Here is a 56,322-nt window from a genome sequence, read left to right on the forward strand (position 1 = left end):
AAAAACAAAACAACAAACATAATATACGTACATTCGTTGCAGTTTTTAGTAACCAGTCTCATTATTTTGGCCGCATGTGTACCGTTGCCAGTCCGGCCCTCGGGTACAATACCATTCTCTCGTTGTGAAGAAGTGGCAGGCAAGTCGTTTTACGACCGTTTTTTATCTCTACAGGTATTGTTGCGGCATGTTTGTTTGGCCACTGTCAATATAGTCAATAACCAGATATATTTCTTGTTTTTGTTTGATTAGTTTTGTGTATGGTCTGACACCCCGGCCGCCTCTATGACTCTTTGTGAAGCGCCTTGAACTTGAAAGACTTCATTTTCTTCAAGAATATATAATAATATTAATAATAGTTTATTGCGTTCGAAGGCTTCCGGCCAATAAGTTTCGGAAAAAATCATCATCTATGCAATAATGTTTAGGCCATACATATAATGTAGCGATACTGGTCTTCTTCTTCAAGTTGGAAAATGCTTTGAAAATAAATTTACAAAGATTAAGTAAAGCTAAGTTTTCGGCTGTTTTCTTTACATATATATGCTTAAAGTACACTGTTATATATTCCTGTCTCAGTTCTCAATAAAACGGATATACCAAACGAAAATGGCACTCATCTTCGATTTCCCTAAGATTACATTGTGTCTTTCAAGTCAATATTCTGTCTTGTCCCCTCTTCACAAGCTAATAGCAAAGTTCAACAACGAAAACGTGCAAAAGCTTGAATGTATTGAACATTACAGTCCAGTGAAATGTATTTTTCTGGTTCAAGGAAAGTTTTTAAATTAGCGTTGGTACGAAATTTTGGTTTTTAAGTTATTCTAAATTGCCATTATTGTTTTCACACACCTGACACTCTTGTCATGAATTCCAACAAAAAATTATTCTCATCTTCAATCTCCTGGAATACCCAGGCATACCCAAAGCCGTGGGAAAAACAAACAAACAAACATTTTTCAGGGATTTTGTCCGGGTATGTCTGTCCATAATATCCAATCTATACAACATTAAAATTTGGTAATCCGTCACCTTGTATTTCAAATAATTTCAGCCTGTATTTTCCACAGCGTTTTACTGTTAATACGAAAATGGGCAAGCGTCAACATTCACCAAGGACTGCCTTCACTGGTTGTGTTACTTCGAACTCAAATTTATCTTGTACACCATCTTCGCGGGCTTTTTTTTCGAGACAGTCGGTCTCTCTCAAGAGTAAATAATTGTTCAGAGAGACTGCCGAGACATTACTGTGACCGCGCATCAAATTAATATTACTGTTGAATGTGTTTCTTAGGGCCTGAACTAGGGAACAATTGCGCATGCGTGAATTCATATTTGGTATGAATACTTATCATCATTCGGGATTAAAGTGCAGTAATAAGGGTACTTTCGTAAGTATACAATAATGACAGGAAAATTAACATTTTAGCAACAGTATTCTTAATCCTAAATTTATTTATTTATTTTTTACTCTCCTGCTATGACTAATAACGCCATATTGCCCTGAAGAGAAGTACGGGAATGTGGACGAGTGTAGAGGAAACACGCGTCAGCGTCAGCATCATAGTGTGGAAGATTTGTGGTTTATCATCACACAGGCGCCAGCAATCTGTACTCTGTCGGTGGTTAATACTAAGCCCAAGGCAGAAATTTGCAATGAACAGTGGATTTTACAACCAATACCGACCATCAGTCAATGTTAATATGCTTTTTCAATCCCTTTTTCTTGATCTATTATTGTACAGCTTTTATCAATCTGGCTGATTGACATTATTTATTTTTCAAGCTCCGAGCAGTTCGTCTACTATGAAGTTCTGCTTACTTTGAGCTCGCTCTTCCTCATTGCAATGTATCGTAATATTGCATGAATAATTGATGATTGATAGATTGATGAGAATGAATGAATGAATGAATGAATGAATGAATGAATGAATGAATGAATGAATGAATAAATAAATAAATAAATAAATGAATGAATGAATAATGACCGGGAGTACTAAAAGCTTTCAACATCTTGTAGCAAAAGACCGATAAAGTGTAGTTTACACAAAACAGTTATACCAAAAAATATCATAGTTACCTCGGCTTACAACATGCTGCTCATGCTCAGCCTCCAGAGGCGTGAATTGATTATCTCCGGAAATTTAATGGACGTCTTTGTCGATCACTGAACGCCTGCAACATTTGAGTCGCACAAGTGAAACTAAGCAGATGGTCTCTCATTGTCGCCAGCAATATGAAGTTTGCACCAAAATGAAGTCTAAAGCATGACAAGATGATGCAATACTGTCATCTCAGGATGATCTGTGGTAAGTAGAGAAAAAATAAGTAGAACACAGAGCAAAGAAAAGTGTACATATAAATCATGTGATAATATTTTAATGTTAAAAAATGACACCACAAGATGTTCTTATTTCATAACAGAGACTTGGATATTGTCAATTTGATGAAAGTCGGATCTTGGAAAGAGCTCGAGGTGATCGGTCGCTACTGGTTATTCATTTTCGCCTTTAACGTCCGCTGCTTTCGCCTCTCTGGATGCGAGGACCACCAAGGGCGATCGAATGTGAAAGGATGGGCAAAGTCGAAGAAAGAAGTCGAGCCAGTTCTTACGTATACATCTTATTGATTTTCAGAAAAATACATCTACTATGCTGCAATTGATGAATGAACTGAATTCTATGTTTCTAATAAGACTGCGTTCACAAATAACGATCGGGGTGGGGGGGGGGGGCTGGAGAATCGCGATTGTCGAAATCTTATTTTTTTCAGACCCCCTCAGTACCCTCAACAATTTTCAAGTCCCACCCGTGTCAACATGATTAAAATATTTCAAGCCCCCCCCCCTTAATTATCATATAGCCGTATATTTATTTGGGTTTCACGCAAAGAAAAAATAGACATGTTTTGAGCACTTCTACTCGCATATGTTCGACACTACCTGTTATTAGCAGTTTTTAGAGCCATATTCCTATAAGGCAAGTTCTTAAATTGATTCATTTTAAAAGACATCAGTAGACTTTTTAGGCCGATTTGAGATATGACAACTCCCTGGCCAGGTCAATGGCACCAGCTGAAGAGCACACAAAATGACGATGATGAGAGAGTATGCAAATTGTGAATTCCTGGCTACGTTTTGCCAAATTGTGAAGAACTGAGGATAGTAATAAACGTTACCTACCAAAAATATTTTTTCAAAAATACAAGACATGACTTATAGATGCTGCTAATAAAGTTTTACAAAATTGACAATACTGGAAGGTTAATATATTCCATCAAATAAACGTTTTAATATCTGAAATTTTGGGTGTAATAATGTAAATTTGGTAAAATTAAAGTAATTCCATTTATTCAAACATTTTTTCCATTTCAGTTAGAGTCTTTACAGTTTAAAGTTTTACTTTTGTGTTATTTAACGATGAGAATGTGAAAATTTAGAAAATCAAGCATGGTGCCCCATCTTACTTGATATTCTCATATGCCAGAACTCAAAAATCCCTAATAACTTTCAAGTCTCCTGGTCTTCAATGTGTTGCTCTCTGGCCTGATCTTGTGTACAAGTATGTTTCACTGTCATGAGCGTCACATGACTCAAACTCTTCTTCAGCTACTTCATAGTCAGAGCTATTTCTGCCACTTCTGGTATGCAGTGACAGTAACACTGCTCGATAGGCAGTAGCAGGGCAGTAGCAGTATTAACTTTGATAATGTTGACAATATTTTTGTTCAGTTTATACAATTGTGTTCTAAGCTTGTTCTACTCCCTATAGCATGTAGAACTGTCCAGTATTCAGCTTGCAAACACGCGGCCTGTAGGCCTATATGTGTACCATGCAATTGTATCATTGGCAAATGACTTTCAGTCTGGACTCTATATTCAGCCTTTTGTCGACAAACTGACTATCGTGTTTCAGCATGCTGTAGGGAGATACCAAGAAACTGTATTTGATATATTGCATAGAAATATAGAAAAAAATTATCAACAGTCGCAGCTTCTGTCCCGATAGTAGACTTACTTGTTTGTTTTTGTACAAAAATTCATACATTTTTGTAAGCTTTTTAGATAAAAGTAATGAAATGCAACAAAATAGTTCTAGATCGTATTAAAGTTTTAACACAATCTGAATAACTTAAATGTTATTCAGTTTTCATTGAATTGCCCACCAAACCTTGTAATCGTAAAAAGTAGAAGGGAACAAAAAAATTTCAGAAACCCCCCCCCCCCGACACAGCAAAACTTTCAAGTCCCCCCTCAACTACTCCCAAAATTTTCGAATCGCTGAATGTACATAATGACATATTCAAATTACATTTCAAATAATCTTCTCATTATTGACTAGTAAAGGCCGGAATCAGTCACAAAATAATGCATTTCATCCCAAACAAGATGTTTTCCAGAAATACGATGACACCACTTCTGATACTGAGGCATCAAAACTGATCCAGTCAAACTATCAGTCGACGCAGTCGATGCACAGTCACCTGTGTTCTATTCCGCTTTGCGTCTATTCGCCCCATAGACGTGTGCACATATCCCCGAGAAGAATGGTTCTTCCCGGGGGTTCTTCACAGCCACATGAACATTCCCAGTCATCGCAAGTATGACTGATTGCGCCCTCTATAACAGGAAGGAGTGAATGTTTCGTTTCCTTTTGGTGTATGCCCTCTGACATACGTACAGTAAACATATCGGACAGCTCAGTCACATCGCCCGCATCCCCATTGACAAAACATACACCGTATGCAGCTAAAGGTACAACAGCAGTGTGTAGCCCGTATACCTAGTCTATAGAAGTGAAAGGTACGTCACTGTGACAAGCGAGTAAGCGTCGACTATAGGACATGATCATCAGATCATAGAGTCAGTGTAGAGTTGACTGAGTGATAATGATAATGGCGAGAATGGCGCAATATCTAGCTGTTCCAGGTGCTCGTTACGCAGCACCACAATGCTGACCATGGAGCTTCCAGGTTTACTGTATATTGAACGAAGTCTTAAACTCTAAAACAACCTGTTCCACATATGACGCCCCATGACTGTGGGGCACAGTGTGCGAAACAGTGTAATACCATATCTGACAAGAATTCAGATAAGATGAAAAATGCTCTTTTCTGTGACAGCTATATATGGCTACATATTCAATCTGGAGAAGTAATCCCCAAAATTAACACATATGTGTAAATTTTATCATGGTCATGTCATGTAGTCCTAGGCTTTGCATGGTCTAAAGAGCGGAGGTACCAATGTACATCAACGTTTTGGAATTTTGTTGCAGACTTCTGTTTGTAGAAATCATAACTACAGAATTGTCCTAAATACAATTGTTTACATAAATATCTTGGGCAAAAAGGGTGTCAGGGAGTATACAAAAACCTGCTTGCTTTGGGTGGGGGTTGTTACTGTTAGTATATATATATATATATATATAGAGAGAGAGAGAGAGAGAGAGAGAGAGAGAGAGAGAGAGAGAGAGAGCGCCAAGGTGGTTTATTAAAAAATGAGGAGATGAAGATTTCCTATCAGTTTTTAACCAATTTGACATATTATGTATTCAAGAAACTTGGCTTTTGAAGTCAAACACTGTTGCTTTAGATAGTTAAAGTTATTTTAGATCTGATAGAAATTTTCAACATAAACGTAACAAACATGCCGCTTGGGACCTGCTATTTTATTAAAGTCAGGCTTTAAGACAGATATCCGTAAGATAAAAGGAAACATTTCTAACTTCCTGCGGACAAAACTTTACAAGGATTTTTTTACAATTCGGAAGTGATGTTTTTATATCTTGTGTATACTTACCTCCACAAAGGTCAGTAATGCATGTAATAATGATTTTTTTTAATTCTTTCTGAGATTCTTGAATTTTCTAGTTTGGGAGACATAATTTTAGTAGGGGACTTTAATGCTAGGACAGGTAATTTGCAAGATTATATTCAACATGATAACATAAATCACTGTTCCTACACCTATAAATGATTATATTCCTGACTCTGTACATCATAGAATTTCCATGGATGATGGTATAAATTGTAGTATCATTTCATTTGGGAGACAACTTATTGATCTTTGCATTCAAATGCTTAACATCAGAACTGCAAGGGATCTTTATGGGAAACCAACTTGTTACAAGGGAAATGGATTTAATACAGTAGATTATGGCGTTGTTACAAAGAACGTCATGAACCAAATAGATTATTTTTTCTGATCATTGTCCAATAGGCTTTCCTATGAATATAAATAATATAAGTAATATTGTGAAGCAGTCAGTCGATGTAGAGTGTAAACCATGTCCATGTAAAATTTGTGGAATGATAATGCTAAACAAGATTTCTTAGATACTCTGCAAAGTTGATCTATTGAAGAAGACTTCAGAAACTTTAATATCGACTGTTATACTTCTCATTCTTGTGATGATGTTGTAAAAGTATTTGAAGGTATTATTCACAAAGTGTCAGATCGCTGTTTACGTAAAGTTACAACGAAATTGAAAAAGAAGAAATAAAATGTGTTGTTCAGCCTTGTTTGATAAGTCTTGTTTTTCACTTCGTAAAGATCTTAAAGATTGCTGTAAACTGTTGAATCGCTACCCAAATGATCCACATATTAGAGGGAGATGTTTCACTCTGAAAAGAGAATACAAAAACTTGTTGAAATATAAACTGTCGGCTTTCAGAGAGGGTCAATTAAGGAAATTAGAAAAGGGCTACTCTGAAAACTGTACTGACTATCGGAAATTATGGAAAAATATTTCAGGGAGTCATGTCTGCGGGTATAAGAAAATTGACATATCTATTTCTCCTGGTGATTGGTCTTCCGACTTTACACAGTTGGGTGATTTTTCTTGTGAAGAAACTGATAATGTTTCATAACGTATCCTGTCTGAATTATCAAATATGGAAGCAGCCAATGAATTTGATGTGAATTGTTTTCTTAATTCCACATTTGCAGAACCAGAAATCTTGAAATCAGGGAAATCCCCAGGTGTTGATGGTATTTTAAATGAAATGCTAAAATAGGTCGGTTCTTCTATACATACTCCACTGTGTGCATTATTCAATGTCATCCTTTGGAACATTTCCAAATGCTTGGAAAAAAGAATATTTGGTCCCTGTATTCAAATCAGGTGATACATGTGATGCATCGAATTACAGAGGGATTTCTATAAATAGTTGTCTTTGCAAAACTTTTTACCTCTGTGTTGAATAACAGGCTTTTGACTTTCTTATAAAAGCAATGGTATTCTTTCGCCATTTCAGTCTGGTTTCAGAGCAAAGAGGAGAACTGCAGATCTTTTTGTTTTGCTTTCTCTTACCGACAAGCATGTCTATGCGAAATTTTCGTAGTCAAGCTGCAGTCCCAGTCAAAGGTATCTATATTGTTGTTTTGTAGACTTTCAGAAAGCATTTGACAGAGATTGGCAAACAGATTTACTTTGAAAATTTCAGAAATATGGTAATTTTTATAGCTAAGTCAAGTCCATGTACCACACCCTTATGAAAATGATCTTCCCAGTACATTTGGTTCCATCGAGGACTGTCTTGCCAAGCTTGTTCACTCCTAATCAATTGTCTGATTTATGCTGATGATCTTTTATTGATTTCTGAATCTAAGACAGGCTTATAAAGCTGTTTTGATAAACTTCATAGGTTTTGTTCTGACTTGAAATTATCTTTTAACATAAAGAAAACAAATGTTATTGTGTTCAACAAAAGTGATCATCTTGTAAAAGGAGTTACACTCACTTACATTGGAGTGACTCTTGACTTAGTGAAAGAGTACTGTTACCTTGGTTTTGTCATTACCCCAAATGGTAAATTCAAAGAAAATTTTCACAATCTTAAATTGAAGGCAATGAAAGCTCTTTTCAGCCTTTGTAAGTGCCTTCAAAATGGTTCACGTTCTGTAAAAGTAGCATCATCGCTTCTTGATAGTTTAATTTTACCTGTTATGACTAAAGGCTGCGAAATATGGGGACATAAAATTAATGACAAGTGTAACTTTCTCAATGATTTTAGTATCTCTTATTATAGATTTATCCTTGGAGTCTCTAAAACATGCACTGTCTGGTTATAAAGCACACGTTCAAATACTGGCATAGATTGGTTTTATCAGATGACATCTTACTGAGATCTGCTTATATGCATACATCCAGGTTGAATTCAGATTGGTCCGATCATATACTAAGCATATTGAACTTGTACAGCGGGAGTGATATATGGACTTATATTTGTGATATTGATTCCACAGTTAATTATGTATATGATAGTTTATGTGAAATTTATGAACAAACATGCCTGTGAAATATACATAAAAATACAAGGACATGTGGAATGCAGAAGAATAAGCTCCAAACTTTCAGACTATTTAAGACAAATTTTGAAATTGAAAGTTACTTGTTAGATATAAAATCTTTTACCTATAGGAAGTGGCTGACAAAACTAAGAATTTCGGATCACAACCTTCAAATAGAATTGGTAGAAGGTCAATTCCAAAAGTTGCTGCACATGGAAGATTCTGCAAACATTATAAGTCTTTAGTTGAGGATGATTTCACTTTGTAATAGAATGTACAAAATACAGAACTTATCGAGATAGTCTATTTTCATCCACAAGTTTGCAATCCTGGCTTTCTTGATTTTAATAACAGAGAAAAGTTCATGTATATTTTTACTCACAAAGATAAATTACCTCTTGTGAAATTCATTTCTTGTACTTTAGTTCCTCTCCTAGCAGCAGCTTCATCCAGCGTTTGTTGAAGTCTGCAACTTTGAGTTGGACTTGGGTGTTACTCAGAGTTTCATGCTACATGTGTTGAGCCATTCGTCTGATGATCACTACAGAGGACACATGTAGTGTGAAACTCTGATTAACGCCTAAGTCCTGTTTTCTACTTGTTATCAATTTGTAACATAAATCGCTCTGCCATACAGGTATTGAGCACTGTTTTACAACGTGAAGATTTCTGAACTTTCTAGGAGAGAGAGAGAGAGAGAGAGAGAGAGAGAGAGAGAGAGAGAGAGAGAGAGAGATTTCAGTGGTCAAAGTTACCTGTCATTTTTAGTGATCTTTGCAAAATTTCTTTTTTGCACATAAATCTTTTGAGTGATGGCCAAACATAACAGTTGCTTTACTGTTATGGGTCCATTATGTAAATTGACACTTTCCAATGGTCAATTCACATAACTGCATATTTTCCTTACATTGTTCGGGTTTATATGCAGCCAGTTTTCATGATAGGTCATGCTTCCCAACTTCAAAAGATGGCATCCACTGAAATTCATTTGCATATAAAATTAATTTTTTTCATGGTTGATGGTCGAACAATAACCCAGACTGGAAGATCCATTGTTCAAGACAGGTTATAGACCCAGCGGATGTGAATGTATGAGCCCTAATATGCATCATATATTCTCTCGCAATTGACATGTTGGAAATGTAAACTGCACTGCACTGTTCTAAACAGGTTTATCTTTTGACGGTGTGGGGGATAAAATTTAGAATGACTTCCCGAAGTTGTCCCCATAATATGAAATCCAAAGTCAGGCAGTCAGACAGGAAAGAGCATAACAAGAAATCCACAACTACTACTGGGCAAAGAATCAAGTCCGGCTTATTTGTAGGTTTTTATAGAATCCTTCACTCTATGGACATATAAAACAGTTTCATAAAGCTTAAGTGTGGAAAAGTCTAAAGATTTGACTGCACATACAACTTTCAAGTTATTGCATACTAAGAATTAAGTCTGGCTTATTTGTAGGTTTTTATAGAATCCTTCACGAATTAAAAACAAGGCGAAAGATTTTGACTAAGTCCAGTTTCATCACTTTAGAACTAGAACAAATAGATGGTGTTGCAAAAGAGCTATTACTTTATCACTTCTTGGTCTTTGAAAGAGGCCGATATATCTTTCTTTCACATATTTTTCTTTGTTGTGTGTACCGGTGCTTTGCTGTCTGTTCTGTGCTATTTTGTGTCTATGTTTATAACAAATGACAATGTGTTACGAATTTCTGTCTAGTGTTGGATTATGGATGGGTATGATGTCATTATTTTATGAAACAAGAGTAGAGATGGCTTCTGCAATTCAAAGAGGTCACCTCAAGTGAATGAGATGTGACGTGTCTCAATTTAGACTTGCAAGGCAAAATGTACATGTAACTGTTGCTGTTGTTTATATTTAACAGCTCATCATTAAAAAAATTCATTGCAAAGATTCTGTGAGAAGAGATAGTAAGTAAAGGAAAATAGTCTTACATATTGGCTGGAGAGAACTTTGTTTTACTTTGTCCCCATTTCAACTGCATTTTCCCTATAGAACCTTTCAGGGGTCTGGTTGTAACAATAAGAACACACACAGACCTGCAAACATGACCACTGGAAAGTTATTAAAAAATGCAAAAAAAGCCTTCTTGGGTACTTTCGAATTTTAAGCCTACAAACCAAAAAATGGATAGGCTGGCATATATTCTTACAACATTATTAATTCATATCTCTGTCTCTGTATATTGGTGTATCATAAGTAATTTTGGATGCTGTTTGTATTTTTTTTCAGAACTTGACACATTCCTTATGATGGCGATGGCTCCAGGCCCAATATCGTTTTCACCAGTGTTGGCTGTGTGCCAACTAACGAAGATGCATTCAACTTTGTCAGTGTGCATCCGCATCCGGAATCTTTGTCCTCCTCCCAGCAGCAGTGTCTTCAGTCAGTCATACATGACGATCAAGAGGAAACAGTCGGCGAGTACATCAACAACAGTGACAAGCTTCTCGTTAGCCTCCGAAATCTTTTCAACAACCCGGAGATAAGTGACATCACGATTTTGGTCGGCTCCAAGAAGTATCATGCCCATAAGGTGATTTTGGCTCATTCAAGTGATGTGTTCAAAGTGATGTTGATGAGCGATAAATGGAAAGACGCAGACCAGGGGGAAATCCAGCTTGAAGACACACAGTGTGAAGCTGTCTTTGGTCAGTTCTTGGAGTATCTCTACACTGGTAAGGTTCACATCACCACCGACAAAGCTGTCCCACTGCTTATCCTCGCGGACAAGTACAACGTACCTGAGTTGAAGGAATCGTGTGGAGCTTTCATGATGAGGCACCTTGTCACGTCTCCTGGCAACAACCACGTGCTGTCGTGGTATCAGTACGCCAAGACGTGTGGCCACCATGACTTGCAAGAAAGCTGTAATCAATTCATCGAGTGGAACATCGACACGATTATCGGGTCACCGGACTGGGAAATGATGGACAGAGATCAGCTGATGTCCCTGCTCAGGAGTTCGGACATTGTCGTCAAGAGCGAGTATTCGTTGTACTGCGCTCTTGAATTGTGGTTGACTCATGCCAGCCGTGCTGAGTACCTGGAGGAAAACCTTCAAGATCTCCTACCACTGATCCGTTTTCCTGTCATGACTCCGCAACAGCTAATCAATCTCGAAGGTCACTCGCTGGTACAAGATCATCCCAACATTTTCGAGAAGCACTTCAAACGAGCATTCCGATTTCATGCCGTGCCCGTAGATCTGAGGAGTGAAGAGCACTTCTCCCGCTCCAGGGTGTACGAATTCCGCAACTACACCGGCGCGGATCACAAAATAGCTGCCAGCATAATAATACAAAACTACTCGTCAACATCGGGCAATCTGAACAGAGTGCGTCACAAACAGTCTCTGCACACGGTCATCAGCGGTTCCAATGCAGACAGCCACGATACACTACACTGGGAGATGACGTTCTATCCGAAGGGCTTCTATCGAACAGCCGATGGCTTTGTGGTCGAGAGGAATAACGCAGTCCGGTTCCTCATCACGTTACAGAACGGCAAACCCATTGACATGGACATCATCCATGTCGTTTACAGTCATCAGAACAAGGTCACATTTGTCAAAGATATCTTATACCATTCTCATAGCTTCAGCTCCAATAACGTCTTCCAAATAGAGAATTTACTGCCATTTGATGATCTGAGGTCACAGAACTCTCCATATCTAATTGAAAACTCTCTGAAAATCCAAGTCATCTTAAAACCCAAGATCATGGTCAAGAATGATGGCATTCAAAATTCTGTTGAAAATTCACTGTAAATTTCACATTCCATCGTCAGTTGTTCCTCAAATACTCGTTGTTGCATGCGCATCCTAGGCTTTGCTTCAACTTGCATTTGAAACCAATATATTACTGTGGTACTCTCTATACTGCTTTACTTATGTTGTCATAGAGCCCAGTGTGACAATTAAAATGTTGTCGTGGAGCCCGGTGTGACAATTAAAATGTTGTCATAGAGCCCAGTGTGACAATTAAAATTCATCACCACTGGATGATGCAGCCATTTCTTACTTCAGGGGCAACAGAATTTCATTCAATATATGTTGACCGCATCTCAAATGTTTGTCATAATTTTTATTGACATTATAAAAGTTGCAGAGTGTATATATTAATGTTTCTTGACAGACCAGAAAGTCAGTTTTGTGATCACACTTTCTGAGCTTCAGAAAATAATCCTTGATATGTTAATTTAACACACTCTGAACAGATAATTAGTGGTATTCTTACTGAGCTTTACAATAAGGCATTAATTTCATTTCAACAATGGGCATTGTTTGTGTTGTGTGTTTATCTTGCCAGTATATTGTTTTCCAAATGAACTGAGTCACTGAAACTCATCAAAGTTGGCAGGACGCGGCTGTGATCTACAAAGGTTCTGATAAATACTCAGATTCATAAATGTGTACTCAGACTATGAAGTTACCTTCCTCTTTATGTCTGGTATTTAAATTTAGCTCTCAAGGACAAAGTACCCACCACAGGACAACTAGTACCATGGGTTCAGTCGATTGGTCTATCACTTTATCCATTCAGGGCAATTTCCAATTTTTCACATCCAAAGCAACTTCATTAATTCATAGTTTGTGGTTTTCATAATCTGTTTTGAGTGCACAAGGGGTGACTATGTAATTAAACTTATAAACGCTTTTGCTTTGGAAACAACATGGTTTGGGGAGGGGGGGAGGGAATAATTCACTGTCCAAAAATAATGTTTTGTCTTTTAAAAAACTGTTTCATAAAATGAACAGTACATGATTGGAGTTTGTTTTTGTGTATGCTGGAAAAAAAGTCATTATATGAAATACTATTTTTACCTCCCTATGTACATCAATATTTATAAATCCGGAAATACTCTGCAAAGTGCCAGCAACTATAAGTCAATGGTCACATATTCAGTTTGTGTGTTAACATTTACCGGTATGTCTTTGTGTATAAGTAATGGCAAAAAATGATCATTTACATGGCAGGATGAATAATTAAGCGCTTCCCTTTTATTAGATGCTGTTTTAAAATTTATTTTTATGTTTCTGGAGTATTTTCTAACATTGTTTTTGTTTTAACCATGTGAAAGGATGCCATTGTGTTTGACAATGCACATGAGCGATGTGAATCAACTAGGCTGTTGTTCAAATTATGTACCTTTTCTTTGTCATATCCTGTAGGTTACACTGGTATATGAATAATTCATGTAGAATCATGTCTGTATTTGCAGTGTGGGGGTAAAAAACACAGCCATTGATTTATGGTCATGTTGCTTTGTGTAAAACACGTACTCACTCATCAGTTATGAGGAAAAATAAAGAAGGAAGAATGAATGGATTAATGAATGGAAGAAAGAAAATTCCTTTCCATGTGTTAGAGATGTGCAGGTTGCAATGATAAAGGAAGGCTTTTAGTCGGATGATGTTCACCGTGATAGTACCTGTAGAGCGTAATGAAAATGCCTTTGTTTGATTTCAATACCTGTCTGCTATGGAATTGAAAAGAGTCATGCAATGTAAACAATATGAAAAGAGAATTAATAGAGGTCATTGAGTGAGGTCATCTGACATAGCATTACTGTTTTGATCTATATATATTCATCACCAAACAAACCATTGTGGCTTCATTTGTTCTATTTTCAGTGGAATTAATTCATCAAAAGGTGGTTGGAAAGTGATTATGAATAGTCCATACAAGTCTGTTTTCGTTTTACGCATATGAAATCGAGGGCATACATCAATATTATTATTATTATCGTTGAATATGTATCTGAATGCACCAACATATCAATAAGCTGTGTTATAAGTAGACCTTGCACTGAACATAACCACCTGTCAGGTACATGTGACAACCATTCAAGCCTATAATAGTTAAAATCTTGCAGTGTGTACACTGTCAGGTGGTTTGGGTCATCTAACAGAAGACTGGGACAAATCATAGCAACAGCGATGTTTAAATCAAATCACTTTATTTTATGTTATTTTGGTTATTTTCAGCTTTACCTGTACATGTGTAATTGAAAAATATGTTTTATTCAGCATTAGTATTTTGATTAACAAATGACAACTTTTCTATTTTTTAAACAATTATTGACAAGATTTAAACCCATCATTCCTTTACCAGATCAGTGGATTACCTTGTGCAAGGGAAAAAGTACATGTAAAGTACAAATTAAATTCTTTGAATTTCGCAGATACTAAACTGATTTGGTTATGAAACTTATCACACACACACACACACACACACATATATATATATTTAAATTGTGATAGGATGTTTTTTTTGTAAATGTTAATTTTCACGGTCAATATTTATTAATAGGTGATCAATCTACATGACAGATGCAACTGTGCACTGTTGTCCTTTGAATTGTTATGTATAAAGTATACTATTTTATGAGATGTTTCATATACAGTATACGTATTGTACCATATTGTCATTTCTTACCATTATTTAACGTCATGGCATTAATCCAGGACATGTGTCACATTCCAATTCTCGTAATCAATAAATTGTGGGTCTTGTAATGGTTGTAACCAGAGTGTTTAGATTTGTATCCACGACGACACATTAAACAACTTCTTTTCTATTGTATGTGCGAGTGAATTGATACCTGTCCACTTTCCACAATGTACCATCTGATATTTGAAGGAGTTTCCACATAAAAATAACAAATATAAAACCTTAAGATCTTTGGAGTGCAAATTGTGCAAATGAAACACGTTTGTGATTGACTCTGAGATAGAACTCATATCTCTCCATAGTGTGGCCCTTGTTACTCAGGTTATAAATAAGCGGTTACAGTCAAGCAGTGTTTGTTTGCCACAAAGGTCAAATTTACCCATTAGGGGAGGGAAAAATCATATGATAATTCTCGCTCTGAATCTCAAGTTCAAGAGGAATAACATTGTAATAATAATGTGTATAGCATAGGTGTTCATGAGAAAACCATGACTAAGCAAACGCTGGTCTCTATCATCGTATACAGTTGAAAGGTCAACAGGCAAGATAGATTGATCAGCTTTAACACTTTATCTATTTTTAGCATCAGTGTTAATGCAATGCACCGTGTGCTACATCGACCCACATTGTAGGTGACTGCCGTCAGTTTGGTATTATACTCTGAATCAGCTGAATGGCATACCACACCAGGTACTGTAGATTATCTATGTATTAATGTCAAATTATGACTATATTATATTGTGTACAGACGCTACATCAATACCAACTTGTACAAATTTTCTCAAAGCAATTGTTTTCCTTTATTCTGTGGCTATCATGGTGGCCATCTTACAATGGAATGCAGATGATATAAGTTGCCTGTATGTGTAAAGTGCATGTGTATGATCAGACAGACTTAGAATACAATGTAAAATTATTAACCAGGCTTGTAATAATTACCGTCCACTAATACAGACAAATGAAAGACCATCGGGTGAAGCTTGAAGTACAGCCTTCAAAACTGTATCATTGTCTCCTTTTAGGGCTTGCTGTGGAGATTTTGCGATTATAGCAGATATTTTCATGACTGAGATGGATCAAGATAGCATTAACAAATTGCCTGGTCAATGGTTTGATGACAGTTCTAAACTACAGCAGAGTTTTGCTAAGTTATACAACAGTCCAGAAATCAGTGATCTCATCATTCATGTCGGCAAGAAGAGCTACTACGCACACAGATTGTTTCTCGCCTTGGCAAGTGACGTTTTCAAAGTGATGCTGACGAGCTCAAAGTGGAAGGATTCTAGACAGGAGGAGATCCGTCTTGAGGAACCGTACAGTGAGTCGGTCTTTGGAGAATTTTTGCAGTACATGTATACCGGCCATATTTACATTACCACCAGCTCTGCCATTCCTTTATTAATGCTGGCTGACAAGTACAATGTTTTGAACTTGAAGGAGGCATGTCAGTCATTTATGATGAAAAGCTTCGTCAATCCTGCCAGACAAAATCATGTTCTGTCTTGGTACCAGTACAGCAGGAGGTGTGCGCAGCATACGAAACTCGAATCGTTTTGTTTCACGTTCATCCAGAATAACATGGATATCATTATTGATTCGCCCGATTGGGCGATTTTAGAGAAGGAGACACTCTTGTCAATTTTGAAAAGCTCCGATCTCATCATCACCAGTGAGTTTAGACTTTACAATGCGGTAGAGCAGTGGTTACTGAATCCATCAAATGTTAAAAATATCAGGCAGAATCTACGAGAGATACTACCTCACGTACGGTTTCCAATGATGCTGCCAGAACAGCTCATCACAATTGAGAACCGTAAGGTGGTGGTTGATAACTGGTTTCTCTACATGGAGCACTTGATGAAGGCTTATCGTTTCCACGCCGTCTCGCAAACGGCCAGACAGAAAGTAGAGTTCAAAGAAGACGGAGAGGAATACACGCACAGAAATTACACGGACAGTGAACACGGTGTCTGCACCACCATCAACATCGAGAACTACTCCAAGAGAAAACCGTTTGAATATTCTTGCCACATTGAGACTGCCAAGACAGGGTCGTCGGTGGACAGAGACGGCAAACACCGGTGGGATTTGCAGTTCTGGCCAAAGGGCCAACAGAAACCTGCTTTGACAGAGTTCGGCAATGCTTATCTGCTACAGACAGACAATGTGACTTTGGCTCTCGACCCTCTTGGTAGGCTGGAAGAAGCTTTCAAAATTGTCATCGCGATTCAGGGGCGTCAGAACGACATGAACTACATCAAGAAAGTTCATCAGTACACCCATGACTTCGGCGTCAAGATGATGTTTAGGATACGTGACCTTTTCTGTATGCACGAACTGACAGCTGGTGACTCTCAGTACCTTCACAATGATGCCCTGACAGTGAAACTCATCATTAGACCTTGTAAACCTAGCAGGTGATCCAGAGCAGACTGTCACAAATGTGCACTTTGACAACAATGACAAGAGTGAGATGAGAAACACAATCCACCCTGAAAACACTCTTCATGTTGAAGGATGTCTCCTGTGACAAAACCCTAATATGAAAACTTTAACACATGACTGTATATTCGATGAAAACTGCACGGATTTGCAGGCGACATTGCATCCAATTCATGGAAAATGAAAGTTCTAAAAAGTTTTAGATTGATTGCCAAGCAACACCCAAGGTTGAAACTTTTCAGTCGTCACCACGACACTTCAGCGATAACTTTTGGACTCAATGCAGAATGCAAAGGATACTTGTCATTCTGAATTTTGAATATCAGGGTTTCTGAAATATCTTTCCTATATATACCGTTTATAGTGTAAGTTTTGCCAATTTTTTCCCTTCTTTTCCTCGAAGGGACTGATTTCAAGCTTTTCAAGAGTACAAGAGGAGATTAGTGTCCACAAACTGCTGTTGCACCATTCTCTAGTGACCTAGTGAGTTGATAGGGTTAAGGATGATGTACAAATATAGAAGTCTTTCAGGAAAACACCTTAAGTTTGTATCCAAAGGTTGTGTCTCATACTTACCTGTGACCAAATTTTATTTGAAAAAAATCAAAGTCAAGGCCTATAGTTTTCTGAGTGAATAGCACCTTTCACAATGAAGTATTAATGGAAAGTTAGGAAAGATTGTACTTTTGTTTTCTGCTATTATTTTCCTTCTCCTATTAAAGCATGTATTATTTGCATATTCAACAAACTGAAAATTTCTTATAAAACACATGCACCAACCACGCTTATGAATAAACAAAAAGCTGTATACAATTCAGAATGTCGGACTGGTGCTTTCTGACACCAGCCAATGGTAATTTCTTGCTTTCAAAAAATGTTTCATATCATTTTGATGCAGCAATGTACTAAAGTGAGGAGGGGTCACATCGTTTTACATAAGCTGATGTGTGAATCTCCAAACTTTAATAGTGGAAGCAGAGACAGTAATGCATGTCAAAATGAGCAAGAAATGATTGAAATTTGCTAAAACATTCCTAACATTGCTTATGACCCATTTTCCTTGCAGTGAGTTGATTAAGATCTACTTCTTATTTGAATTCTGCAGGTGAAATCTCAAATGACCTTTGGAATTTGACCTCTATAAGCACTATTGGTATGAAACGGAATTTAGGTCATGTCTTTTATCACTATTTGGTTTATTTTATGCATTATAAATTTGAATTATTTATCATAAAATTTCTCAAATACCACTTGATGCTGAAAACCTTTAGGGCACCAATATAATACAGATTTCAGCTGACACTGCCATTTGAGTTACTCATTGACTTAAGATTTCCAATGAGAAGTGAAAATTTCGGGGTTTGATTTTCTCAAGCTGGTAGAGAGTCTGCACCTGGTATTACAAGCAAGGAGTGAAGTTTTGCTTGTTCAAGAATGTACAAGTTGTAATAGAAACCATATCATCTTTGATACCATGACACTGTTAAGGATGTAAGAAAAGATGGTGGTGAACAATAATAATGTGGCAATAGAATATAGTAATGTTAAGGTAGAATGCGTCTTGGACACAGATAGTCACTATAAAACTTTAAGAATGTTGTTTTGGTCTACAATTTGTAGAGGCTCACTTTGAATCTTATGGCGTAAATAAAGTTTTCACTGCATAGTTTTGTGAAAATCAGGAATTTTATTTCACCATAGATATACATGTAACACGGAGGGCAGCCATTTTGTTTCTATGGTACCAAAATTTACATAGTTACCCCTGATTTTCATTCTTCATTTTGAAAGAATGGTTGAAAGTTTGAGCAAGAATTTGTCTTACATTTTTGAGGTGCGAAATACCTTAAAATTACCATTAATTTTGAGGTTCCCAGTGTAAGATTGTCATCAGTTTGGTACATCCATCATCTACCTGCTCATGATATTGATCATTCATACAAATAGATTGCTTTCAAACTTAAAATTATTCAAAGCTTCTTTTTTCCCCTAAAATTTACAATCTTCTATGAATGGCAAGACTATGCAGTTGCTGTGCCAATGACACTAAGTATTGTGGACAAGCAGCCTTGAAAGATTCAGTTGCCAGTTACAATTCACCAGCAGACACAAACGAATGCTCTGTTCTACTATGTCTCAGTCGACACGAAATTCATAAGTATGACCTGTAGTTTATATATGTGTAATAATGTGTATACGACACGGTGCATGTGTGTAAACAAACACCCATAGCTTAAACCACAGTCTATAGGCAATGCTGCAGAATGGCCTGAGCAGAGTTTACTTGATGAGAAAAAACAGAAAGTGACTATCAGTATCAGAAAGTGACTGTAAAGTGCAGACAGTGATCCCTACGAAATTTTCGTACTGATCTTGAAAAGTAACATAGTCCCCGTCAAATATAAATTTGTCAATGTGCAACAGTAAAAGTGTATAAATGTGATTTTAAATGCAGTTTCAAAGTCCAGAAGTGCCAAATAGACAAAAGAATGTTTCTTTGTTTTGAATAAAAGTGGTAACATATCCTGAACGTGCCTTGTATTCATTTAAACAAATGGACTGACAGACGGAGCCCAATCTATAAATCCCCCCAGACTTCTTCCGCGGGATTAAAAAAGACATTTTACATGTATAAGCTTCAAACGTGACATTTTGATGAGAATGTAAGAGATTTGCTAAACCCATTTGGATGTGTGCTGCTAATGCATTTGTCATTGAATATCACAAATGAAACAACAATTTATAAATATTTACAGTTTGGTTTTATTTCAGATATATTTTTCATAAAAGTTTACTTGCAAGTGGTCATTCACACCACAAATTTGACAAAAAGTACCCCAGTCTGCAAGTGTTAATTAATGTCATGATGACAAGACTTTTTCTTTTCCAAAAATTATACAGAGTTTGTGTTCTCCCATCATCGCAAATGTATTAAAAACAATAAAAGCTGCAGCCATTAGGTTTCCTACCCCCATAAATTAAATTTATTGTGGCCTGTATGCTATTTGCCACTCCTGGTCAAGCACTGAATCGGACACAGGAGTAGATTTTTTCATGCATCGATAAACCTATCTATCCCTGAAACACAGCACCTTTAGTATTACCATATCAATAACTAAGGTGTAATTCAAAGCTCACAAAAACGTAAGCAAGTCAATGGCTCTGGGATACAACATTCAACAATGCATGGTTACCATATTTTTTAGCTATCAGTGAGTAATGCATATTTCGTTTTATTTGTCTCAGTGATGTTTCATTTATGTCAGAAGCTAATCATAAGACATAAAATGTGAGTTTGAACCATGGCACTTCAATCAGCAGGTCTCACGAGGAAAAACAAAATAAATTCGATTATCTGTTGCATTGTCACTGTCACTCATTTATGGATGGTTTGTTTACCGGTTGATGGGTCAGAAAGCAGGTACTAAGTTCAGGAGAAGATGGTTCAGTTGACTATCATTTCACCTTTACAAATCTCAGAGGTACTGACAGGGGCTGCTCTGGTCTACTTGGACACTCTGATGCCTGATCGCTTTTACTGCCTTATCACCGTGAACACTCGGAGAACACATCTAAGGTGGCATCTACAGTCTGCTCACTATCGGTCATTCTTCAGAATTTGACCTTCACGTTGGCTTGAAAGTAGCCGTCGGCTTGTCACCTAAGGTCCTGACAACTGCTGATGCTGGGGCCATGAGGACTTTACGTGACAGTCGCATTTTGCCACTGACTGGATCACGACCATAGTACTTGACGGACATTTCTTGGCCTACTTCAAGCCCTAGAACACTGGGATGGTTTACCTGAAAAATGAGGATGCCAAATTGTGAAGACAGTAAAATTTATTTGAGTTTTTTTTAGCTCATATTTGGTATTTAAATAAATACCAAAAAGAGCTTATATGGTGAATCGATGGCGTCTGTATGTCTGTATGTGTGTGGGTATGTATGTGCGGATGTATATCCGTCACACGCAAAGGCTCACATACCGCCAAAGCTACCATCTCAGTATTTGGTGTACAGGTAGATGCAGGGGTTGAGATGTGACGTTGTTCAAATGAACATGTCACTGTCAAAAATATGCAAATGAGGAAAGAAAAGGGCGAAATCCTGCAAATGTGCAGGAGTGGTGGCAGTACTGAAACAGCCAACACATCTCAGTAAGAGATTTTTGACCTTAACCTATTGCATGCAGGGTACCTAATAGGTGTGGGAGTGGTGGCAGTAACTGAAACAGCTAATTAGTCATTTACTGTCATTGTTTATGAACTGTGACATATTAACAGACCTGCTCAAACCATAGACAGTAGAGGAGGGGGAAGACTGTCTATGCTCAAACTATAAAGAGGGGCTAGCTGCCTTTCTGCTGTGCATGTTGCTAAAGTTGACCTCCAGTACCTAAAGTTTCAGACCTTATTTACTTTTGTCATTCTTGTTTTTCTGGTTTAAATATTTCTTGTTGTTTTTCTGGTTGTACTGTGCAGAAATCATTGTCATAACAACGTAGAATTTTCCTGCACTGAACAGATAGAAACAACACTTATTGTTGATCTTTGATATGTACCAATTTTGATCAAATTTGAGCGACACCGTATAATTGCGGTATTTTTTACTGCAATTGTTTTGGTAAATATTGTTAATATCAAACCTCACAGTGCCCATTCAAATCAACCATTTCATTCTGTACGTACATTCACACTCCATGACAAAAAGAAAACTGTGACCAGATTAGCAGACCATCAGACTTGTTATACATTAATCTCTTCACCTCCAATCTCCTGGAACAAGTCCACAATCATCATTGATAACAATGGGTTTTGGCCATTGTGGTAGTAGGGTTAAATCTCACCATTCACTTCAAAATAAATTAATTCATTATATATTTACTCACACTCCTTAAACAAGAGCTAGAAATATCCATGTGAGCAAGAAGAGGGAGAACTTCTTTGTACAAATGCTACAATGCTTCATATGGCACGAAAAATACAGTTGCCTTAACTGTTTACCTGATGCACCAATCAGAGAAGCTATCCTTGTAACAAACTCAGAGATGAAGGGAACACTACCACTCTGTGATTTATGATCACATGACTTTTAGCACTACACAATAACAGCACATTTAAATCTACGGTAGCTATAACTCTTGATGGATTTTACATTATTTTTGCCCTCTTTGTAAAATAGTTTAGCTCACTCTCTGGATCACTTCAAAGTATTGTATATTCAACTTGTCAAGACAATTCATATATGTGTATCAGTCATACCCAATATTGCTACTGACATCTGATTTTCAATCTAGAATAGAATTCATTTGTTACTGTAAGAGTGGTATTGTATATTGAACTCAATGCATGGTGTTTGCATGATGATAACACTTTTGCATTCTAAATGTGCTTACCTGTGAAGAAGGAGAAGAAGACAAAACTGTACTTTTCCCCAAAAAAGGAAAATATCATTAACATTACAGCTATTTTCCCTTTATGAAATGTTTGGATGGACTGTTTTAAAAAGTTTGCGCAATTAGACCCTGTAGTGATAATAATACTCTTCTTGACTTACCCTCCTGACATCAAGCTGTGTGTTATGGAGTAACGTAGGAGTCATGTTTGGATACAACTTCACCATTACACCAGAATCTCTAAAATTAAAACACAATTGCCTTTTTAGGTGCAGGTGCAAATTGGACAACTAGCGATGTCATTTACAGCAAAAAGCTGATAACAACCATGACTGACAAGTAACATCACTGATGTTCAAAACCTCCTTGGTTATTTGACAGAGGTCATTATGCAAGTACAACCCCCACCCCACATCCCCCACCCAAACTGTCAGTGAAGTGTGATAGAAATTTGCAATAATGACACTGTTGAAATGTTTATATCTGAAACAAAGTTATGGACCTACATAACCATCTCATGTGAGAATGTTTCCTATTTGAAATCACTAGTACTGGCAAAATACAAGTCTTCATGTAAGCCTACTAATTAAGATGTAGAGTCGTATCAGTGTAAGAAGGTCATAACCGACATTTTGGTAAAAATCACTCTTCTTCTGAAAATAATCTGAAGTAACTTGTTACATTGGCTTCAATTAAAACAATGTGAAAACTTTGTGTAGAATTGTTGTTCAATAATTATTAGAACATGTTTTGCATTTAGATTATGGATTCATCAGTGAGAGACTATATGATAAATGCTCTCACCTAATTTCCGTAATTGTTGCAGTGTACACAGCTCCAAATTCTAACTCCATTTCTCTCTGGTAAAGACAAGCAAGTTTTGGTGAAACATTTACTTAGTTCACATTTGCAACCCAACTGAAATTTGGGCCGACGCAAAATAATTGTCCTTTTGGGAATAAATTTGGTCCGCGTCCGCACTTATCCACACTTACCGGTACCAGAATTAGGGCCGACGTAAATTTACCTTCCTTTGTGACCTCTGACCTGTCAAAGTTCAAAATGGCGCATTTGAATAATGGCACGCTGTTTCTACTGTTCATGATTTTCCTGCGTTTTTATGCACAAGAAGGGCAAATATGACTACCACTCACCCTTTTAATCATCGGAGAGATCTTCACTATTTATTGGATGAGCATATGGTATATATAAGACCGCGGTGGAGAAATAACCAGTGCGCGGCATTTTTGACATGCCTCTCTAGTCTATTACGTGCACTGTGAGAATCGAATGACATGGTCTCGTTTGCGGAACAAAGGTTGATGGGAAGTTCTGCGTACATGGGATGATATTAAAATGTAAAGACTGGATTGAAAACTTTTGATAGGTGTAAACTTATGTGTCAAACGTCGTTTGTTTTGTGCAAATAGGGTGACTAGTTCAACTTCGATCCATGGCAGAGGCCTGGTCAACTGGGACCAGGGCCGACACAATGTGTCCACACTGTACCACACACGTGAATTTGCGTCGGCCCAAATTTTGAGTCGGCCCTTAACCCCCCCTTCTAGCCGGGACCAAACTGTATCGGCCGTGGGCCGACACAGCATGTCCACATTGTTTTTTTTACGTCGGCCTGGGCCCAGCACCGGTGCTACACCGACGCAAAGTAGTCAATCTGAACAGGGTTATTATGACAAATTTTCACGAAAAGTCATCTGATTTTTAAATCCCTATAATCATGCCGACTAAAATAATACAAGTAAGACATTCAAGCTCAAGTAATAATACACTGTTTCACTTCAATTACATTATGTCTATTATTTCAACCACTGACTTTTTTTTGAGTGACTTCAGTAATTTCCATTTTTTTCAAGTATTTCATCATCTTTATCTTCTGAAATAAACTGAAAACAATGCAAGTGAACTTTTTAAATTCTATCAAAATATGTATTATTCTATTTTACCACCTTTTGAGATTCAATCACAACCATATGTTGATGGCGTGATGATATTTTTTGATCCGATCTATTCCCCTTTGCAACCTTTCAAATTATTCTTTACATTTTGCACTGATATTGTAATTACTGACTGGACAGAGGAGACTTACATCATCTTTCAGCAGTTCTTCCATTTGTTCTTTGGCTTCATTCATTGCACTTGGTGTGGGAGCGAAGACGGAAAAGTTTGTCTCATCAATCTGAGTAATACTGACACCTGTGAAATGACAATAGGATCTTTTTATTAACTGTATTAGTCTTTACGTGATATGCAAATTTCAGTACAAGTCATAGGCAGGAACTTTTGACAGACTGAAGAGTTTTAGAAAAAGACTGATATTGTTGAAAACAATTGACTGTGCTAGTCGGTATGAGAAGGTACGATAAGAAACAAGGTTATCTTGACATAAAGGCTAATATACAGTTTACAAGATAAGTATATCAAAAAAGGAATTTAAATAAAAAAATATCAGTGGTTAATATTCATTGGTCTTTTTTACCACAATCAATTTTTATGCAGACTGTTTGACAATTCAATCTTTATAACATGTTGAAATATATTTTAATACACTGTGGATACTTCAAGGTTATTGCAAATACCGGTATCACCTGTCCTGTAGTTCTGGATCACTCTAAAATCGATGACGTTTATAGTAAAATATCATGGCTGATATTTTATAGTAAATTTCACCAGGATGGAGCAATATGGGTATATGATAAACAGACATCGTTTTTACGTGTTTTTTTCTAAGTTCCACCAAAGAAATGTACTTCACTATGAAGTGTTCAATACTCTACTCATGTTACCTGTCTCTGCTCTGATTTTTCTGATATTATACCCTCCTGGTCCAACAAATCGAGCTCGCCTTGATACAGGTACTTCTAAGGTTTCTGGAATGGAATGAGGTAGATAGGAAAAAAAAAATTAACATGAAAAAATTACCTACTTTATCAGCACTGTGTACGGGAAATATGGCAAAAGGAAATCTTCAACAAAGCAATTCAGCAGTGTCTTGTCCAACACAGATCTTACCACATACAGGTCCATTTTCCTTGCGCGTACTCCTCGGCTTACGGATTGTTTTTCCCATGATGTTAAGGATTTCATTCTTTGCCGATGTGGCTTGCTGTATGGCTTCCATGACAACTTTGAGAGGTAAGCCAGGAAGTTTGATATCAGCCTATCCAGGGAAACAAAATATTTGAATTAAATTTTGTATCTATGCAAATTTGAAAATGACCAGATACTGATGATAAACATTTCACAATACCTGATAATTGTCATTTCAAACAGAGTACGCATGGTGAATTGATCATGCCTTGTACTGAAAGTCGTACAAACATCAGCATTGGGTGTGAACAGTCATATATTACTGACCTGCAATGTTGGCATACCTACCACAAGAGGATGTATCACACATTATTGACCGTAATGTTATCATGCCTGGTATATTGGGATGTATCACATATTACTAACCTGTAATGTTGGCATACCTGTTTCATTGGGATGTATCACATATTACTGACCTGCAATGCTGTAATCCCCTTCTTTGTCCCTGCCATCTTGAAATCCATGTCACCATAGTAATCTTCTATACCCTACACCAATAGATATATTATGCACAATGATTCAAAATGAAAATATCAGCAGTGATATTTTACTGAAAATTTTCAGATATGTACATTAGATGTAATCAGTTTCAGGCTAGTCCTCAACCAGCTCTTGAAATCATCCGTACAAACAAAGTGGCCAATGTTCTTGGCCTGTACATTAGCAACAATGAAGTGGAAGGGCTCTGAGGTACAGGGATTTTATTGGCATAAATAGAGTGATGGTATATTTGAACTTATGTAACATTTATTACCCTATCCTACTGAAAAACAATCATGAGCCTTTGGTTTATCGCAATTACATTTTCAGTACAGTTAACCTAAAGATTATATTTTCAGTACAGTTAACCTCAAGATTACATTTTCAGTACAGTTAACCTAAAGATTATATTTTCAGTACAGTTAACCTCAAGATTATATTTTCAGTACAGTTCACTTTTCTATCTGCTAATGCAATGTAACCAGTCAATATGAAAATGTTGTCAGTGGAATTTCAATACTAAAAACTCAAGTATCTCAAGGAGACTATCATCTTTCCTACACACTTGAAACAGTTTTGATGACTACACTCTGGTAGAAATGAAATGTACTGACTTGAGACATCATTTTCTATTCATACTCTTTATGTTTTTTAAGGTAGAAACTTGTTAGATAAACAGCTAAACGGGGCATTGTGAGGGATTCTTTCTGAATAACTTTGCAAACAATATCTGTAAAATTCAGCTTATCTCACCAGAAGATCAGACATCAATCTGTAATCTTTGATATCTGTTGGATTGTCGGGATCTGTCTTTGTGACAAGACCAATGGCCACACCAGCTACTGCTGATGATATCGGAACACCTGTCAAGAAAATCAACAAGTGGTCAGTTTAGCTGTGCAAGTCTTTGGGAACAGCAAATCATAGCAATTGGTATGAGGTGAGGTTAGAAATGTGAGAACCAATGTTCTTGTAACAAGTCAATGTTCATTGAAGTAAATTAGCTGTCTTTTGTATTGTACATGTTAGAAGTCTTTGTTGTCACATTCATGGTCTATTGTTGAGTGCTGTTACCATTTGACGTGTATGTATATATCCACTGATAGCGAGAGCTAATTGCATAGCTGTATCATATAGGATGTAAACACTATCTGACCTCATCCAAAACTTTTTTAAAACTTCTGCACTTATCACACACACACTGCTTCGCAGTGATCTAAGTTATTAACTTTACTTGAATATTGTTTGTATAGCCTCATTTACTGATTGGCCGGCTGGTAAATCATTACACCTGTGAGATCATCACAGATCGGCTGAATGGTAACTCAGGAAAGTCCCATGTACCATGTTACTGATTGGCTGTCCCGGCAGACTGACTTATTAGTAACCCATGACACTCCCATGTACCAAATTGAATGTTACTGATTGGCTGTCTGGTAAACTATTAAACTCACCTGCATCCATGAGTGCCAAACTTCCTCCACAAGCTGATGCCATGGATGATGAACCTATTAAAGTGTTGAGGAAAAATTGTTTAATATTGAGCAACTTTACCTACTCATCAAAGACAGTGTCTGTTAGTTATTTTCTGTCAAGTTTACAGGTTAATGAGATTCAAATAATATTGTTTTACTTGAACCTTTTGTATGTTACATGATCAAAATTTGTTCTCCATGAAGACATTAGACTGCAAAAACATGTTTCTTGTAACCCAACCTACCTTATTTAAAAAAAAACCTGAACTTTTTCTTTGCACATTCATGTATAATATGTGAATTAAAACAGTTCAAAACTGACAAGCCTACTTTTATATTTTGGAGCCATATTACAGAAAACATTTTTTTATTTTTGCCCAAGACGACTTAATTGTGTTTCTTGCAGCTAGAGCATGGAGAGATGTAGTTTATCACTGAATAATCAGAGTTCCAGGTAAAATATGGCATCAGTGGAGTTACAATGTGGCAGTATCAAAGTGAGCTGACATTTTTTGACATGCAAATTACTGAAAATAGTATGCATAAATTAATGACAAGAGTGATGGCAGACAGTTCAATAGGACTGAAATCATTATGGTAATTTTTCCTGCAAAATTGCATCCAGCAGTATTCCATAGGTGGATGATAATACTCACCATTGGATTCTAGTACTTCAGATGTCAGTCTAATTGTAAATGGGAAACCACTGGGAATGACTGGTCTCAGAGACTTTTCAGCTAGAGCACCTACAAAGATGAAAAATATAAAAGAAAGACAATTTTACAAAAATGACTCATATGTACAATTAAAATGAATTCTGATTTGGTAAACCAGTTTCATTCAATTACAACTCTTTCATACTATGCTGTGCAAACACTATACGGCTTCCTTTATCCAAACACAAATGACCTAGTGAATTGGTTTGCCACTGTAGGCTTGGCTGGCTGTATGAATAAGATAGAGTTTTAGGATGAAAGTACAAATTCTCAAGCAACTACAAATGCGTGCGAACTATAATGGAATTCATCTTCAATGTTTGCCTTGTACTGTAGTTAAATTAGCCTACCATGTCCCAGCTCTCTCCTACTTGAAAACATTCTCCCTGTTTCATTGGTTGCATAGGGTGGAAACTGTAGGAAAAAAAATAAGGATTATTTTACAGAGAAATGTCAGGAAAAAACACTTTTTTTGCCTTGAGTAGATATCTTTAATCATTAAAGTTTCTGATATTTTTGATGATCTACAGAAAGTAAATATCTTTTTATCATTTTCTCAGTGGATTGTACAGATATCGTGTTCATTGATAGAAAAATAAATTGGTAAAGTACAGCCAGTACTTACCTCATAATGCAGCATGAAGTTTTGTCTTTGATTGCCCTTTGAAGGAAAAAAGTTGCATGGATTAATCAATGTGAGTTTTAAAGTGAATTTTACATTTTTCACATGTAGTTCCTCAATGAGTATACTAAATCACTGCAAATGGCAATCAATAATCAGACAGTGTACGACATCAACTCAAGGGTAGAAAAACATTAAAACAGGGGATCATTTAATTCAGAAGTGAGTTAATTTAGGAGTCAATGGATGGTGAATGTCTCTAAATATATCATTATTAAATCTAGAAATAAGGGAATTGTTAATGAAAATAACACCTGTGCCTTAAGATTGGGATCATAAATGTATAGTATGATGTCTAATATGTTTTTATCCATACTGCATTAGATATCAAAAATAGCATCAAGGACACTGTGCTCACATTTGATAGATGCTGAAGGTGAAAATGAAGCAAATGCCAGCCATATGGTAGTGTTTGGTTTATTCAAACAGGGATCACTTTGGGCATGATCGTGCGATATTTAGGCTGTAAAATCAGAAATATCCCTTCAAAAAAACTCAATTCAGAAAAATATTTACACGGATGATGCGAATTGTGTATAAGTAAAACATGCATGCCATCTCAAATTATTGGTCGATTAAAATATGATCCCTCATCATAACTGTATAACTACGAGACAGTAATGTAGTAATGTAGTGCTATGTAGATGTTGGCAACATCACATCATTATAAAGTAACTTAGTAATTTTTTTCTTACCCAACGGAATCTGTCACAGAGTCTGACTTTAGAGCTGATTCTATGGAATCAAATGTTACTGTACACAACACCTGGAAATGACACAGGAAACAGTAATTTTTATCCTGCACATGAATGGGTGAAACTAATGTACCATGGTACAAACAAACCCATGTACGCAAACGTGCATAGAAATATGTGTATTTCCATATCCCCTTGTACACATGAGTTTGTTTCTACCGCCATCACGTGACTTTTTGATGCATACTGAGTCTGTAGAACATATCACGCCCATTTTATTCCAGAGTAGAACCATTGACGAACAAGTGGCAAAGCTACCACAAAGTGTATCAAATTATATTAGATTATTTGGATTGGTGCAGAACAGGTTGGTCTGTACGTAGAGGTGACAATAAAATGATTAGCTGCAGAATGTTACGATATGCAGCAAAAATTGACCAACATGTAGCAGGGCTGAAAATGACCTGACCAATTTTGGTTGTGCGGACATAATGTCATGAAGGGTGGTATTACATTGTGGTAACTGACCTGTGTTTGACCTCTTTGAAACAAAGCAGAGCCATGAAGAGGTTGATACAGATCCACATCACAACTGATATCTCGTAGGTCGGTAAGACTGCGACCATCACACCTGGAAAAACATCACATGTAAATCAGTCTGAGTCAAGCAATTACCAGGGATATAAGATCTTTATTCACATTTCTGCCTTACAAAATCAATAAAGCATGTGTATGAGGCAGATGAAACCCAAAGAATGATAATCAATCAGAATTTCTAACAAGTAAAAATATTCATCTATTCTGTGTAAAGCGGCGGATACAACGTCAACAAGCTTACTAGATGAAAATACTTTAAACTATCAATAACTGACTGGAAAATGAATGTAATGGCCAGAAGTAATTTGTATCAAAAATAACTTCCTGGTGTAAAGTCACTGTGTCAACAGAGAAATAATGTATTATTGGTTCTATTAATTTAAAGGCTGCAATTATTTGTCTTTTTTTCATGCTTACCTCCTATATTCATCCAATATAATCCCTCGGAAAGTTTCTTTCACAACTGTGTAAATGCTTCTGTCAGCAGGAAAGACTCAGTGTCTGGAAACTTTTCTAAAAAAGTAAACAGAGTAAATAAATATAAGTGAATTATGTGATTTTGATGATGTTGCCACACTTGTACAGCAAGCATATTTGCTTATGTGAAGAAATTTGACTGTTTCCATCCCATTGGTGAATATTTGAAACTCCGTTTATGAATTAAAGGTCTACTGCAAATCACACAGGTTCTTCATCATGAAAGTACATCTCGCCATAAACTGTGCATGGCACACTTCCAATCAGTTGATTCCGACATCATTATTACAGCCTTTCAAGAAAGTGATGTTTATAGTCTTTCAATTAAATGAAAAAAAGGGAAAAGATTTTGGTGAGAAAGCTAGTCTCTACAACAGATTTTATAAACAAACCAGTAAAGTTCTAAAGTGAAATGTACAAACAGATTATCAGTGGATGGTGACAAAATACTGGGTAGATATCATGACTATTTAACAACTATTTAACACAGACATGTACAAGAGAGTGAAACTACTGAGTGAGAATGGGTAAGTTGGCAGGATAAGGTTGACTGATGTATGCAAATTTGGTTAAATGGAGACATTCACTGTTAAGTTGGTAGGCTGATGGATGGACAAATCATCATATAGGCAGGTACAAAATGACAAAAATTGTACACTGGTATGTGGTACTTTCGATTTTCCTGTAAAAAATTAAAAAATATTTATGATAAACTATTAAAGGGGATGCATCAACAAACTGATGTGCTTATGTCTTGATAGTTAACCGTGCAGAACAGTAAAGGATTTGCCGGTGATACGTAATGTAATACATGTTTGTACTTACCTGCTAGTTTCTCCAGACATTCAGTTCTTATTTCAGTGACAGCATTATCTCTTGAAAACTGAGAACGTGTAAGATGTATGGAAAGATTTGATTTCAAGTACTTCAACACATATCCAAAGAAAGCAATGTTAACTTCCAAAGTCATGTTTTAAGAATTGCACAATTGGAATATTTGGCATGCACTTTGCCACAATCGGAATATTTGGCATGCACTTTGCCACAATTGGAATATTTGGCATGCACTTTGCCACACAAGAGTTGTCACTTTTGTCGTCTGCTTCTTAACTTCCACTGTCATTGCTGAGCATGCACGCATGCTTGGTATCCCCACTGTTTGCAATGCTTGATCTCGTGTGTCCAGGATTTTGTTCAACCAAACTGACTCAATCTTGAAATCAGCTACCGTGGTACTTCCTTTCCAGTCCTCAAACAATATATTGATTACACCAATTTTAAATACCAAAAACACTTATGTTGATGTAATTTAATAGCAGCAACCCCCTTCACAGGCAGGTATACTCTTGATTTTGGTAAATTACCTCCATACAGCACTCGTCTAGCACCTCATGTTGTATGTCATATATTGTACCCAAATGTAAGGTATACCCGCCTGCTGTGAGTTTTTACTTAAATAGACCAGGTTACGTACCTTGTGGTGGGAAGGGTCTGAAAACACTTCATAAAGTCTATCTCTAGCCATTCTGAAAACAGATCCAAAAACCATGAATTACCATGAAAAACAGAAAAATACTTTTAAATGTTGCTGATAGGACATTTACTGTAACTTCCTTTATCAGAATTCAATATTTGAACTTTTCTCTTTTTTTTTTAAACTCTGCTAACAGGCAGAGGGTACATATATACGTGTCTTGGGCAGGAACACATTCCAGCTGGGGCCCACTGTCCAACATCGATAGTGTATCTTTTCTGATCCATGTGCATGCCGAGTGCTGTACTTGTTATGTAGATTGCTAATCAGCATATGTTTAACAGTAGACAATGATTGGTGGACTCAGGAGAAGTGATGTATCATTCTTATGTGATCTGTTATCAACTGCATGATTGTAAACTCTACCATGAGATGGAGAGGCAAGTTGGACATGAAATTGGAATACTACCCACTACAAAATTTCAAGTGAACGTGAATAAGAAAAACCATCACATGCAGACAATTAATTAACTGTACTTACACAAGGTTTCATGATCATGCCAAGAACATCAAATGCTAATTACAAAAGAATTATACCATTCACATTATGATCAACTATTTATTAAAAACACAATACTTACTCTTTCAAAGAATCTAAAAGTTCCTCCGAGACACTAGCACTAGTCTCAAACTCTCTCTTGTCCTTGGCATGGGTTTTACAAAGTTTGTCTATGCCAAGTATAATCTGCTGGACCTCTTTGACTCCCAGTTTAATGGCTTTGCAAAAATCATTCTGCAGAATATTTTCTGCTGATGCTTCAAGCATGACTGCAACACAAAAAAAAACATCTGGTGAGCAGACTGAGTAATGCCATCATGTGATATTGTCAGTCGCTGGAAGACTTGTCTTACCCTGCCAGTAAGCAGTGAATACATCCACCGATTCTGTGATCAAGAACCATTCTGTCATTTGGTCAGTGCAATTAGCACACTATCTGTTCAATATTTTGGTAAATGGGTGAAAATTGATTAATTAATAAAGCAACTGCTTCATGGAATTCATAGGTGGAATATAATAGTTCAAGAAAGCCTGAAAAATCCCTGGCCACATCTGATACCTTGCCAAGAAAATCAAAGGAACAAGAGTTTTTACTATAGTAGCTGGTCTATATTGTTCATCGTTTCCATGGTTGGGAAAATAATTTGGTGAATAATTTAGGTTCATATTCTGGTCCTGATAATGTGTCATGAGCAAACTCACTTTTGGACCATTTTGACCATTGTTGTTGGTCTTGAAACCTAGCTTTCTCTTTCTGCAAATGTATTCTTACCAACATTACTTTTCCTGGAACCAGCGACGACCAAATTGAGTAGACTTCTGCTCAGTTCAAGTCGAGTTGGATTTATTACAAACTCTCCATCGACATGGCCAACTCTGACAGCACCAATCGGACCATTCCATGGAATATCAGACAAAGCAAGGGCTGCTGAAGCTACATTGGAAAAGAAAAAATAAAAGTAGTTAAACACTTTGTAATCTAGGGTGAATACTCCTAGAAGCATTGTAACCATTTAATCAGCTTAAGCTCTAGTCAAAATTAATGCACCATATTCAATATAGTTGGATTTGTCGAAAAACAACATCGAGGGCTTCCACAATGTCCACATTGTAGAGCTAATTATTTGTTTGGCATATACGCAAAAACATCACACAGGATGCCTTTACAGAAAGAGAATAGTCAAGGATGAGGAAAATGCATCAAATTTTCAGAACCACAACATTTTTACTCATATCATTGAATTACCCATTCTAATTGTCATCCACTGCTGTGTAATATGTACATTTGTATGATAAAGAATGAACTAGTTCGTATGTGGGACTGACAAACTGGATAGCAAAATTGCCTGATACAGGTCAAGGGAATTACAAAACACAGAGTGGATTTGCTAACCCTTTGTGTGATTCAAAGAAATGCACTTGTCATGCATGATAAATTGATACTTGTACCAAGTTGTTGTGGTTTAAAATGTCTCCACTGATACTACCGGTACTTTCCAGTTTGTTTGTTCAATAATGTTTGGACTGTTCAGAACAGTTCATCAAGTCCGACGACAATGGTATCAGACATGAACAAGCCACATACCTGCATTAATACTCAGTATATCGGGTTCATTTGCACCATCTAATGCTAGGGAGTTGCAGATTATCTGGGGGAAAAAACCAGAAAAATTGTCCACAAAAACTTCATTTGGGACCTTCTCATTCTACAACTTGAAAGGGCAGCAAAGATGAGAACAATGATACACAACAGAAAATATTATAGTTCTGAGTATGTTATCACTCAAATGTATCAGCGCATCACTCTATATTACATAGGGGGTCCATACATTCCAATTACTTAAAATTCAAGGATTTTTTAGCAATTTTCAGGGACTTTTTGAGGTCAAAACTACCATTTTCTAAATATTATTTTTACAATATATCATTGTAATAATATATCATCGTACATATAATTTTTATGATATGTTATCTTTTCATATCTGAAAATTGTGGATACATTTTAAATTTTCCAGAACTTTCAAGGACTAAATTTCATTTTCAAGGATGTTTCCAGGAAGCTTTAAATTAAAGGACTTTCCAGGAGTGGATGGACGCAGTACATATGTATCAACATAATTGTTACAACAATTTTATCGTCATGATCATTCACAATGAATGATGATCATTCTTTTTCTAAGTTTATCCTCAATCTATCCTGTAATAAAATCAAAACAAATGGCCCATCAATACAAGAAAGATATTACTTCAATTTTTTCAACCATTTAATACATATTAGGACTAACCTACTCAATATTTGATTGGTGGAAACTGTCATGTGATAATTCTTTGCAGTATTGTGCCAAAATGAAAATCACAACCTAGCAATATTAGCAATACGCACAGCAGACAAATAAAAAATGCTCACTTTACCTGAGTGTCATAAAAATATCCAGATGGGAACAAAGGTCGTATTGATCTGTCTGAAAAACAATCAAAATTGAATGAGTCAATGTTACATGTATGTGTATAAACAGATGGCCTTGCCTGATAACAATGTGATACTGTCTAGATATACATGTATCATTGTGTTTTTGATCTAAATACATGTATTAATGACCTGATGATATGCAGTCCAAGGACTTGGGAATAACTATGCATAAAATACAGAGAAATTTAGATCAAAAGAGTATGCCATTTGAGATTATGCGTATAAATCATTTGTTACAGACATTATGCCATGACTCTTTCTTCATCTGCAGAGTATGAGATAATCACCAATTTGCTAATTGGCTAACCAATTAAGGATTTTCTAGAGAATAATTTGACCACAAAGATCATGTCAAAGGTACAATATGCACCATCCTACAGGAGTGACATGGGAGGGGGGTAGGGGTCATAGGTTTTTGTGCTTCATTTAGCAGTATGCTACAGTCATAAACACAATATTTCGTAGAAATTTATGCTACTTTATATTTTAACTTCAGAGGTATTGGACACCATTTGCAATGGATTTTCTGCAGGTGTTAGTGTGTCTTACCAATCATTCTACTTGTAAGAATTTCAACATCTGTCGGACCACGATCTCTCCTCAAATGATTCATGGGTATCCGACCGGCTGCAGCAGCTTTCTGACGGTAATCAACCTGTCAATCAAATCACAACAACAACAATATCAGATAAGTTTCCTTTAATCTCATTTTCAATCATACCTGAATAATATTAGATGTTACAAGAAAAAAATATCCTCGCCTAACTTTGATAAGGAGACAGTCATGTGTGTTAGCATTGATCACAGAAGATTATTATAACACTCATCTTCACATGGCATGCTAACACTTATATGCAATTATTTCTCACCGAGTACTGACATGATATTGTACATATGATATTGACGTTGGGTCATCTTGGCACAGTGGGTAGAGGACCTGGTTAACTCTCAGCAGATGTAGAATTTCAGACTCACGCATGGTTATGTACCCTTAAGCAAGGCACTGTATACCTCAATGCTCCATTGGGTACCGGGTATATCATCCCGTTATTGAGATTTTGCTTGTTGGACAGTGTATTGTATTAGATACAAACAATGAACAAACAAATAAACAAACAAATAAATAAATGTAAAATTTCAATTACAAATGTATCATGACTTCATTGAAACAATGAACTTCAAAAGACAAGTTCACTTACTGTCAATGGCAAGAATGATGCTGATGAGGAAGGTTTGGTTCTGCTGACTGCAGTCACCATCACTGATGTTTCTCCCACCTGTCAAGTGCAGGATTAATAACCACAGTCAAATTCACAGAGACACATTTTGACAAATGTTTGTCAGTCTCTTACTAGTACTGCATGCAAAGACTAAAGATGCACAACAAGTTGATCGAATAATTGCAAGTTACAAAGCCCGTTGACAAATCTCAGTAAAAAGTGATAAGCAAACATTTTCTAACACTGGAAAATGGCAAAAATTTGTGATGTTTTGATGACATGTTATTCACAAATATGATTCATTTTTCCATAAAAATAATATACATGAGTTAAGTGCAGTATCTCAGACAGAATGATACCCTAATTTTTGCTCCTTTTTAAAGCTTTTGTATTTGGGGGTGGGGGGGAGGGATGGATGACACTACATGACACTGAAATGCATTGTGGGTAAAAAGTTGACTTCTCACCACAGCAAGAGTTTGAGATGGTGATGTCATAAATACATTAATCACAATCGTAATCACTGTTATGACCTAAAAACTTTACCTTTATTTCTGTAATATTATGCGATTTACCTTTTTAGAACTCCATATTGAAAATATGGTCGACTGCATGGGACTTTTATGATTTACTTAGGTGGCAAAATTGAATTTAGGTACTGAGAATCAAAAAGTCATAAACAGGAGGGAAATCTTACCTTTGCTACAGCACATCCATCAGCAAATCTTGCCAGTTTACCTGTAAATATCTTGAGTGGTCTGTTGGGACAAAGTATTGAAGTCACAACAAATGAAAGGCAGAGGGTGGTTGGGAGAACCATAGTTCACCTTATGACCTATAGGCATGTGGTTTAAGTTGTAAATAAATCCACTTGATGACCTTACGTACAACTCTTGATATTTATTTTGATGTGTTCATTTGTTTACACATCCATGTACGTTGTCACGGAAGAACATACATTCTAACATGAACAACTATACCTGATCACCTGAACTGTGTCAGTGTGAAGTTTTGGATAACTAGGTAGAATAATGCATTTTAATGAGACTGAAAATATTAACATGAGCAGCATCATGAGCATGGGCAGTATTAAAGGACAATAACAACAGTGAGATATATTACTAGAAGGGCACAAACCTTGAATGGTAAGGCCGGGTTCATGCCTTGTCCACCAAGATGACTATTTCTGGGATTTAAATTTACAGTTAGATTTTCCTGGCTCCTCGGTGGTGTTGTTTAGACACCACCACCCCCAGCTTACTTCAAGCAAGCAATGGATTTCTGATGATATCATTTATTTCCTGAGATGGCTTTTGGAAAGTCTTAAAAAGTACAGAATGTCTTGTGGGGAGCTTTACCAAGTTGTCTAAAAATATTTCCTCTATCACTACCCTGTAACAACATGCATTTCTAAAGGACCACTAAACCAGGAACTTGAACAGAAGTGTAGCTCTTGCTATCTAAGAGAATAGCACCACACATAAAATTTCCAACTATCTGTCTGTCTGTCTGTCTATATATATATATATATATATAATATATATATATATATATATATAATATATATATATATATATATATATACGAAGTATGTGGTTCGACTTGTCCGATACAAAGTGCTCAATACAAAAGTAGAGCGAGATATATAAGGGATGCTGGAGAATTGATTTTACAATGTCATCTCTACAACGTTGTTTCGTGAGTCGCGAAACTCACTCGTCAGGAGACTAGACTGGAGTGAATCTACACGGGCTAAACATCACTGGTTACACAGGTGGTGGAATTTTGGTTGAGATTGACAGTTGTTGCATAACAATATATTGCTGCTGCTATGAATATTCATGTTTACGGAGAGGACTGATTTACTTCGATCGAAGTAAATCAGTCCTCTCCGTAAACATGAATATTCATAGCAGCAGCAATATATTGTTATGCAACAACTGTCAATCTCAACCAAAATTCCACCACCTGTGTAACCAGCGATGTTTAGCCCGTGTAGATTCACTCCAGTCTAGTCTCCTGATGAGTGAGTTTCGCGACTCACGAAACAACGTTGTAGAGATGACATTGTAAAATCAATTCTCCAGCATCCCTTATTATATATATATATATATATATATATATATATATATATATATATATATATATATATATATATATATATATATATATATATATATATATATATATAGATAGATAGATATATAGATAGATATATAGATATAGATATAGATATAATTTTAATGGTCTCAACAAACCACAACATGACGCATCTTTATTGACTAGCTGACTACCTTTAGCCTTGTTCATGAAGCATTATGGTCCCGGCATTATCAATATCAGGTGGGAACGAAGAGACATAGAGTTGTCAAACCATAATTAAGTAAGAAAATAGGTGTGAAAAAGAAGTGCAATTATGTGAAATGTCATTAATGATAACAGGAGTGGTTTGGAACTGATTGGCACAACAGACAAAGAGAGTTTCTCCTTGTCTTTGTGTTGGGTACGAAAGAGAGGACCCCTGTTTACATTGTGACGCTTGTCGGGCTCCTTTTGATGCAAGATTCCCGAAAAGCGGCACACGTGCATTCTCTCGACCCCACTATGACGGAAACGGGGCTGCTGTCAACAATTTTTTCGAACAGAAGTAAGATCACGCATATTGTCGTTGATGTGTATCACGTAGCCCTGCGTACGATGCTGCGTGTTTCCTGCGTTATACGGCCTCCCACCATCACCTCGGACACCGCGGTCGCAGTATTGTACGCGGGGCCGGTCTATGGAGGTAGTATGGGGGGTCCAGACACTTCGCACCAAAACCAGTTCGCCCCACACAACTTCGTCCCAAAACCATTTCGCACCAAAACCACCTCGTCCCAAGTACTACCTCGTCCAACGCCACTTCGCCCCAAGTACCACCTCGTACTAAAACCACTTCGCTTACCGTATAGTTCCGTCAACTCGTCCTAAAACATCGATGTCACGATGTATCATAACGTTGTTTTTACCTGCAACTTGGCTACCACGAACCATTTATTCTTCCATGAAACCATTAGAAAAAAGAAACACACAAACTACGAAATGGTACATTTCAGGTGCCGTGCGCAGTATTGCATGATGCGATGTCATTTTCTCGAAATGTGTACAATTTCAAGATTTCAGTCCTGGGATGGTAGAAAGGTGATTAAAACTTCACTGGCAGCGGTTGGTTATTTTCAGCTTTTAACGGTTACCGATAAATCGTGTTTGTTTTTTTTTTTCGGGTCACAATGGTTTTGGGCGACATGATTTTTGGGGCGAAGAGGTTTTGATACGAGGTTGTTTTGGTGCGAAGTGGTTTTGGTGCGAAATGGTATGGGACGAGATGGTATGGTGCGAAGTGGTTTTGGTGCGAAGTGTCTGGGAACCTAGTATGGTGCATGGAGTACAGTGTTCCCTACCGTGTACCGATCTGTATATCGACATCTCCAGCGCTTTCGGCATTTTTCCACGGGTTAAAATGGTTCCATCGCCGAAACTTCAACATATGCTTGTGCTCAAACTCGTAAAGAAGAACGCAAGTTCTTGTGTACCGCTTGTTTTGAAGTAAAAACGAGTTTCGCAAACTTCCAATGCGCGCCGCCATTTTTCAAACCCACAATTCCCGACTATGGCTCGTCCCAGCAAAGGCAGATTAACCAATGATGATGATTACCATAATAAATTATACAAATCTTACACAAGGATAATATATACAATTTTCCGATAAATAAGAATTATTCTCTAACAGTCACAGTATAAAATTGCAACTTCGTCGTCAGTTAGTAAAATCGAAAATATCTTACGGTGGCTAATGACCCCGGAAGAATATACAGAGGTCGCGAACAATAGTCATTAAAAAGTCAGCTCGGGCACGATGAACCTATGAGCTGATGTTTTTTTCAGATGTATGCGAGGCATATATTTTCCGGCGCAGGTGCAGTTTCTCTTTTGTGACGTTTTATAGTGTGATGCGTCATGAAAACGACCGGAATTGAAGCGAGCAACGCTGGACGGGATCGCAGACAAGAGCAAAAATTTGTGTTCTTTGTTTTTTTGTTTCATTGAAAAGGTAGGACCCTTTCTTCTTGCCGATAATTGACCATCGTAGGTTCTCGAGAGCGGTGTAATTATTGTTGAAAATTTACTGTTAAAACAAATTTTTAGCCATTACTTGCACCGTGATATCATCAATGAAATATCCCCCTGGGTAAGTCCTCAGTTCGCCTTTTCCCTATTTGGGCATTTGTAATACTATAATAGTGCTAGTGTCAATTGTATTGCGTGCTTTTGTAGTGGTGGTATGCCAGCCTCGCCTCAGGGGGTGTACATTATGGTAGCTGCTGTGATGAAGTCCGCGGCTTTTCTCTTTATCCTTTGCAGATGGGAAGGTGGCATCCTTCTCTGAGTGGGAAAGTTTTTGGAAATTCACCCATTTCGGATCAGTTAAATTATACCTGATGTAAAAAAGCATTCTTACAGCCTGAAAACAGGGAAAAACAACATGTTTGCATGTGATGATGATGCCCATGCAGATACTGGCATTTTAAGAAAATTAACATTATTAGACTTTTCAAAAGAGGTGAAGGAACACTCAGGGAGTGCGAGTGCATAAACGCAAAAATTGCAAAGCTCAAAGAAAGGTACATGGACAAACAGTTGTCGAAGCTGCTGTTTTGAATAGAAATGAAGTACTAGTAACAAGTATAAGTACAAGAGATAGTTAGTATAAGTACAAGAGATAGTTAATTTAATTAATGAAAAAGCTATAGAATTTGTGAGCACTGCAATTGCTGTCATTCAATGGGGCTGTTTCCAGTTTCAGGTTTGTTACTAAATATTGCTGCCCATGTGCGTTTCGGACACTGCCACTTGAAGTATGCACGGCCACAGACCGTGGCGTGGCCTATGTTGCAGCTTCTAGTCTGAGCCTATGTCCTTAATTTGATGTCGTTTGTCACAGATATTTATGGTTTTCCTAAATGTGTGCATCTCGAAAGTGAAAGATGTAAAAATGTTTGCTCAAACTTTCCCCAAGGAATTTTCAACCATTCTCTTACCAAATAAAAATAAAAATGTGTCATCATGCAAATTTTGGTACCAGAGAAACAAACTGCCACCTCTTTGTTTCTGTAACTCTGTGGGAAAGGTAAATTTTGATTATCACAAAAATAAGACAGTGAAAAATTTTATTTACTCCAGTAGCTTTAACCTTTTCACCTTCATGGTTTGGCCCAAACCCATTGTTGTCAATGGTGATAGTGGACTTTTTTACAGGGAATTGTGGGTGAACAGTTTAAAATGAGCTGGCACAAGTGGTGGATTAGAGGAGTATTGTGAAAATTTGACAGTCTGAACATCTATCCCCAGGCACATTCTACCATATAAGTGGATTTCCCAACTTTAAATTTATAAACATTCTTCACGTGGCTTCCATTCAACTTGATGAAAATCAATGCTTTTTCAGGAATAAATCCTTGTCAGTAGGATAGGAATAGGTTACTGTGTTCTGATCCCACAAACAAATTTAGATTGATTGTAAACAATCGACATGTGGTCAGTTTATTAGTGCAAGTTGGAAAAGCTATCAGATAATTTCTTGGCTGTTATTTGTCAATGAATATCACCAGTGCAGCACTATATGTTTATGCTTAATACCAGTAATTTCTGTCAGATCAAGAGATGAAATTTTCAGCTGTGAAGGTAACAATATCTTACCATGATTGCTCATTTTGATTTTGCATTTGTCTTTACTTTTTCATTGTGCTTCGTAAATCAGCCTTTTATACATTTACTATTTTAATCATAGGAAATCCTTATTACACATCTCTGTTATAAAGTATGACAGTCAAATTTTCATCAATCAATCATAGGTTCCATCAGTGCAGCGTCTGATATCATTAATGGATGCTCCCCAACCTGCACATCCGGGTAACAATGCTGTAGGAGCTGTTGTAGCAGTCTTGGAACAGCAACAAGCCGAACCGGCGCAGAACGCTGCCGCCAACAACTCGCCAGTGAATCAAGACCAGGCCCAGCCGTCCACATCGACATGTAGCAACGGAACCTCCTTTGGCACCAGCTCATCTGAAGGTGTAGAGTGCTACGGCAATGAGAGAAACGCACTGGCAGAGCAAGCCAAGTTTTTCAACAATCCTCTCCTGAGTGACATCAAGCTTAAAGTTGGTGGAAAGACTTACCATGCTCACAAACTTGTCCTTGTACGATCCAGTGAAGTCTTTGAGAGAATGTTCAGCTCTGACTGGAGTGATCCCAACAAAAATGTGAGTCACGTCAAATTTTCAATGCAACTGTGAAAATGAAAGTGGAACTCTCATACAAAAATGGACATTTATATCGCCTTATATCAGAATCATGTTTTTCTTAAGAAGTACGGTAGTGATACATCACACAAACATTATTCTGGGAAAAAATCAATATCGCCGTGATATAGTCATATTAATCTAATTACATTCCAATTTCTGTGCCCTTCACAAAAACTGGAAGTCACCAATCAAACTAAAAGGATATCTTGACAACTTGTACTTGTATGTATGTATGTATGTATGTAACAATTACAACAAAATTTCAAAATTTATGTTTTGGGTTGTGTGGTCAGAAGCATTTGAAGCTGCAAGTACTATTATTAGGAAAGGGCTGCGTGTATGCATAAACATCTTTGTCTACCAAACTTTGACAATTGAGACCCCTTTAATACTGTACCTACTATTTTGCACGGGTTGACTGCTAAAGAGAAAAAAGTCATTTACACACTTATAGCAACAATTTAATCTAACCAAATAACTTTTCTAGTGTTATCACGTGTATGATGCATTATAATTATACTTTATAAATGGGATAAAGACTGTAGTCTTTGTCTTTTTGATAACCTTCCTGGATATTAAATGGTAATAATGAACTTTGGTAAGTCAAACAAGTGAAATTTACAGTCCAACATGTAGCAATGTGTACTTTGTTATTATTACCATACTTGTCATAACAATTCATGACTAATGAAAGGAAGATGATTGAATCAAATGACAGGACTGTTCAGTTTCCATTTTCTCCATATATCAATAACAAGATGTTTAATGAATAATATAATAAGGTTTGTGTGGTTTTGAAATAGTATACATACTTTAAGGATAGCATCAAACATCGTTTTTTTTTCACACAGTCAAAGTATCTTCATTGTATTCAACAATCAGAAAAGATGACCTGTTTCATGGGTAGCACTCATGTCCGCTGTTGGTTCACCGGCTTCTGGAAGCTACTTTTCAGTATTTACCCAGATTCTTGTCTAATCAAACCATAGAAAGACACTGTGGTCTCTCTATAGATATTTCATTGAAAAATATTAGATCGGTTCAAAGCTGTATTTCAAAATAGATCAAATTGTTGCTGTAAAAATAGAGTGTAAAATTGTTGTGCTCACAATCTACTGCAGTGACATTTTCATTCAGACTACCAGTAGATACTATAGTAACCTAGTATTTATATACTATTAAAAAAATAAATGCCTGTCCTTACAAATAAAGATTCATGTTGCCATGAGGTGAGTCATGTCATCTGATATGCTGTACTGTATGAGTCACTGTGGAGAACTTATTCAATTTTGCTGTATTCTATCTGTGCCAACAGCATTGAAGTACATGTATTGAGGTCAACAGATGGCATTTTTTTCAGGTTCTTTACTCGTTCATTTTGCATGCAGAGGCGTTAAGAAATGCGATATTATCATCAAGACCTGGTCTTTTACATGTAAATTTAGCTCCCCTATGTCATAGGTTTATGACAATGGAAGCTTATCACATTAGTGGAAAATCCAGCATTTGTGTTTGTCTGTCAATCTGTCTGTATGTCAGTCTCTTTAGTCAGTCAGTCTGTCTGTCTGTCTGTATGTATGTATGTTACTCTTTATGTATCTGTGTATGTATCTGTGTATATGTGTTCGACTGTCTGTCTGAAACAAAAACTCACAAACCATTCTGCTGTAGTTAACAGAAGGCAAGGAACTGTGTATTTATGTTTGTATTCAAATAAAAATATATTAGATATTATATGAATGAAATTTTTTATGTCTACTTTTTTTCAACCCATAGGAGCTCGAACTTGTAGAAGATCCAGCCTGTGTTGATGTGTTTTCCAGTTTCTTGAAGTTTCTGTATAGCTGTCATATCACACTGAATACTGACAACTCACTGCCTGTTTTGGTGCTTGCCGACAAGTACAATGTAAGTGACCTGCGAAATGTCTGTGTGAGTCATGCCACTTCATTCATCATACCAAAGCTACAGCTTAAAGATGTATTCCATGTGTGGTTCCAGTATGCCACAAAGTGCTATCACCAGAAACTGATTTCAAGTTGTGTGAGGGCACTATCTCCGAAGGCGGATGACATTATGGGGACACCGGAATGGGAACGTGAATGGCTGGACCTGGAGAAGGACCAACTCATTGAGATTCTACGCAGTTCAGAGCTGGCTATCAAAGATGAGTTCTCATTGTACAAAGCTGTTGAGAAATGGCTTCAAGCAAGTAAGTACCCAGAGCGTCAAGAAAACCTTGAAACTCTGTTGAAGGAACTCTTGCAGTACGTGCGCTTTCCAATGATGACAGCCAATCAGCTTTGTGAAGTAGAGCACAGCGCATTTGCTGAACAATTTCCAAATTTGTTCACTCCATACTTCATGATGAGTTACAAGTACCATGCTCTCTCCTTGGAAAGTCGAGGGGCATCAAAGGAGTTCACAACGTCCAGCTTCCTCCTGCGCAATTACAGCGACCTGCGCTGGGACAAGAGAATAGTCATCGAGAATTACTCCCAGTTTCCCAGATGCTCAGAAATCATGCCCCGCTTCACCACCCGATCATCAACCTTCCCTGTCACCAGCTGGGACTGGGAGATCAAAATCCACCCGAAGGGAGTTTCCAACAACACAGATGACTTCCGTGCCATCCTATACTCAAATCTGATACTGGATCAGTCCAGGCCCATTGAGTTCATGTTGTCCATAGTTGATAATAGCCGTTTGTTAAAAACTGTCACAGGGCGCAAGAATTTTTCCAAGAGCAGGTACACAGCTGATACGGAAATTGACAAGAAGGTCTCAGCCAGTGAACTAGGTCCCGATTCTCCACTTCTGGTCAACGATAACTTGATACTGCAAATTATATTAAAGCCTGTTGAGTGATTTTGTCGCACGATTGACGGATCTAGAATGCGTGAAAAATGAAACAATCAAAATGCATTTTGTTAATTTTTGCCAAAATGAAAGATCAGGAGTTTTTGGCTCTTTGTGGAAATGACAAGAAAACTGTCAAACAGCCTAAAGTTTGTCTGTTCACTAAACTTTGATATTTCATGTCATTCTAGATACTGCCAAGGGGATACTCATCTTGGCATTGTAGAAGAATACTCCCACTTAATGTATAAGTCATTGAGATAGATGTGATCGAAAACTGATTATCGCTGCCTCGGATTGTAAGTGTCCCTGAACGGGCACTTTAAGATTGTTAGCTTTAACTTGCCTGTCATGGCATCTTTCAAACTAATTATGCATTGGTAATAATTGATCAGTATGCATGTTTTCTGAGACATATTTATACTTAAATTAAACTTTGAAAAGCTTGCTGTTGTCAGTGTTCAGCATTGAAGCTCTGAGGTGATATGAGAGTGCAATATGTGAAGTCATTTTTTGACATGAAGGAATTTTTAGGCTGTGTTTATGGTGAATGTTTTTGATGTGGTAACTTGTCCAATTGATGAAATCCTATGTTAAGGTCTATAAACCTGTTTAGAATTTTCTCTTGCATGATGCCAATAAATTCATGCAGTCTACCATAAATTCAGCATTTCAATAAGATGGTAATGTATTGAACTTCGTAAATTTTACTTTTTTTAGTCACAGTTAATGTTACATGACGTAATATAATTGATCTTCTGTAAATTCTGTCTGTTTAAGTAAGATTGGATGGAACATATAGGAAAATCCTAGAAATGTTTTTCTAGTATGATAGAGTACATGCGTTTACAAGGTACTATTTATTTCAATGTTCAAAAAAGACAGTTAAGGACTATCAATGCAATGTAGCTTGGAATTCATCTAGTCTGGTTCCCTGCCCCCTTTCTACCGCTGGCTGCGCTACACTCACGAAAAGGGTCAGGTATGCGGCAGCCATTTTGCCCAGATTTTGGGCAAAATGGCGGATACGCGTGCCACACTTTGGCCGGCAGCCGCGTGGCGCGTGATGTGAGGTTGGAATGTTCGAAATGACTGCGCCCTTGACAGTAACTCAGCAACAAAGTAGGAGGGGCAGTTACATGAACAGTAAAAAACTCTTCAAAAATCAATCTGTTTCATTATGCAAAACGTCGTACGAGCTGATCAATATATTTGTGAAAGAACGTAATTCATCCGAATCATAGAATCGAGTTAGTTTTTTGTTTGTTTTTGAAATTTGAAACAACATATAACACTGCAGCGGATGCAGGAGACGCAGGTGCTCCCCTTAGACTATCGACATGTTCCATAGTGTCGTCCAATCAGTGCCGTGAATAGAATGGCGCATACCTGACCCTTTTCGTGTAGAAAGGGGGCAGGGAACCAGACTAGGAATTCATCTTGTGGATTCCTTTCATGAGACTGAAAGATCTTTCACTTGAGGGCGCTCTCTTCACTCCACCCTAGCGTAGAGAACGCCCTCAAGCAAAGGATCTTTTAGTCTATCCTTTCATGTACTATGAATGTTTCTTAGCAAACGTAAAAGTATTATTTCAGACTAAATAATGGTGATGCTATGAATGAGAAGTATGGGGTCGTGTATACAGTTAAGAGATTTGTAACTGTTTTTGATGGGACATCACAGAGTACTGTTTAGGGTTGCATAACACCTTAGAGGGACCAACAAGTCAATTTTTAAACTTATATTCACATTCCTATACAACTTACTGATAGGTCAATATATTATGCTAGTCACCATGATCGTATACTTCTCCAGCAACATGTTGCATCACCATAGTTTATTGTATTTTAAGTGTGCAGTTGATCACATATGTGCTATTTAAATATGCCAAAAGTCTGTCATTTATCTTAAAAAAATCATGATCTTCTTTTCATTGATTTAGTACTTTACACGTACCTGCAGATGTTTTCATATCTCTTTAATATGCACATTTTCAAGTGCCAAGTAGTATCGACTGCCAATTTGTCTACCAATATCAAAAACTTACTAACTTCTTGGACACTGAGAGTGCATTACGCTTAAAGTAATTTCATATTTCTATGTTATGATATATCCAGGATTTAAAATTCAACTTTAAATTATATTTTGAATTTCGAAACTATCTTTCTGTATTTTTCCTGATGCAAGTTAGAGTAGATATCATTGGTATTAATATATTAATTTGTTTTTATAATCTTTTGTAAGGAAGTCAGTTTATCTTTACTTATCATTTGCCCAAATTCAAGTTCAAACATCTGCAGCAAAGATTGTAAAAATGTTGCTTCTTTCAAAAAAAAATATCCTGATATTTGATCTTACAATACATTCAAGTACAATCATTGTAAAATGTTATACCACTGAGACACATTGGACTCAATGAACGTAGATGTATTGAGCAGGGCATTCCTATTCAATTTGTTGTACAGCAGTTGTGAAGATGATGATGAGATACATGAATACCTTACCCAGTTACATATTGAGGGTGTATACCTAGAGTTCAAGTGTATTAAAGTTGCTTCAAATATTACCTGTTCGTACCAGATCTTCAGAGAACAGAGAACCATGTACCACATCAAAATAGTGGTAAGACAAATATTATGGGGCAAATGTCACGGTGATTGATAGATGCGATGTACAATGCTTGCTCAATCAATTTGCCGCAGACCATGAAAAGGTTAGTTGCAGATAACAAACATTTCAAACAACTGCAGTACATTTGGAAATAAAAGTATCGGCTATTTTAGTGACTTGGTTAAAGTATCTTACTGTCAAATTTATGCTTGCATTGATTAAATATTTGGTTAAGAACATGTCATTTTATGTCAACAGAATGCTGTCAAAATTTGCACGTATGCTGCATAATTTTAAATACTTAAAATTTACTAAGAATTGAAATTAGCAATATTTTACCTCTTCAGTTAAATATATTCTGCTGCCCTGATGAAAATCTGGTCAGGTCTCAAGACAACTCCAGAAAAAAAAAGTCAAAATAATTCTGTTCATTTCTGTAGTTTCAGCTTGTACTGTATGTTTGCTACATGCAGTAAACATGTAAATGTTTGTAGACTTTTTCAATCATTTACACACCACTTAGCATGTACTAAGTGACCTGATCATACTCATGTATGGGGGGACATTACCAGTGTTGCCAAACCATGGCAAGATCAGAGTTGTAGAACCAAGTTACATGTAAGCTTTATCCAGTGTCAAATATCCGAATCACTGCTCATTTTACTTGTTAAAGTTTTGTATTGCATGAGATGTGACCTTTAATACAAGATATTGTTAAGTGGTAGGGTGCATAAAAGACATAATCTTGTTTCACAGTACAAATGTTGCATTGTATACTGTGTTGAGGATTGCACAAAAGTCAGTATTCCCTTCTGTCTTTCTTAGCATTTCCTGTTTGACGTGGCTTATAACTTTAACAGTTTGTATGACTTTATTGCTGGAATCCCAAATGAGCAGAAATTATCCATTGCCAGTAGTATCCAGCTACTCAATCAACAAGAGTGGAAAACACTCTTGTTTAATGCCAGATACATGTACATGTATCTACTGGCATTTAAGATTATACTTTTTGTCATCTTTCTGAGAAACTTGCACATATCAAACATTCAAAGTCCATTCATAACATGGCTTTTCAATGCAGGCGTATGGCTATTTCTGCCCCAGTACCATGCTAGCCTTTGTCTTACAAATGATTACATGTATGGTCATGTAAGCTCACCAACAAATAGTGTTACGTGTACATACTATTCTTTGTTATGTATCACTTGTAGTTGTCTTGCCAAGTTTAGCTTTAGGGCATTACTGTATGTATCTGTTCCTATTCAAATAAATATTAATGCTTCAACCTCTCATGGAGTTTATTGTAGTTTTTGCATTGTTCTATAGAAAGTACTTTTGGCGTTTGTGTCATGTCTTTTCTCCCAACCTGTGAAGTATCATACAGAGAATAGAGCAAGTTATGAAAGAAATAACAGAGCTTTTATTTAAGTAGATATACCACAGCCAATCAAATGCTTAACAGTCCATCTTTCATTGTATCTATAGATACAGTTTAAGTGCATTAGATTATCCCAATAAAAGTGAACTTTGATTTAAAGTACATTATCAAAATATGGCTTGAACTGGAGGATAGGTGCTCAAAAAGTATATTTGTTCAGTGATTATTACGAGTTCATCTTGAGGCATGACATAGTGGCTCAGAAGATTTGACCTGATTGGATCTGATTGTCATTATTTATTGTAACTAATTGAAACAAGGGCTATTCTCTACCTGATTGGCTGTTTGGAATTCAATAAGAACAATGAATCTCAGCAAAGCTTCCAAGAGGCTGCATATTCACATTAACTCTTATTGTCATATCATTCATCATTCAAAAGACTACTAGTGCTGGGAACATCAAAACAGACCAACCTGAGAATGTTACTAAAAAAGTATATATATAGAGAGAGAGAGAGAGAGAGAGAGAGTAACACAAAATTACTTCAAGTACAAAGTAATGAAAAGTAATAATATCAGACAGGTGAAAGGATTCTGTCTAAAGATTGCAGGATGCATGAAACTCAAGTAACAGATATTATTACTTTGTACTTCAATTTGTGTTATTATTTATAATGCTCTGCTTTCCGCATTGAGCGCTGTAATTTCCCATAAGGACATATATATATATATGTATAGGATAAAGCCCGAGTACGAGGACTTTATATACCAGAAGAGCCCGAGTACGAGGGTTTTATCCGACTTAAAAACTATCGCCCCTAACTGATATATTTTCGTTTTCAATGTGTTTACGTCAACCGTCCCCTTTGTCAATGTAACATGTTTAGGATATGAATTAAAACTTTTATTTGTGAAATAGCCTTCCAATGTAATGGAACATCCTATAAATGCCCTAGGGCACATTAGTTTATGTTTGTACCACAGCAGATTTTGTGAAATAGCCTTCCAATGTAATGGAACATCCTATAAATGCCCTAGGGCACATTAGTTTATGTTTGTACCACAGCAGATTTTGTGAAATAGCCTTCCAATGTAATGGAACATCCTATAAATGCCCTAGGGCACATTAGTTTATGTTTGTACCACAGCAGATTTTGTGTTGCAGCTGGTTTCCGCTGTGTTACCAATTTGAATATTAAACGTACCAGATGTCTACAGAATATGACATGTTCACTTTTGATTGGACAGTACTTTACTACGGCGCTGTCATTCGTTTCTGGAATTTGGTGACCAAGGCTTTACGAGTAGATAAAACACCCTGAATTGAGCACTCTGATTGGTCAATCAACAGTAGATAGTTTATATATATATATATATATATATATATATATATATATATATATATATATATATATATATATATCAGACATGCATGTATGTATTTATGTATGCATGTATGGAGAGGGGTTGTGATCTCAGAGACAGCTATGCATCGGTGTTATGTTTATCATTCTGTAGCAATTAAGTGTTGGGATTATTTAGACAAGGGTCTGGTATGGCAGTGTTTTCAACATAGTGGTCAAACTGTTTATGACATCGACTGGGAAATGGAAGCAATGTCCATAGCAGGGGTGGCACATCCCTTCAAAATTTCGGTTGTCACATCCCCCCCCCCCCCCACCTTGCACCCTCATAATACTCATCTGATTGAGCTCATGAGATGCTGACATCAATAGGATACAAATCATTTCTACGCAGGAAATCTAAAAAAGAAACACGAAAAGTCGTGGGAAGTTTCGTAAATTTTGGTTGTATTTGTCATCATCAGTATATGATTTACAGCAAGTTTGATGTGACTCTACAAAAAAACAGTGAATCTCACAGGAGAGGGAAATGAAAGAAGACTCCACAGTATAAATAATAGGCACATGTAAATCTGGCATCAGTGAGAGAGCTTAAAAAAATTCCAATCTATCACTGAGATAAAAACTACATGTATTGGAACATCAGCGACAGAAAAATGTGGTCATACTGCTTCACTACTATTTATTATGCAAGGTTGTTTGAAAACAAGGTCCTCGGGTATTTTGAATCAGAGCAGCAGGTGTGTTTCCATGTAAATATTTTTGTTCTTCAGGCGATAACTACCTTTTGTTGCCATAGTGATGACTTTCTTTCTTCCACTTTCCACACATGGATTCACGCTGGTGATTGAACTAGCCATTAACAATATTATGCTCCAGACGATGGTACTTAACATAGACCCTGAAAACTAAAAAAAAGCTTAAAATTTTGTCTGTTTTTTTAAAAGCAGAGGTTGAAGACTATACAATCATTGGTAAAGATGGATTAAAATTTCAAATTGTGAGTTTACAGGCATTGGAAAAACATTTAATTAGTACGGTACGGTCATTCTTTGTTTACTTTATGCCAACTCAAAATACGGGAATATCAACTGCTTTGGGAAACCCAAACCAACTCTGTTTCTCACTATCTTGTCTTTATGAGCCTTGTACAAGCTATAGCTGGCATCAATTCATGAAATTTGATCAGGATCTATCTCAAGAAAAAATTGCCTATTTCTCGTCATGAACCCTTGTGATCTATGATGTCATTCACAAAGACTTCCTAACAGATGATTCAATAGCCTGAAGGACCAGTAACTGTTACCTTTGGCAATTTTTGAAGTATTTTTACTCAGGATATGAACTACAGATGCTAGGTTTACTCCATTTAGCATGGTGAAATTATCTAGCTGGTCAATGCAGCATGTATGTATATGACATATATTGTTGTTTTTGACAACTCAGGTCTGTACCTGGATTGAAAGATCAACATTAAAGGAAACATATATATATATTGACATATCAAATACTTGGTGCCGTAAGGAAACAAAGAGCATTTTTGATAATGTTGAACAAAAATACAAAATACAAAATTGTTGAATGTAACAGTTGCTGAGCCTATAACAAGCCGCCAAACTGATCATTTCAATTCACCATGGCAGAGGTCATCATCAAAGAAAACATCCCATTACTATGACAAAATTGTTCTGCCATCTGGACATTACCGTCAACAACTTTTTAACGATAAATCATTATGCGCAACCATTTAACCTTGCTTGGCGCATTTTTAAGGTCAGCGGAGGTAGTCATATTGGTTCTAATGTGAATACAAAAGTATCTAAACACAATCAGCTTCAATGTTTTTTTCACTGCTTGTGAAAATAGTAGAGTTGTTTTTGCGTCACCTTACCAGCTACTACAGCTGAGTCTATCTCAACAGCGAAAGTAGGGGGTCTGTTCTCAATTTTGTCCAAGTCCAGAGAGTCAGTTTTCAGAATGTTTGAAAATTGTTTGAGGAACAGCCTCATCCAAAATCATGTACTGTGAAAAATTTTTATGGATCAACTTTATCAAAGAGAATTCTTGTGCCTCAGAGAGAGCCATATTTGTTTAGGGGATCTACTGTAGAGTAGTAGCATTGATAGGCTCTCTTCTATTTTCTACGGTAGTATGAAGCTTTGACTGCTGCCCTCTATAGGCTTCAAACAGAACATCACTTTGCACAGACTCTAGGGTGTGTTTGGGTGTGCTGTTCTCGGCACGAGAATGATGCTCTGAAATGCCAAATGCGCTGGAATCAGTCTGGTATATTTGTGGAAAATGCTGATCTTTGCTCCAAAAGCAGAGAACACACCCAAGGTCTGACCCAGCAGCAGACGAGAACAAGATGTTGGAAACGAGCAGCGTGAAAATGGAAATGTTAGTACCATGTTGCAATTGTGTGAAAAACTTCTCCAGAAAAACTTCCCAGTTGAAACAGGCAACTTTTTGTTTCAACTTTGAACTTTCCCTCAAGTGATATTTTTTGGAGTGTTGTCGAAAATCTTCAAGAGAAAACTGTCGTACAAATATTACAATGTCTTCAACATAGTACTGTGTATTACTGGTAGGGGTAAGCTTATGTGTCAATGATGATTAAAATATAGCGCCACCATTACTGGAACAGGATCTCCTTTCTGACTATCCTACTAATTAGGACCCTCTACTTGGTGATGCCTGTTGTTATCATCCTCAATCACATACAAAGTTCTGCCAAAGCGAGGCTGTGTTGTTCAGTTGTCAAGTACAAGAATAGCCACCAGGAGCTTGCTCTCATTGGATGTTCTCCTGAAGAGAACACTACACCAAAACGCACCCTAGATGTGAGAACAACATGATGTTCTGCAGATTTTGTTGAGCGTGTACACCTTGTAATCAATCGCACTAGCCGAAAGGCAACTGGTGAAACTTAACAAGAACTTGTGAGTGTTTTTACTGGAACAATTGTTATTCATAACAAACTTCTGTTTCAGCCAATGACATATATCCTACTACAGAGACACACTTGAAAACACACAATGTGTCAATGGTACACCCTTCTAACATGGGATATACTTTACTAGCCTGAAGTGCAGATTCATGATATCGAAGGATTACCCAGAAGTCAACAGTGATCTATACAGCTAAACAGCACCATTGAGAAATCCACTTTGTGGCATGTGTATTGCAAGTTTCATGTACAACACTTGGTTTTCCAGAATTCTAGGATGGTTGAATTTACAGATTGGAACATTCCTGCGTACAGTATTATGTATATGGACAAAGGATGCAACTCAGAACAGCTTCAAACTCCTACTAACCAATCTACCCTTACTACATAAAGTTTCTGCATCGGTAGACAAAACACTACTTACCACAAGATTGTAAAATACATAGCTGCAACCCATAACATATTCATTTTGGAATTGAAAGGGACAAAGTCACTCTATCGTGGAGTTTTCTTCCTAAATTTTGTTTTGATGTAAAAAGTAGTTTGTGTTGTTTGACTTCTTGTAACATACCGAAATGCTGGTCAGCTGTGCACAACCTCAAACGTGTTTGCATCCAGACAAGATTGAACATTCAATGAAACATTCTATGGTCTGTACCAAAAAAATTAAATTCCATGCATAACTCTTTCCATGCATGGCTGAACACACACTGTTACATAAAGTTTGGACCTCATGCAAGCTTTTGTGATAAAATCTTAATTGGTAGTGCCTTTCTTATAGATGTGGATAGCAGTTTTCCCTTACATTGTGGCAATGTTTATTTGTCATAGGAAAGCAAGGAAGAAAATTCCATTTTGTCTAGAGGTAACTAACAAAGTCATCTGTTTGCATTTAGAGAAGGGGTATAGATGTAATTTTTGATACGTTTGCAGATATGTACTGTTGTCATTTTGTACACTGAGTGACTTCATGAAAAGTATTCCATGTTTTCTTGGTATCACAAAAAGGTCAAAAAGAGCAACTTTGTGCCTTAAGAGGTATTTAATAAACTGGTCTTTATGAAAATAGTCTGTTTGGCAAGTAGGCTGTGTCTAATGTAGGAGAGCCTATCCATGTAGTGGCAATAGCATTGATCGCGATTTCTGGTTTGTTACTAAATATAGCTGCACGTATGCGACATCGGACAACGCTGCCTACAAATTTGGACAAATGTTGTTGTTATATGCACAGCTGTTGTTGCAGCCTGTGGTCTGAGCCATAAATTCATACCAATTAGTGTGACCATTTACAAGCCATTGTAACACTAACAGGTTTAATTTTCGTCGTTTATGCAGAAATATTTATTTATGCATGTCAATGAGAGAAAAAAATGACATCATTTGCAATCAGCGCTATTCAACACACTTCACATATACTACGGTAAAACCTCGTGTATACATCAGACTTGCAATACACTTCTACTCATGGAGAATGACTGAACTGCTGATGAACAAAAAAATTCAGTAAAGTCAGCATGGAAAGGAAAACCAACAAATATATATTGAACTGCTTTCAAATGATGCAGGAAGGGCTTACAGTAGAGAAAGCTGCAGCGATGATCAGTGATTTCACAGCACCAAAAAAATTGGTTTGAATGGAAGATAGAACAAACTTTGCCCATGAATTTAAAGAAGCATTTAATGGATCCAATTGAATCATCACACATTCATGAACTTGTTAATTTGTCGTTATTGTACAAAAAAATTGGAAAGAAAAAAACAGATCACGGTATTTGGTGGCATTTAAATAGTTCCTGAAATGGATTATGTACATTGAAACTGAAAGTGTCGCCTCTAATTGTCTGTTGGCTTTGATCTTGTTGTATCACCAGGCATTTTTACCAAGTTGATATTTTGATAAAGGAGTTACAGATAAATTTATTCTAGGGAAAAGTTTTGTGAGCCCTAAAACAAAAAAAGGTTTCGGTCTTCAAAATTATCAATACACACAAGAGTGTCTTTTTTCCTAAGCATACTCTATACTCAATAATACCCTAGAAATCATTTGAATGGCATTTTTGAGGGCCGCTGTGGAACACAAATGTTGACAAGGACTTGTACTAAGGTCACTAGTTCTCTTACCAATCTTCAATATGCCTGCATACATTCTAATTTTAGGAAGAGGTTATTGGATATATATAATTACACTGCCCTAAATTTGTGTGAAGCTGCATATATGTTGAAAAGATGTTTTTTAATGGAAAGGATGT

General features: G+C 36.8%; 4 protein-coding genes across 7 annotated transcripts; 3 read left to right on the forward strand and 1 right to left on the reverse strand.

Moving 5' to 3' along the window:
• Positions 1-4,690: 4,690 nt before the first annotated feature.
• LOC139149447 (BTB/POZ domain-containing protein 17-like) lies at positions 4,691-14,837 on the forward strand. 2 transcript variants are annotated; one of them, XM_070721221.1, is made up of 2 exons: positions 4,691-4,801; positions 10,553-14,837. In XM_070721221.1, the coding sequence occupies exon 2, from the start codon at positions 10,893-10,895 to the stop codon at positions 12,087-12,089; it is 1,197 nt and encodes a 398-aa protein (XP_070577322.1). In that variant the 5' UTR covers positions 4,691-4,801; positions 10,553-10,892; the 3' UTR covers positions 12,090-14,837. The 2 variants fall into 2 exon arrangements, 1 of the variants encoding a protein (XP_070577322.1); XR_011556114.1 differs by lacking the exon at positions 4,691-4,801 and adding an exon at positions 7,256-7,367 and having other exon boundaries at positions 10,553-10,694.
• Positions 14,838-15,355: 518 nt separating this feature from the next.
• On the forward strand, positions 15,356-17,342 carry LOC139149446 (BTB/POZ domain-containing protein 17-like). Its single transcript, XM_070721220.1, has 2 exons — positions 15,356-15,465; positions 15,798-17,342. The coding sequence occupies exons 1-2, from the start codon at positions 15,449-15,451 to the stop codon at positions 17,194-17,196; spliced, it is 1,416 nt and encodes a 471-aa protein (XP_070577321.1). The 5' UTR covers positions 15,356-15,448; the 3' UTR covers positions 17,197-17,342.
• A 2,619-nt stretch (positions 17,343-19,961) lies between these two features.
• LOC139149448 (polyribonucleotide nucleotidyltransferase 1, mitochondrial-like) lies at positions 19,962-40,223 on the reverse strand. The gene is given in 26 exon segments (XM_070721222.1): positions 19,962-21,020; positions 22,776-22,854; positions 23,419-23,474; positions 24,722-24,828; positions 25,419-25,502; positions 25,645-25,792; positions 26,139-26,210; positions 26,956-27,065; positions 27,657-27,710; positions 28,334-28,423; positions 28,744-28,807; positions 29,019-29,054; positions 29,776-29,841; positions 30,299-30,401; positions 30,785-30,833; positions 30,836-30,880; positions 31,670-31,727; positions 32,319-32,370; positions 32,960-33,146; positions 33,650-33,811; positions 34,463-34,526; positions 35,290-35,339; positions 35,897-36,002; positions 36,547-36,624; positions 37,265-37,325; positions 40,008-40,223. Coding segments are annotated over 26 exon segments (2,343 nt in total). The 5' UTR covers positions 40,193-40,223; the 3' UTR covers positions 19,962-20,843.
• A 196-nt stretch (positions 40,224-40,419) lies between these two features.
• LOC139149445 (BTB/POZ domain-containing protein 17-like) lies at positions 40,420-46,675 on the forward strand. Of its 3 annotated transcripts, none has more exons than XM_070721217.1 (3): positions 40,420-40,657; positions 42,459-42,869; positions 44,688-46,675. In XM_070721217.1, the coding sequence occupies exons 2-3, from the start codon at positions 42,489-42,491 to the stop codon at positions 45,777-45,779; spliced, it is 1,473 nt and encodes a 490-aa protein (XP_070577318.1). In that variant the 5' UTR covers positions 40,420-40,657; positions 42,459-42,488; the 3' UTR covers positions 45,780-46,675. The 3 variants fall into 3 exon arrangements, with proteins under 3 accessions (XP_070577318.1, XP_070577319.1, XP_070577317.1); XM_070721218.1 differs by having other exon boundaries at positions 40,597-40,795; XM_070721216.1 differs by lacking the exon at positions 40,420-40,657 and adding an exon at positions 42,187-42,288.
• Positions 46,676-56,322: the final 9,647 nt, after the last annotated feature.

This window comes from Ptychodera flava, chromosome 14 (assembly GCF_041260155.1).
Source record: "Ptychodera flava strain L36383 chromosome 14, AS_Pfla_20210202, whole genome shotgun sequence".
NCBI classification, from domain to species: domain Eukaryota; kingdom Metazoa; phylum Hemichordata; class Enteropneusta; family Ptychoderidae; genus Ptychodera; species Ptychodera flava.

Coding starts and splice junctions, on each gene's coding strand:
- LOC139149447 (XM_070721221.1), top strand. CDS start 10,893: ATGTTGATGAGCGATAAATGGAAAGACGCAGACCAGGGGGAAATCCAG.
- LOC139149445 (XM_070721216.1), top strand. CDS start 42,268: ATGAAATTTTCAGCTGTGAAG. Junction 42,289..42,458: donor TGAAATTTTCAGCTGTGAAG/GTAACAATATCT, acceptor AATCAATCATAG/GTTCCATCAGTGCAGCGTCT. Junction 42,870..44,687: donor GGAGTGATCCCAACAAAAAT/GTGAGTCACGTC, acceptor TTCAACCCATAG/GAGCTCGAACTTGTAGAAGA.